The following is a 72,089-nucleotide window of genomic DNA, read 5'->3' as shown; positions in this document are numbered from 1 at the left end:
GTGTGTGCTTTTGCGTGCTCTCTCTCTCTCTCTCTCTCTCTCTTAAAAAAAGACTGAAAAAATACTTTATAATATGCTGTTATTATTAATGAATATTCTGTCTCACTCCTTAAGTACACTTCTCCACTATTTCCTCATCTACACAAACATCTTCAGAAACCTTTGTACAGTACGTATCCCCTCTCCCTCTGGAATCTTGGAATCTTTTCCTCTCCATTAGATTTTCACCACTCTACATGTGTGTCCTCTCTACTCTGAATGACCTTCATTAAAAATTCTCACTCTTAAAATACTGTTGATATGATAAATTATTTTTCTTGAAGGATAGTTTTGACAATCTCCATTTTCTATTAAACAATCTCTCAGAACTTAACAGAAACCCATGGGGGAGGGGAAGGAAAACAAAAAAAGAGGTTAGAGTGGGAGAGAGCCAAAGCATAAGAGACTCTTAAAAACTGAGAACAAACTGAGGGTTGATGGGGGGGTGGGAGGGAGGGGGGGTGGGGATGGGCATTGAGGAGGGCATCTTTTGGGATGAGCACTGGGTGTTGTATGGAAACCAATTTGACAATAAGTTTCATATATTGAAAAAAAAATAATCTCTCAGGCTCCTAATTAGTTAAGCAACTAATTATAAAGACAACTTTAGCAGCCAACAACTTCAGAATATGAACTTAAGCTGAACAACTATACTTATAAATAATACAAATTTCCTAATTTGTTTTTTATTTCATTCTTGATATTTTGTTCTGGAAAGCTATTCTCTGTATCTCATACATGTTCAGTGATTAACTAAAATAGATTTTCCTACATGCCAATGTTTTCTTCAAAAGGCAATTTTTCTATTCTTTAAATTTCTAGAATGTTTTATTATTACTGTAAGACACACTTACCTGTATCCTTTTATTACGCTATTTATGGATACGGATTTTCTCTTACTAAGCCTGCTTTTCACATCTCTACAGTGCCTAGTACCGTGCTTTGTATATGGGAAGTGCTCAATGAATCTATTTCCAAGAATTAAAAAATGGGTTTTAAAATGAAATAAACTGCATTGCAATAGAATGCATTTAGGAACTTCATTTTTCAAGTAAAAATGAGGAAATTAGCTCAGAAGTATATTAAATATGAGCCCTGTGCTGGCTGTGAGTGTGCTCTAGCTTACCTATCTAAACCTAGAGAAAATAGTAAAAGTTCTTGTTTGCAAAGGGGTTTGAACATTTGTCTTCCCTCTCTCCTCCTCCTCTTCTTCTTCCTCTTACATCTTCTCTTTCCCTTTTCTTATACCTCTTTCTCTTCTAACTTGTCATATTGCTCACTGTTGGACACAGAGGCCCAAGAACTGTGTCGGCCATATAGTATACACACACAAATATTAGTTGAATGAACTTTCCCTGAAGGTTATTGGTTCTTGAATGCCCATCAAAATACCATACTCAGAATGACACGATGGAATGTCTATTCTCCAAAACCACTTAGCTATCGGTTAGACACGGGCAAACCCATATGCAGAAAGACATGTTGGGTACTGTTTCACAATCAGTGAAAAGTAACAAGGGCCTGAATAAAAAATGATGGGGCATGGGGATGACCATTATTACAGGTAATAAGAAACTAGAAACATGATTTTGTGACTGATTACATGAGATTGGATGGGGAAAAAAGGTAAAGCCTAGGATACATCCTTTAGGTCTTTGGCTTGAGAAACCAAAGAGATGACAGTTTTGATATTTAAGCAAAGAACGTGGAATCTGCCAGGCCAATGGATGTTGAATTTAGTTTGAGATCTGAGTGTAAAACTTTCATAATTACCCAGTGACATTGTGATTGCAGACTTTTACACTGGTGTGTGGATTGGTGTCATAGGCACACCAGGAAGTCTTAGAATCTCTCCCTGGTTAAATGATGATGATAATTTAACAATTTATTATTTAACCACCTCATAATTTAGCTGGCTCTTTCAGAAACAGAGTAAATGAAATGAACCTCATAATTTTTCAGTGATTTTAGAGTTGTCAAACTTCCTTCTCCCTCCATGAATGGACTCTGTACAGTATGTAAAATGCTTTCTAAATGTTTGGATATAGTTAGTAGCTTGCGTCTGTAGCGTTTTTTTTTTTTTGCAGGTGAACATTTTCTATTCCTCCTTGATGGTCAAATTCACGCCTTTGATTTATTAGTACCCACAAAGTTGTCCTATTTAGAAAATGCATATTTTTTTAAAGTCTGATTCCAAAGCTAAAGAAAATAGCATGTACAGAAAGACTTTGAAGCTGTGAAACATCAAAAAGTCATTTTTTCTTCCTATCTGTTGCACAAAAGGCCACTCTTCTTCTATTGTAGGAAATGAAAAAAAGTAACTTATCAACATACTCAGATATACATGCTTAAAAGATATCCAGAGATAGAAACTATGACTCGGTGAACAATAACAAAAAATGTTAATATATTAGGGCTTCAAGGACTTCCTAAAACCATAATGGGAGAGATAAAACATTTTTTTGAACACCTCTTTGAAGGTGATACCTGGTCTCAATGAATTCCGTGACTGCATTTTATGCTATTATTTTACTATTTTTTTTCATCTCTATTTTAATTCTGGTTAGTTAACATATAGTGCAGTAGTGGTTCAGGAGAATTCAGTGACTGATTCATCACTTACATGCAACACCCAGTGCTCATCACAAGTGCCCTCCTAAATACCCATCACCCATTTAGCCCATCACCCAACCACCTCCCTTCCAGCAAGCCTCAGTTGGTTCTCTATAGTTAAGAATCTCTTATGGTTTGCTTCCCTCTCTCTTCCCCCCGCCCTTCCCCTATGATCATCTGTTTTGTTTCTTAACATAAAATATCAGTCCTTGATAAATTTATCAGGAAACTATAATTTTAATAATAATAAATTCTTTGAGCATGTAAGTATTTGTCAAATGTTATAACCTAGAAAATGCCTAGTGTCAATTTTACGTTGACCAAAGATTAAATTTTAACCATTTTCATTTTAGATGATAAAATCTTTTATTTCTGTTGTCACTTTGAGACTTCAATCATGTATGCCATTGGATAATATTCTCCTTTTGCCAATATTACTCCCAGATTTTAGACTGCAATTTGGCAGAATTAATTTTTTACTTGACTAAAACTTGCTGTTAAGTGATATATGATAGGTATGAAAGTCTTGAGACTCTCTAAGCACTGATGAGAATGATTCATCAAATGCTAATGAGAGTTTTTAATAAATAACTCAAAGTGAGTCAGTGAGATTCACTATGATTCTCTGACACTTCATGCTGAAGTATTGAGAAAACAAAATTGTTACATCTCTCAAAATTTCAGTGGGCCCGAAAGTGGGGATTATCTCAACTCACCAATATTGTCTCAGCACGTTTTCATTTCTTCTTCACTGGAAAACACCTCAACTCCCGTAGGGTTCCAAGTAGGGCATTTGGAGCGGAAGTTTCCCTATAAAGCATAGGCCTTAGTTTCTCTAAAGTTCTTCAATCTGAAGTGTAATAATCAAGCTTATATTCTACTTGCTTATTCTCAAAGTTATTACCTCCACTTTGTGGACAAAAATATGCCAAAATAATTTTTTGGGAACTAAGTTTATGTTGATGATGGTGAACTCAATGGTGTTGGTGGTTGGTCTATGCCGTCATAGTGCCCAGGACACTGTGAGAAAAGATTCCCTAGCTGTATCAAAGCCTCTGCTTTAAGGAGGGACTGGAAAGATAATAAAATGTCTCACAGTCATCTTCAGAGTCCATAAAATGAATGACTTCTAATCTATTCCTAGAGATAAACACATACTTGAGGTTTAATATTGATAGTAGGCTTGAAAAATAGCAGAAAATATAAATTAAGCACAGCATTCAATTAATGGTACATCAGCAAAGATCTATGAGTATATGATGATTTCTCTGTTCCTTTGTCTTAAATGGATTTTGTGCCAGTTAAATAACTCTACTGTATCACCACAGCTATAAAAACACTGACCTTTGAACCAAATATTTTAAATATGATAAGAAAAAAGCACCCATGAGATCTTTTGTTAAAAAAAAAGATTTTATTCTTGTAGAAGCTTCAAGAAATAAATTAGAGGCTAGTTTGGTCACTAAATTAAGGATAACATTCTCTGGACAGTAAATTCTACTCACAGCCATAATCCATAAAATTCTTCTAGCAGTTTGAATATTATAAATGGAATTTATAATCACTACAGCAGGCTCACCTGCCGAATGAAGATCCGTTCCAAATCATTCAAAATTATATTCTCATGTGGGAGGTGGGGAGTGGGAGCATAGAAGCAACATTTTGCTGTCTACTTGCTTTTGCTGGATGCAGAATTAACTACTGGAAAACATTCTTTAAAACCTATCTTATAGGACCTAGTAGTGGAATGTTGATAACTGTGTCAATTAATGAGAATTTATAGTCAAAATAGCATTGCCATAATTCTCATTATATTTTCCATTCTAATCTATTGCTTGCCAATCTGTCTGAGTGCCATATCTGGATGTAGACAGGGGTATTTTTAGTGTATTCAGAGTTTCTGAATTCAGAATTGAATTCAGGCTGTCTAAAGATATTTCTTCTCACAAATCCTATGCTGCTGCTTCCTCCTCTTTTCGTATGCATTTGCCTACATTGAGCGCACCATTGTCGGAAACAATCAAGTACAACTGTAGCTCATAGATGACACTCAAATGAGCATTTAAAATCTAAGGTAACTGAATGTTCGTTACCTCCAGAAATTACCAGTTGATCTGAATTTTAGGTAGGGATTGTTATCAAACATTTGAAACCCGTTCTTGTAAGTAAATGTTAGGATTCTCTGTATCCGGTGGATCTTTTTCAGGGCATTCTGGGATCAGTCAGCTTTATTTTTGAAGTCACCGAACCCACCTCTTCATCTGTAATGTCTTCAAGGTCACAACATTAATTTCTACATGTGACGTGGATAGAATACGGTAGTTTTGTTGGGAAGAGTCACTAACTGGCTTATTTTAATTCCTTGGGTAAATTAGTCTCCTAGATGAAGACTAATCTATTTGTGAAAAGAGCATTAAGGAATAATACTAAAAATTCAAACCCACCTACCTATTCTGCTTTTGGGCAGACTACCACTTGAGAGCAATCATGTAGCTCTGCTTTTCCAGGATGAAATTGAAGTGATTCTCTTTTTTTTTTCTTTCTTTTTTCTTTTTTTTAAAATTTAATTTACATCCAAATTAATTAGCATATAGTGCAACAATGATTTCAGTAGATTCCTTAACGTGTCTTACTTACTCATTTAGCCTATCCCTCTCCCACAACCCCTCCAGTAACCCTCTGTTTGTTCTTTCTGTTTAAGAGTCTTTTATGTTTTGTCCCCTCCCTGTTTTTATATTATTTTTGCTTCCCTTATGTTCATCTGTTTTGTCTCTTAAAGTCCTCATATGAGTTGAAGTGCTTTTCTTTTAAAGTAAGTCTATGTACCAGAAATTCTGCGTATAATTAAGTGATAGAACATTTCATTTCAAAGAGGAATTCTTTTCTGGTTTGTTCTAGAAAGGTCATTTGCTATGGTACATTAAAAGAACTCTAACACTCCACTGACAAAATACAAAATAACTTTATTCGTAACTTTATCTTCTCCCCTACCGTTGTTGTTTCTTCAAAAATATATTATTATTTTATGCCAAAGATAGAATTTAAAGTTTTTCTGTAATTATAGTTTATATTTAACATGGATAGAATCCCTTAATTTCATGATTACATTAAAATCCTTAGATTGACCAGCTGACGAATATCAATTCCCAAATCCTAGATATCAGAAAATCACTTAAAATAGGCAGGAATTGGGACAAATTTTGCCTGAATCTATAATCCTCTTGTCACTAGTTCTACCTCTGCAGTCCTTGAGACTCAGACAAATGGCTTCTTTGGGCAAAATATATTTACTATATAAAAGCAGAATATTTCCTTCTTGTCTTTTTCATATGTTCTTATCCTTAAATACTGTTCCTTTCTTTTAAAATTTATTTTACTTTTAAATGTAACATGAAAGACCCATGGTCTGGAATTGGTGTCTCTCTCCCGCCAAAGGGTAAGACCTATTTTGTCACATGGGCTTGCTGTAGCTTTGATGAGATAGATCTTATGACAGTTTTAAAACTTTTACTTTGCTTTTCCTAAATGTATTACTCTTACCAAATCTAGCTACTTGTTATAGTGACACAATTCAGCTACAGAATCCTATTCATTGATCTATTTCTCTGTACCAGTAAGGGGAGGCTTGTTTCTTCCTCTAATTTCAGTCAATCGTACTCATGCTATTTGGGATTATTCTGTTTTGTACTTACTCACAGAAAGTGTACAGTTTTAGAATCATGTTCAGGGACTTTAAGCTGACATAACATAATGATATTGAATCTTGATGGATTGGTATCATGTAAAACCTTGCATTGCAAAAAGTCTAGGCAAAATTGCAATATAAATATCATGACATTTTGATATATGAATTTATCCTCAGGGAAAACTGTTACCTGGAAAGAATTTTATTTTGGTTCCATTCTAAATGATATGCAGGAGTGGATTTCATTATTATCATTTTAATATTCTTTATATTTATACTTAATGTATACTGATATAAAATATCTCACACAAAAAAATGGTTATTTTAAATTTACTATGTGTTAATGCATTTGTAGGACTTTATTTTGGTAGTACTAGTCTGTCAAAATCTTAAATGTTTCATTGATTATGAGAAAGAGTTTTTAAAAATAAAACATTATTTGAAGTATAAAATCAAGTCTAATTTCAGCTTTAACCCTCAAATCAAAATCTTTTCCCCTTAAAATTTAGATCATGGAGAGGACTACAAGTTCTTTCTCTCTCCACATTTGTTTTTTATTTGTGGTTTGAAGTTATTTTTTTCATTAAATGAAAAAATATCAAATATAAAACGTTTTGTATTATGCCTCCCTCAAAAAAAGTCATTCTTTTCTATTGATATTTATTGAAAAATGTATGTTACATGTTAATACATTAAAATCAGTTTATTTTAAAACATCTAGAAATTTTAAAATCAAGGGGAAAATTATGAAGTGGTTAATAAGACTATGAAAATGACATTAAAATCTCATTGTATTTTTTCTTCAAATAAGAAGTGCTAAATTCTGAACTGGCAAAAATGTGTATTATTCTTTAGTCAGCCTCTTAAATTTCCATTTCAGGAAATGAATAAATATTTTTTAGTATGTTGTACTTAAGCATATATTTCTCTAAAATTAATGCCAGGAAACCAATGTTTTGTAGTCCCAGAATTAGTTTCTACAATTTACTAATCTCACGTATGGCAGTATTGTTGAATTAAGCTCAGATCTCTTTTAAAATGTGCACTTTCATGAAGAGAGAGGGGTTAATATTAATAAGAAAATCATTTGAATGCCTTTGTATTAATCGCGAATTATGAATTCTTGGTCTGTTATCAAAGTGAGCTGCCGCTATTAAAAATAAGAAGCATGAGTAAAAAGAATCATTGGATATATATATTAAGTAGAAGTGATTTCCATCTGAAACTGATCTTACACTGTATGTTAAATAACTGGAATTTATGTATGTATGTACATATGAATATATGTATTTTTAGAGTTGATTTATTTATTTTGAGAGAATGTACATGAGTGGGAGAGGGGCAGAGAGAAAGGGAGAGAGAGAATCCCAGACAGGCTCCACACTGTCAGCACAGAGCTAAACCTGAGGCTTGATCTCATAATTGGTGAGATCATGACCTGAACTGAAATTAAGAGTGAGACGCTTAACCACCTGAGACATCCAGGGGTCGAAAACTTACTGGAATTTAAAAACTTGAAAAAGGAAGGAAAAAAAAAGAGGATTTCTTATGCCTCAGTGTGTTTTTATTTATTTATTCATTTTTAAGTTTGTTTATTTTGAGGGAGGGAGGGAAGGAGAGAGAAAGAGAGAGAAAGAGGAGAGAGAGAGAGGGAATCCTGAGAGAAAGAGAGGGAGAGAGAGAGAGGGAATCCTAAGTGGCCTCCATACCCAGTGTGGAGCCCCACAGGGGGCTCAGTATAATAACCGTGAAATTATGACCTGAGCCAAAATCAAGAGTTGGACATTTAACTGACTGAGCCACCTAGGCACCCTGCCTAAATATTTTTAAACATAGAGCCTATAAGAACACAGCTATGGTAATAGTTAGCAGTTAAATCTACAGAAATGCACACTATTCAGAATCATTCCTATATTTTTGTTCTTTTTCCTTTGCTGGATATATTTAAAAAATTGTGATGAAAGTGACTTTTCAGCAGAGCTAGTTCATGTATGCTGCCTAGAGAAGGAAAAAATAAAATTTTCCCAAATTTATTTGTATTAAAAAATAAAAGATCATATAGGAGAAAGACGTTAATCAAAAAATACTCTATATATTCCAGATTATTTATGCCATCAGAATAATCTCTGTTTAAAAAGTAAAAAAAGGGGCATCTGGGTGGCTCAGTCCGTTAAGCGTCGGGCTCTTGATTTCAGCTCAGATCATGATCTCATGGCTTCATGGGTTTGAGCCCTGCATCAGGCTGTGCTCTTCACGGACGGTGCAGAGCCTGCTTGGATTCTCTCCCTCCCTCTCTCTCTCTCCCTCCCTCTCTCTCTCTCTCTCTGCCCCTCCCCTGCTCGTGCTCTTTCTCTAAGCTTCTTTCTCTCTCTCAAAATAAATAAACTTAAAAAAACAAACAAACAAACAAACAAACAAAAGCAAAGGGAAAGTCATTAAGTAAAGATTTAGAAAATGTGTTTTGGGCCTGGAAAGAGAATTTCTGAGTCTATGAAAGCCTACACAGTAATAAAGCAACTTAAATTCAAGAGGTTCTATGTGCAAGCAGTTCTTATTCTCTTTATTGACAGTGTGTGATAATTTGAGAGGGTAGGCACAAGTTAAACTAACAGGTAAAATTTGTTCTATCTTTGATTAGCTTTGCTTTCAAATTAAAATAATCCAGAGTTATTTTCATAATAAGACACTTAAACACACTTGCTGTCTAGTCACATAGCTTAGTGGGAAAAGAATAAGATAAATGACAAGTTTTCTGTTGTCTCTAGGACATAGCCTATAATCTGTAGAAGCTTGTTAGGCTGTTACTCCAACAAATGTCATTCATCCTTTGTATCTCACTGGAAAGGGGTCTCTATAACAGTTACCTATCTTTGAACACTTTAAAAGCACTGTAGTTTTAGGAGGCTATATTAAACAAATAGTTTTATATTATAACTGTATATATTTAAAACCAATTGTTTCCTGGATACAGTGACCCTAATGATTTCATTATTATGTATTCCTTAACATTATAAGTTGCATAGTTTAAATTTGTCCTTTTTTTCCCTGCAGTATCTATTTTAATTCCCTTTATAAGTAGAATTTATGAGCTATTAAGGATCTTAATAAAATGTGAATAAATTAGAGAAACATGGGGGGGAATATTTAATCTACAGGGGCATTAATAAGAAATTAAGACTGTTTTATAAGATTACCAAGTAAATTATAGCACTAATTTTATAATAAAATATAGAATAAAAACTAAGTCTGCTTCTCCTCCCAGCTTTATTGAGATATAATTGACATATAACCTGATATAGGTTGGAGGTATACAACATGATTATTTGATACACACTTACATTGCAAAATCATTACCACAATATGGTTATTTAATAGATCCATCAACCTCACATAATTGCAATTTGTGTGTGTACGTGGTAAGATCATTTAAGATCTACTCTCTTTGCATTCCAAGTATATATAACAGTATTGTTAACTATAGTCATCTTGCTGTATATTAGATCCCCAGAACTTATTCATCTTCTCATTGGAAGTTTGTACTCATTGGCCAACATCTCCCCACTTCCCCCAACCCCCAGACCCTGGCAAGCACCATTCTACTCTGTTTCTGAGTTCATGAACCTGCTTTTAAGAATGTATATTTACGTTAAAGGGAGAGTTTTCAGAAAAAAAAATTTTTTTCAAGTCCACACAATACGCAATAAATGTGTACATGGCAACTCTGTTGTTTGCATAGCAAAGTAAATGCTTTGATTAAAGGAATGATTATAAGACCTTATTGAACACTCAAGTATTAAGAAAATAACACAAGTTGAAACTATTCTGGTCTGTAGACAGTGTGTTTTTTAACGTATTTTTTTCACCTTAGTGATTTCATCAACTTCAGTACAATTCATTACTCTGCATGTACCAATTACATTAGGCTAATTAAATAAGCAGGTATTACACACTGTTCGTGATTCTGGTTCAGTTGAGGATCAGCTCCAAGATCTTTGTTCTTTTTAATGGCAACCAAACAGAAAAGTCTTTCTTGTCAAATAGTAGTTTCTTTGCTGTTTATCTGTTTTAATGAGTTTGATTTCATACAGTGTTATCCATCAGGGTAGTTTTGGTTTTGTTGCAGTAATAAAGTGCTTCAGGATCTCCTAGTCTTACCAAGGTAAATTTCTTTGTTGCTCATACTCCAAGTTGAATAAGTGACCTCAGGGAGTCCCTACTTCCAGGCACGGGCTGAAGAGAGCTCTGTGTTAAAATGCCATCCCTAAATAACCAAGATAGGGAACAAGAAAGTGGGTAAAATGTGCTCTGGTTCTTAACACTTGTGCACAGAAGTTAGATATTTTGCTCCTACTCACATGTTGGCCAAGGCAAATCACATGACTAAAAATAAACTCCATGGGGTGGGGGGAGCATGAAGTATAATTCCACCATAAATCTCTAAGATAGAAAGCCAAAACTATTTGATGAACAGCACTGGTAGATTTCATAATTGTAACAGAAAAAAATACGGGGAGTAAGATACTTAAAATGAATTGAGAATGTCTCCAATTATGTGATAAACGTGTTGAGGTTTGACACTCAGTGCTATTTCAGTGTCACTGCCACATAGCAGAGAATTTAAACATGAGACCCTCGAGATAGAGCTTGGATGTTGATAATTTTGTAACATTATCATAAGGTTCCAAATGTACAACCCAGGATAGAAGACCATAGTTGTAAAAATATTTCTTTGTAACACATTTGTCTTAGTCTAATGCATTCATTTAAGTAACGATTATATGCTTGCTATGTGATGGCATAATCCTGATGTTGTTTATAAACTGAGGTTTTACAGGTGATGAATCCATGTTTCAGATACAATGCTAAGTCTCAGGTAGAGTTTATTTACTAAGCTGTGGGATCATACTATAGTAATCATTTTATTTTCAAAAGATTTAATATTAGGAAGACATTAGACATTATTACACTGTGTTGCTTAATATTTAGTATTTAATAAACAAGATTTAACACTAAAACTCAACTGTGCAACTAATTCTTTGATAGTAAGTTCAAGTTTAACTGAAGCTTCCTTTCAACAATGTAATGCATTCTAAATTACAGAATATTTAATACAATTTTTATTTCTCCTTGATCTACACAAGATAATAAAAATGTCTTTTGGACAATTTCTTATGATCTGTGACTTGCATTCTTTATATTTCATGAGGTGCCAGGTCAATCTTAACATCATTAGACTTTTTAAAATATTGCCTATATTTTAGATCTGGCCTTTGAAGTTGTCAAGCTAAACTTACCTTAATTAAGTTAAAAAGTTCTAATTACAAATTCTGGTTGTTAAATGAGCCAATTTCAAGTTCCTGCTTTGGCCCCAAATTGTCATTATATCAGTGTGGAAATGGTTCCATTTTTCATTACTGGCATCCAAGACACCTATCAAAAAAAAATAATTGGACTGAGCAATGGTGTGACACTTTGGAAGATCGTATTTTTAACTAATAATGTATAGATTCAAAAGAATGTTAACCAGTTATTTTTTTTTTAGCTTTCCCAACTCCATCCCCACACTAATTGAAAAAATCACTAATCACCTAGTCTGTGCTCTTTTTCTTGAAACAGAAACTTTGTTTTTTGAAAAGAAACACTTAGCTGAACACTTTACTTTTTATTATTATATTATAAATTAAGTTCCTTAAAATTCACCTTCAAACATCTATTTTGGAACTCAGTTTCAGTAGTTGAATTTTTCTATCAAAATTAAATAGAATTTTAGAATTGTTAGATAAAAATCACTACAGTAGATTCTAGGTGTCAAGAGTCCCAAAGATCCATTACTGCCTTCAAATGATTGAAAATTTGTGTAAAATATTGATTTCATTAGGAAGGTAAATGAAGTATAAATTATAAGTAATAACTCAAGAAATATAAAAATTCAAATGTTTTCAAAGTTTTAAGCAGTTATTAAAAACTAAATGAAACTATTCTATTTATTTTGCAAGTATATTGTTTTAAAAAAGTCATAAAGCACTTAAAATTTTAAAAATAATTTTTAGAAACCAGTTCCCTAATAAGTAACAAATCAATTTTGGACTCTCAAAATGGGTTTTTAAGTTTGTCATTTAGACAGATATTTACCACACTAACTTACATCCAATGAACACTGGAAACCCCTTGGGAAATTAACATTGACTTAGTAAGAAAAAATAGTGGTTATTACAAAAACTAGGGTTACAGAATCTGGTTACTTGAGTGTGGTTTTTGGTAAAATATTAAGATACTCAACCTCTCAATACCCTTACCAGTGAATTTTAGGCAACATTGCAAACATTTGAGGATTGTTAGAAAGTGTCATTAGACAATGTATGAATATTTTTTAACATAGTGCATGCCAATGAGTAAATGAAATGTACATTTTTTATTGTTATTATTATCATTAATTTTACCAATCTATCACTTTTTTCATTGTTGTCATAGAAAACTATTTCTTCAAGAGGAGGGATTTTTTTTTAATGTTTATTTATTTTTGAGAGAGAGAGGCAGAGTGCAAACAGGGCAGGGTCAGAGAGAGGAGACACGGAATCCTAAGCAGGTTCTGAGCTGTGAGCACAGTAGGGCTGGAACTCAAGAACAGGAGATCATGAACTGAGCTGAGGTCAGGTGCTTAACCGACTGAGCCACCCAGGTGCCCCCAAGAGGAGGGAGTTTTAAAATTATGTTCAAGGAAATAAACACTATATTTTTATTTTTATTTATTTTTTTGTGATTTTTTAAATGAAGTTTATTGTCAAATTGGTTTCCATACAACACCCAGTGCTCATCCCAAAAGGTGCCCTCCTCAATAGCCATCACCCACCCTCCCCTCCCTCCCACCCCCCATCAACCCTCGGTTTGTTCTCAGTTTTTAAGAGTCTCTTATGCTTTGGCTCTCTTCCACTCTAACCTCTTTTTTTTTTTCTTCCCCTCCCCCATGGGTTTCTAGACATTATATTTTTAAAGTGACATATGGTAAAGGAAATAAATTATTCCATAAAATTAAAATATTGCCAGTTTAGACACAGAAAATAATAACACCTAAAGAATGATCTAACTAATATTTCTGGTTGTAATGACTTAAAAAGAATGCTCTTTTTGGATAGTGAGAGACTTTTTAAAAACATTGAGAAAGCTAATAAAGAGTAGTTTAAGCTTATTTTACGTTAATTTTTATAGCGCACAAATTATTGCTTCAAAATCATGAAAATCTATTCTCATATTTTAAGCAGTGGCAAGAGTTTGGGCAACTTTTATAGCCTTATTTGACCTGTGTGCCTTATCTGCAACTAGGGCCAATGTTAGTTCCTATGCCACAGGATTATTTTGACAATGAGATAAGCCATGTTATAAACCAGTAGTACTTTGTCTGGCTCACAATGAAAATGCAATAAATTACTATCCTTATAATTACAGCTATTCAGTGAAAACACTTCTTTTTAACTTTTTAATTTCACACTTACTTTTTCCTTCATAAAGGGAATGGTTTAAAATGTTTTACAGAATGTTTCAATTACTCGTAACAATCAATCACATGAATTCAGGTGGGTAAGTTCCATTTGAGCAAGCTTACTTCTATTGAGATTTGAAAAGTGTATGTGACCTGTAAGTGTTATCAGAAACAGTAACACTATTTGACAAATGACCTAATCACTCAACTCTAGATCAACACATTTTTCTTGTTATAATAAAATGTCTCTCCCAAGAGTGCATATGGATTTAAACTTCCCTGAATTTTTATAAATTTTTAGCTACTTAATAATATAGCTTTGTCCTGAAAAACTGAAATGTTCCACAAGGTAAATGCTCACCCTATTTTGCTGCATGCCATACAAAAGTCACTTTCAAGGTTCAGAGAATAACTATTCTTTGGCTCCTTTGTGACAATTGTCAGTTTTTGAAAATGCACAAACCTTCCTTCTCACTGAAAGGAAACATAGAACATTCAATACCAGAGGTCACTCAACATTAGGAGTCTATTTAAAAACACAGCCATATTTCCCCTGGTATCTGTCATTGTGCCAGCTTAGGAGAAAAGCTATGCAGTACTACGATTTAAAATGTCCCCAAATTTCATTAAAATAGACATAACGTAGCTTTTGACAAAGGTGTGATTTTTGTCTAACTTCTTTAACTCAAGTTCGTAAAAATGCCATTTTACTGTCTTAAGTGATCACTTCTAATAAGGACAGACCCTTGCATTTGCTCATGATTCTCTTTCATTAGTTTATTCTTCTCTAAATCTCCCTCTTTTTTTTTTTTATGAAATTTATTGACAAATTGGTTTCCATACAACACCCAGTGCTCATCCCAAAAGGTGCCCTCCTCAATACCCATCACCCACCCTCCCCTCCCTCCCACCCCCCATCAACCCTCAGTTTGTTCTCAGTTTTTAACAGTCTCTTATGCTTTGGCTCTCTCCCACTCTAACCTCTTTTTTTTTTTTTTCCTTCCCCTCCCCCATGGGTTCCTGTTAAGTTTCTCAGGATCCACATAAGAGTGAAACCATATGGTATCTGTCTTTCTCTGTATGGCTTATTTCACTTAGCATTACACTCTCCAGTTCCATCCACGTTGCTACAAAGGGCCATATTTCATTTTTTCTCATTGCCACATAGTACTCCATTGTGTATATATACCATAATTTCTTTATCCATTCATCAGTTGATGGACATTTAGGCTCTTTCCATAATTTGGCTATTGTTGAGAGTGCTGCTATGAACATTGGGGTACAAGTGCCCCTATGCATCAGTACTCCTGTATCCCTTGGATAAATTCCTAGCAGTGCTATTGCTGGGTCATAGGGTAGGTCCATTTTTAATTTTCTGAGGAACCTCCACACTGCTTTCCAGAGCGGCTGCACCAATTTGCATTCCCACCAACAGTGCAAGAGGGTTCCCGTTTCTCCACATCCTCTCCAGCATCTATAGTCTCCTGATTTGTTCATTTTGGCCACTCTGACTGGCGTGAGGTGATACCTGAGTGTGGTTTTGATTTGTATTTCCCTGATAAGGAGCGACGCTGAACATCTTTTCATGTGCCTGTTGGCCATCTGGATGTCTTCTTTAGAGAAGTGTCTATTCATGTTTTCTGCCCATTTCTTCACTGGGTTATTTGTTTTTCGGGTGTGGAGTTTGGTGAGCTCTTTATAGATTTTAGATACTAGCCCTTTGTCCGATATGTCATTTGCAAATATCTTTTCCCATTCCGTTGGTTGCCTTTTAGTTTTGTTGGTTGTTTCCTTTGCTGTGCAGAAGCTTTTTATCTTCATAAGGTCCCAGTAATTCACTTTTGCTTTTAATTCCCTTGCCTTTGGGGATGTGTCGAGTAAGAGATTGCTACGGCTGAGGTCAGAGAGGTCTTTTCCTGCTTTCTCCTCTAAGGTTTTGATGGTTTCCTGTCTCACATTTAGGTCCTTTATCCATTTTGAGTTTATTTTTGTAAATGGTGTGAGAAAGTGGTCTAGTTTCAACCTTCTGCATGTTGCTGTCCAGTTCTCCCAGCACCATTTGTTAAAGAAGCAGGAGGCATCACAATCCCAGACTTTAGCCTCTACTACAAAGCTGTCATCATCAAGACAGCATGGTATTGGCACAAAAACAGACACACAGACCAATGGAATAGAATAGAAACCCCAGAACTAGACCCACAAACGTATGGCCAACTCATCTTTGATAAATCTCCCTCTTAAAATTTACCTCCTTTGCTAGGTATTGTGAGTGTTTGTTTAAATTCCTGTAATTTTGGTATAGCTCCAGTATTACCCCGAGTAAGCTAAAAGCTTGTAGCATGCTCCATGTAATGTGTAATTGTGCATGTCTGAAATATCCTGATGTAAAATATTAAGAATATCTCCCTTTATGCACAAAGTTCAAAATTACGCCAGTCTCTTGAAAATGTTTTAAACTATAATGCATGTAATGTGTTCAAAGCTATGGACTAAGCGACTTTCATACTGCATTTAAACTATTGACAAATGGCAACCCCATTTTAGCTAGTAAAGAAAATCAACAGCAATGTGTGAACCAAGCTGTTATTTAACATGGTGCTAATAGTTTAACATGCATTACAATTATAATTTAAACTAATTTAATATGGTGTCAGATTGACTTCCAATTTTTTTAAGTAAGTGGGAGGGTTAGTGTTAATACTTGGAAAACTAAACTTCAAGATACAATAACATGTAATTAAATGTTACAAAAAAGCCTAAAAAAATTCCATGCTGTGCTGCTAAATTAGGAGCGAGGACTCATATATTTTGATGGAAAACTGAGAAATAAAAAGTAACATGAATGTGCTTATAAAATATGATGTGGAAGGGCAAATAGGAAATTATATTCGCCATGTAGTTGTAAGATAGACATTGCTATATTGTGTCACTAAGCCAATGTATCATATGTGCCAAGGCACAAGATACACATAATTTAAGGGGAGGTGACAATAAAATGAAACATTTTAGATCAGGGTGTTTGTTGTGCTTTAAAAGTGTTTGGAAAGGCGTAATCATGCCACAGTGAATGCATCCTCCCCATTCTACATTTATCCTTGAGGAAATATTAGGGCTGAATTGTAATGTAAGATTTTCAGACCATCTCCTGCATATTTGTTTACGGATTTGCCTACCCTTGCTAGAAGAACCTCCGTGAATTCGGAGAGCATATATTATTCACCTTTATTTTACTAGCACCAAGAATAGCACCCTCAGAGAGTTAGTACTCAACAATGAATGTGTAAATGAAAAAATGAAGTCTGTAAATGTCTGCCTTATACGTAGCCAGAGCTGTAACAACAACCACACCTGTTTACTTAATATTTATGTGTATTGTTCTGTAATAGAATAAATACCTAAAAAATAAAAATCACACTAATGATCATGATATTATTATATTGAAGTATCTAACTTTAAGGGTAGGAATGGTTAAATAAGTTATTGTTCCACATGATGAAATCCCATGTTGGTATTAAAAGCGGTAACTATGGGAAAATTGCCAATAATACGAAAATTATTTGTTACCAAATGAAAGGCAAAAAATAAAGTTTGCACTGGTGCCTAGTTATGTAACCATTATAGCTTTTTAAAATGAGTACAATATTACTAAAATGTTTTTAGGTACTAAATTTGTTCAATGCTGGAAATTCAATGCTGGAACATTCTGTTACTGATTTTCTTTGTGAGGCAACCAGTTAAGTTTTGATCGAAAGCTAAGTTTTTGTGTTGTGTTCATTGGGACAAAGAGATCAAAGCAAAAGCAATTATAGTGACGAAAATTTGCTCATATTGCCTGGGACCTGAAGTTGGCAATGATGACTTCAATAATAGATACTTTTGAAATATTATAGGACAGAAAAAGAGATGGTCTTAATGAACTCTACTTAGTCTGTAGAAGACTAATAATAATTACAGTGGTGATTAAAAATCCGCATCTAATGGTTCATGATCAGTTTGCACTTAGGGGTTTTTATGTCTATAGCCATTTGTTTTTAAATTTAGCTTTTAAAAATGACTAGCTGGTTCTTTGGGTTCTTAACTAACAGTATACCACAAATGAGTGAAGAAGTTTAACAAAAATTACAAAAAAAAAATTCTAAAGCCCAGACCACGTTTTCATAAAAGCAATCAAAAGAGCACCGTCAAATCAATGTTAATAATTTGCATCTCGCAGATCAAGCAGCTGAGCTGTTGAGAATCTAAATTCCCTCCATCTGATCTACTATATTTTTCTCTACCATATCAGTATAGACTGAATAAAACATTCATATGGTATTTTATTTTTTAAAGAAATGTTTTTAAAATTTTTAATTTTTTAATTTTAATTTTTTTTTTTTTTTTTTCTGTGTGTGTGTGAAACATTACCCTGGGCACCGAAGCCAATAAGGGGAGAGTAGGATTTTTACAGTGTTCTGGCTCTGGAGACAGTGAAAAGGGGCTATTTGATCTGATGTGAGGAGGACCTGAGTTTCCTCACGTGGGTGATTGTGAAGATTATAATTGTAAAATGCTTCAAATATCAAACATATCACAATAACTGGTATTATCGTATTTTTGTAGTGGGGGAAAGAGGGAAGTTTACTCAAATATATGAAACCGCTAGAGCAGGAGTATATTAGGTGATAATAAAAGTATCTTGGGTCGAGTTACAGTCTTGTGTGGGTTTTACAATATCAGCATAGCAGATTTCTAATCTTAGTGGTGTGCCTTTGATCGATAATACGTACTGAAAGTGTGAAACTACATCTTGAGTAGCTCAGTGGGACTAGACCAAGGTATGGATAGTCAGGTGACTCTGACTAGAGCAGTCACGCACCTATTAATCTTCTCTGCGTGTGTCACGGCTTAAAAAAAAATCTATTCTTGGAGAAGCGACTTAGTAGCAGAAGTCTGGTGTGAAGTTTTCAAGGATTTGTCTCAAAGGTACACAACGGCAGGGGCATTTGTGGAAAGGCGTTCAAAAGATTATAAAGAAACTAAACTTCAGTGATGACATTACAAACTGAAGTTCTATATGATTTTTATAGCCTTATACGAGAGCACAATAACATGATGGTATGGAGATGTTTAAATGCAGTGGGACACTTTAAATTCCACTCAAGTGACAGTACAGGCTACTAGTAAAATATCCTTTGGCTCTCAAGTCTAATAGGTTTTATTTTCCAGTTTGTTAGATTCTCTACTTATATAATTTCTATCAAAGACAATGTAGGTAAGCGCAAAAAAACTTTATAAATTTGCATATATAACATTGAAGCTTTTTTACCATAATCTGAAGGTCTTCGATTATTAATCACCATTATATGAATAATTTAGTAGTTATGAATGGAGACATGATCCCATAAACATTGCTTTCATCCATTTCTTCATGAATGAGAAAGATTTCTTCACTGAAATCTTTCCCTTAAGATTATTTATTTCTTTAAAGTTTAAATTGATTTTCCTTACTGCTGCATTGTCATTTGCATAAAAGAGGTCAAAATATACCTCTACAAAAGACTGCGTAACATGACTAATAGGGACATGCAGTGCTTCGTGGTATATTTTCTGAATCTTCTGTTGGATGTGTTCAGAGAATAGTACAAAATCAATTATCCATATCTTACACGTTAGCTTTTAAATTTATTTTGGAATAATGAGGAAAGTAACCCTAGAAACTAAGTAACTAATGTATGCTGTCTCCTCTTCTAATCTTACAGCATAAAGCAATGCTGGATATTCATTGTAAAAACGTATTTTTTTTCAGGTTAGAGTTTAAATTTATCTCCATTATAGAATTGTCATATTCAGCTGGGTCAAAGAGTCAACTTCCCTCTTTTTCTTTCTTGCCTAGCTATCCCTATTATATTTACTTCTGTCCTACATTTTCCAACAATTTCTTAACCGGATCTTTGCAGCAATTTCTGGATCTTACTCTGAGTTGGACTCTGAGACTATTTCTTTATACAACAACCATAAAAAAATCCTTCAGGGGATTCTGTTTTTATGCATTGACTTCATGTGTCTAAATCATTTGAGATGTAGCTTCATGATAAATCTCAACACTCCCACTCTCTAATTATTCTCTTTCTGATTTAATCTTCTCTTGGCAGCTACATGTATCAGTACCCTTCCATCCTGTTGGTATTTTCTTTTGTCCAATTATTCTCAATCAATGTTTAACTTCAGACAGCATTAATAAATGTTGATAAGACAAGAATTGCCCCTTTAAAATAAATATTTTAGAGCTTTCCAAATACACTTGGCAAATTCTGGCGAGTATGTATTCGGATGCCCACAAAGACCACATACAGTACATGTGTGGAGTTTATTATCAAAACTGAAATTTGCACGCTGCGAGTACACTGTCTTTCCCCGTAAGTACCTCAGCAAAGGATCTCTTGGCAAGAAGTATCTCCCTGTATGATGTTGCCAAACTAAAACTACTTGATACAGACTGCTGTGAAGTTATTGTTAACAGTTTTCCACCAGATTTCTTCAAATGCATGTTTTGTTACAAGCTTTATGTGATTATGGAATCCTGCCAAAGCCCAAATCCCATGCTAAAAGACATTTAATGATCAACATTTTAAATTAATTTTTCAAAACTCTAATATCCAAGTAAATCTTGACACAAATTTGACTTGTTTTCTCTTCATACTTCACTGAAACCTCCACATGAGTTTGAATTATCCAAAATATTCTGAGATTAGCATTTTAGGTTGCTGTACTCATGTTTTATCTAAAAATGAACAAAACCTCCTAACATATAGTTTAGTCTACACCAGATGAGGAATTAAAGTTTTATCATTCTTTCATTGGATCTTACTTTAGGGTGAAGTAATGGACCAATGCCCACTAAATTGTCAGCTTTATTCTCTTTGACTAAATTTGCACGACTGTGGAGTAAAATCCAACTGTTGCAGAACATTGAACTTAAATAATATTTTACTTTTCAGGCACAGGTCATTTAAAGAAAAAAATAAAACCAGAATACCAATTCTGGGATTTATAAGGTTTTTTCTTTATCCCTCATGAATACCTCGGATTAACTGTTACATAACTGACATTGTTTACTGGCACAAACTAATTATTTCACTAAGCTTTGTTGTTAATTTCTATTGCCTAAACTGGGAGCAACAGGTGTTTGTGTATATGTGTTTGTGTGTGTGTGTGTGTGTGTGTGTGTGTGTGTGTGTATACACATGAACACCAAAAAGACAATTTCAAATACATATTAAATCTGTTTGCTAATACCTTCATATCAAATATGTAATCATTGCATTGTTGAAGTATTGAGTGATTCTAAAATGCACTTATATCCTTAGGTAGTTGTGGTGATTCAAAAAGATCTTTTATGTACTTAAAACAATATTTAACTTATATAAAGTACTCTGTTAGCTCTTTTAAAATCACTCATATATATATTCATATAAATATATATTCATAGAAATATATATTCATAGAAATATATATTCATAGAAATATATATTCATATATATATATTCATAGAAATGATTTTATTCATAAATGAATGATTTATGGCATTAAATGATTTATGGCAGTAGATTGGATTATCACATGCTGCTTTCTTCTTTTGATAAGCCATATGCACAATACCTATATAGACTATTACTGGTGTGAGGGCCTAGAGTATACATTGCTATTTCCTCCCAAACCATCTTCTCTTGGGAATAACTTCAATTTTCTTTAAGGTAGCCACACAGTTCCCATGTGCTCTGGGGAAAGAAAACTCCAATTCTTACTCTAGAGTTGGCTAACAGGTTGAAAATCACTTTCACTGCCTTAGATTCAGGGAGATGCTATGTAAGAAAATAGGATATTTTTACCTTTACCTCAGATTTGTTATGGCTTCATACATTGGTATCTCTCACATAAATTATAGACTCAATTTTTTTGTCTACCTAACAAAAATAAAACATTAGTATTGATAACAAATAGAAATAGCATAGGCAATTAAAAAAAACGGCAATGTTCTTATCCAGGTTCATCTTCTATTCCAGTAATAATTGAATATACTGACTATAAGTCTATGTAATTATATAGACTCATGTTAGTCATTTTGGATTTTATAATGCATAGAAATCTGGTTCAGAGTTAGAAAAGAATGCCGTCCCAGATATTTATGTTTCATATAATGCAATGATCAAGCTAACATATCAAAACTTAATTATTTAAGCTAAATGCCTGAGGTCAATATTTCATTGACATCATAGAGGTATAAAAATGTCTCAGAAATGCTCTTTCTCTTGCATTCTCTCTGAAAGAAAAGGAGAAAAGGGCTAATATAATGAATTATTCTTCCATATGCTACAATCAACCAAAATGTGTTAATGTACATGGGAATAAAACCAAACTTAGGCATTGTAGACATTAGTAAATAATTTCATGAATTTATTCTCTCACTTTCATGGGAAATAAAATTCCTATAATTTAAATGTAAATTCAACAAATTATGAAATGAATGAGAAAAAAAGACCCAACTGAGCAAATCTTTGCTTTTGCTATGTTGAGAAAGATTATTTTACATTATGGGTGAGAAGAAATAGCCTTCACTAATAGCCTCTATGTGCATGAATGTGCCTACTTGAATTGAGTTTTGCTATTTTTTGCGTATTAATGTTGTACATTCAAATAAAAATTATAACTTCGTAAAGAGCCACATGCTAGAATGCTTGAAAGTGAAATTATGATTAAAACATTTTCATTACATAAAGTGATTTATAAGTGTAATAAAATTAATAAATCGTTTAAAATAATTTATAAAGTTATAAATCAGCAATACATTAACCATTCATATTTAATATTCCTATGTTCTTAAATCAGCTCAAGTGCTCATATTTATATTAATAAAACAACATGCGGATCTATTGAAAGGTGGTCAGCCATATTTTACAATTTTAAGTGACAAGGTTCCTATGTTCAATTTCAATATTATGTTTTCTTTTTCAGTGATGTTTAGTGGTAAAAATATATATGCTTGATTGTATCCATAAATCATTATCAGTAATATTAACATTATCAACAAAAATCTACAAAAAATAATCTTTTCTCCCTTGAATATTTAGTCAGACATTATGTATTTACATTCATCATCACTTTTTTTTAACTTTTAGACATCTATGAAGTAGTTACTATTTTTTTAATCACCTTACCACACACGAGGGAAATAAGACATGGAAAAGATTAGTACCTTGATTGAAATCATCCATATATAGCAAAAGCTCTTTCTTTTGGCCCAGACTCCAGACACCATTATAATATCTGAAATTATACATATATTTTTCCTTAAGTTTATCACTTATAAAACTAAAAATTGAGTAGGTACAGAGAACTTCTTGAGGTAAATACTCAAAAACACTTCTTGAAGATCCAACTAAACTGTTCAGGTTTATATCCATGCTTACTTTTAGAAAGTATGCTTACAATTACTCCTATTTTATGTAAGTATTCAATAAGTATAAAACTGATAAAAGAGGAAGATAACAGATTTGAAAAAAATAAGTTAATTCTACAGCTTCCAACTGCGCATCAGATTTTAGTACTTTACAGAGCTGTTGAAGACTGCCTTTCCATCTTAAGCCATTATTTTCAAGACGATGTGTACAGATTTATAATAAATATTCACCTCGTGCTAGAGTTGTTAACATGCCAGATCTCTAAAATAAACTAACTTGTTTTGTCTTTCTGAATAAATTGACTTTTAAAAGATATTCACTGTGATAATGTAAGAATTTTACACTTACTCTGTCTTCTTTAATTACATTTTTAAAAATACAAAGTAGCTGCATATTTCACAAGAGGAATACATTTCAACAAGTTTATAGATCTGAATTAATAAATATTGCCATAGTTACCTAGTGAGAAGGAAAGAGAAGTACAGAATGAAAGGTACCAAAAATGCAGGGGTAAATCTAAAAATTATGGTGATATACTAAAAATGCAGTAATAGACCTTTGTCTTTTTATGCATTCCTTTATTTCACAAATGTGTAGTGAATGCATACTGATCGCTGATTACTAACTTAGTTGTGAAAGATTAGTTCAACAAGTTTCTTGGCCTCAACTCACAATTAAACAGAAAGCAAGTAACACAGTTATTTGGAATCCACTGTGTGAAACTATGGAACATGACAAAAATGAACACATGAGAAAAAAGAAGGGATCATTAACTCCAAATGAGGTGTGTGTGAAAGTAGGTTTTGTGTAAATTTGGGGAAAGAAAAGTAAGGGTATCAGAGAACTCTTTCTCAGAACAGAGCTGCCCATTAGAGGTTTTGTAATGATGATCAAAGCCTCTCAACATGGCTTTCCAATCTTGTATCAATGAGTTGGGCAAAGTTATAGGCTTGAAACAAATATGTTAAGGCTACAACAGACATAATAAAGGGTTAATACAATAAGGAAAATAAAGTACAACCGACACTTATAAACCTAGTGAGGGGGGTAATGTACATATGATAGTTGGTACACAGGGGGAACTTAAAACATTCACTTCTTACTCGCTATTTGCAAACTGAAAGCTTAACAATTTAATACCTAATATGATTCTTTTTTTCTAGGAAATCTTTAGACCAGGCATGCAAGCCCTTTGCAATACTGTGGCAATTCCCAGGGTTCTATTCTTAGAAACATAGAAAAGATAAAGCTACAAAAGATTCTAGTCCTAGACAATGTTACTATGATTTTTATTTAAGGCATTTTGTTGGTGAACTCAGTTATCACAATAAAAAATGTCTTCATAAAATCTTTCCTGAAAATATAATTTAAAATACTGAAATAGAAATTGAAGTGATTACTTTTCTACTAGCTCAAAAAATTAAGTGTTAAAAAAAATAGCAGTTTAACATGGAGTCTAACCTCGGCTATTTTTTTTTCTTTTAAGGAAAAAAGGACAACACATTTTTTTCTAAACCTGTCTCCCACGCACATTTTATTTTTATAGTGACAGTTAAACTGCACTTCTCATAACCTTCATCCAAATAAGTTTCCTTTTTTTCCTTCTTTCACACCTCCCACTGATAAATAAATACAGCCTTCCACAATGGTTTAATAAGATAATTAGGCTCTGTTTCACTGGGCACCACAGCCATTTGAGCACTCTTATCACCAGAATGCACTATTAAAGATTCTGTCAGAATGGATTAAGTATTGCATTGCTTTTCCAAAAGTACATTCTTGCTTGCTTGGAGGAGTAAATGGAGGCCGATTCATGAAATTAAAAAAGGGGTCTCTGCACACAGGCTGCTCTTTATGATATTTCAGATGTTTTTGGTACTGCTTTGTTATTGATAATTCAAATGAAACGTACTTCTATCTTTGCCTTTCCGAAGAATCTCACTGCTATTATAGAATCTTTCCAGTTGCTCCGCATTGTTATTATTAGATTGTATCTGCTTCAGTGCATTTTATTTACAACCATCTAATCATATTAGAAAATGAGCATAGTGAAGCTTACATAAATGCTGAAAATAAAACATGAAACCTTTACAACAGACTGACCCTGCAGCATGTTTAACAACCCCCCCCACACACAAAGAGAACATAATACAGTTTATGATCAATGAGAAATGCCCTTAAGCAAATAATTGTATCCTGCACCGAAAGCTGTTAATGTTTTAAAACTGAAAATCCCTATATAAAAATAATTTAAACTTCTTCCCAGGAAGTAATTTTCTTTCACAAATCACTGTTGCAAATACTGCAAAACTGTGCGTTGGACTTGAAAAGTTACATTCATCCTTTCTTCCACTTATTTAATGTACTGCTCAAAAGCAAACTTTAATAGAAGGCTGTTAGTAAGAAGTTACCTAGTGTCCTGTGAAATTTCTTAAGTATGAGCGTCTCAAACAATATATTTTTTGCACATCATATATTGTCCATAATGTTTTCACTCCAAAAGTCATTTTTTTGTCCTGCTGGCTAATATGTACCAAAAGGGTTTACTTTTGAACTGTTTATGTTGCTTTATACTGCACCTACATTTTGTAGATTTTTAAACCATTAAACAAGAAGAAAAATCTTTCAAATTTTGTTTTCTAATGAAGTTTTAGCCTTAAGAAATTAACATGAACTAGAACAAATAGCTTCAAGATAAAGTGAAAAACATTAAATAGCATCTATTTGAAATTATGATAATGAATTCACAAATTCAACAGTATAAAAATGGCCACATAGCTCTGTGCATACACTTTGGGTCCTGTCATGTTTTTCTGATAATGGGCTTTTCCTGTCTCCAAAGAATCTGTTCCCTACGGAGCTTTGAACTAGTGACTCCTATCTGTAGAAGCAGCAGCTCTTTTGTGTATGTTTCTAATTCAATATCACAATGGACTCCTTTTCTGGCATCTTGGAAGAGCAATTGATTAAAGGCGACTATCATGATTTATTCAACAATTGAGTATTGAGTCTGGAGCACTGCAGAAAGTACTACGAACGAAACAAAGATGTGCTTTTGTCCTCCATGAGTTTATAATCTAATGGTAGTATATAAAAGTTACTAAACAAAGCATCAAATGCTAGGTGCTGTATGAGTATCACCAATAATAAGTGACATACATTTTAGAGGAAAGAGCAAAGTAAACTGTGATGATTGGAAAGAATGTTCAGGATATTGTACCACACGGACCTGAAATATAAATGATAAATGGATTTTTTTGTGGGTAAGAGTTACAAAAGGGAGACAGCATTAAATTTGGAGATAATAATATAGTTGCTTTGACTTAAATAATTGATAACTTGGCAGGTGATAGGATTCTCAAAAACAGAATCCTATAACAGAAAGGTACTTGTGCCTTTAGAAAACAAGATATTGAATTCTAGATGTCTCACGTGACCTTGTAATGCTAGTTGGTACTTAGTACTCTATTTAGTAAACTCTGGAGGTCCTGCCTTACATGATTAAGACCATTTCTGATATACTGCCTCCAGGCTAACAGATAAAATCACTATGTTTTATGATTTAGCTTTAACACCTGTTAGTCAAATAATCATTTTATGTTAATGACTTAAACGTTTTTGTCTGCTTCTCCAGGGCAGTCTCAAAATGGATTCATTTTCTGGAAATCTCTATAGACTGCAGAAAATGAAAAGAGATAAAATTCGTTATTAAAGAAATAAGTGCTGAGTGCGAAGTGTGGTTTTGGTCAGGGAGCTCTGGAATTAGGTTATCTGGATACAGATCTAAATGCACTTCTTAGTAACTGTTTAACCTTAACACCAGTCCAGATCTTAGACTCAGTTTCTAGGAAATCATGAAACCATCTAGTCAAGATAATAAATCTTTGAAGGTTTTTTTTCTAAGTTGTTTTAGATGTTATGGATCCATATAAATTCTAGAATATACTTGACCATTTTAATTAAAAAAATCATCCTATGACGGTGATTAGAATTTCGTTGAATCCATGGGTCGATTTTTTGAAAATTGAGAACTAAGAACACCGAGTATCCTGATTCATGAAGATGATTTATTTCTTCACTTATTTAATCTTTACTTTTAAAACTGATCAGTGTTTAATAGTTTCCAATATACAAATTTGTGACATAGTTTTACAAATTTATCTAAAACTTTATACTTCTGATATTGTAAAAATAGTATTTTTTAAAAAATCCTAGTATCTAGTGTTGCTAGCACATAAAAATACAATTATTTTTAATATAGTTTGTAACCTGAAATATTAGTAACTTCATTTATTAGATACAGTATTTTTTTTGTAGATGCCAGAGAATTTTCTACATAGACGATCGTTATCGGTGGATATACACAGTTTTACTTCTTCCATATGTAGATGAATTTTGTTTAATTTTTGCATTATTGCAATTACAAGAACCGTCAGTATAATGCTTAATAGAAGTGGTGGGACAAACATCCTTATCATGTTTATAATCTTAGTGAGAAAGTGTCAGACAGTAACTATGAAATAAGATGTTACGTACAGATTTTTTTGTAGATTTTTTAAAATCAAGCTAAGGAAGTTCCCTCCATAATAAACTGATATTTGCTTATTATTATTGATAAGAATCAGGAATATATGTTAGATTTTATGAAGTACTTTTAATGAATCTCTTGGTTACCATATAGCTTTTCTTTTTTATACTTTTAATACAGTGAAGACATTGATTTTCTACAATTAAACGAACATTCCATTCTTGGGATAAACTTGGTCATAATGTATTACCACTTTTTATATAATTGTTGGATTTGAATTGGTAGAAGTTTTGCATCTATACTTATATGGGATCATAATCTGTAGTATTCTTTCTTAGCCTGCTAGCTCTGATATTATAGAATCAACATCTTTTAAGATGAAGTTTGAAGTATTCCCTTCTCTTCAATTTTTGGGATAGTTTAGGTACAGGTGGCATTTTTTTCTTTCCTCTTTGGTATAATTCACCAGTGGTGTCAACTGGGCCTAAAACTTTGTTTGAGAGTGTTTTAAATTACAAATTCAATTTCTTTAATGTATACAGGGCTAATCAAGTTCTGTATTTCCTTTGAGTAGGTTTTGATAGGTTCTGTCTTTCAAGAGGTTTGTCTATTTCATCTGTACTGTTAAATATGGGGCTGTAAAATGGTCCATAATATCCCCTTATTATTCTTTTCATATCTGTTGAATTCTGTAATTCTGTTACTGCTCTCATTCCTGGTCCTGGCTTTTTTGGGTGTGTTTTATCTTTTCCTCCTCATTACTCTTAGAGATTTATCAACTTAATGATTTTCTGAAAGAAGTAGACTTTGTGTTTTTGGCTCTGTGTAAGTTTCATGAATTGTTCTGTCACCTCATTTTGGATAAATCTTTCACTAGCATTGGATGACTTGCTTTAACCCGAATGCTCATCGATACCCCGCTGACGATTGATATTCACTTAACTTTGAGACTATATTTGGAATAACCTGATTTAAAATTATGGTTATTTGTGATACAATTCAAATTGATGATTAATGAAGTGAACATTCAAAAATGACAGGCATCCTCTGCAACAGCTTAAATTGTGTTGTATTATGAAATCATATAGTTATTGATGGGGAGAGTCTTGACAATAGATTAATACAACATAAACAGAGAACATGTCAAGAGATTTCAAATACAAGACCCAATGTAGTAAGTTGTATAGCAACTTGCTACAAATTATAGATGTTGATCTACAATGAGTTTGTATTATGAACCAGAATGAGTAGCATCTTTGATTATTTATAATGGATAATTAATCTGTAATATAATGCTTTTGTGTCTTTTTGGGCACCATAAAATATTTCAGACAAGATAGTTTTTCCTTAAATTTCATTCTGCTCTAAAGAGTTGAAAGCAGCTACACAGGTTAGAGTAGGTCTTATAGATACTCAAGCCAAGAAAAACAAATATGAATGTAAAGCCATAGAACATGCAAAATTAGTAATAATATTTCTATTTTTAAATTTGCAAAAAGTACTTTCATGACTCAGAGTATTTTTCAAATGATTTCATATACTTAAATTTATTAAATGACTTAGAGGGTATATATTTGCATGAATGTATTTTTAGTTTATCAGGGTCCAGATTCATGGAATCTCTACTACTGTGTGACGTATGCCATATTTCTGCTGCGTCCACTGTGCCAAAATGCAAAATAAGCCTCATTAAATTTTCTGAGTTACTAGAGTTTCACCAATTCCTGTCAGATGGTAAAGATGGCTCATTCTTTAAACTATAATCTCTTGTACAATTTCATTGCAATAATAAATAATAAAAAGAATTAGCCCCAAATACTTAACAGTGTTCCAAAAACGTAAGCATCACCTTGAATTGGAAATGAAATTAGAAATTAGAATTGTAAAGCAGGTAGGGGCCAAGGTATTGGTCTGCTGAGTACTGGCCCAGAAACGGTCTTTGGCCAATGGAAATTCAACCCCTCTGCAATAAAATAATAAAGATTAAACGTTCACCATGAAAAGCACAAGAAAGAAGCACACTCACTGCTTGAATTCAGAGCCTGGGGTGGGCGTGCCATCAATATAAATAAGCCAAAAAAATCAATAAAACAAAATTTCTGCTCATCCTTCTAAAAAGGATGAAAACCGAACATGACAGAATACAAAGTAAAACAAAAGTTTCCTATTCAAAACATGCTGCAAAATTTTAATTGTGGTAAAATAAACATAACCAAAAAAAAAGTTACCATCTTAACCATGTTTAGGTTACAGTTAGGTGACATTCAGTACATTCACGTTGTTGGGTGACCAGCATCATCATCCATCCACAGAACTCTTCTCATCTTGCAAAACTAAAATTCTGTACTCATTACAAAATTAATTCTGGTTCCTCTCACCTCCTATACCTGGCAACCACAATTCTTCTGGCTCTAATATAAGAGGAATCATATATTAGATTCCTATATACTTGTTCTTTTCTGATGGGTTTATTTCACTTCACATAAGATCTTCAAGGATCCTTAATGTTGGAGCATGTATCAGAATTTCCTTTATTCTAAGGTTGAATATTACGTTGTATGTATATACCACTATCCATTCATCTGTCTGTGGACATTTGGGTTGATTCTACTTGTTGGCTATTTCAAATAATGCTGCTCTAAAAATAGGTGTACAAATATATATTCTAGTTTCTGTTTTCAGTTGCAGAAAATGGAATTGCTGGATCATATGGTAATGCTATTTGCATTTTTTTCAGTAATTGCTATACTGGGTTTTGACACCAGATATACCATTTTTCATTCTCATTAACAGGATACAAATGTTCCAATTTCCTCACATCCTTATCAACACTTGTTTTGTGTGTGTGTGTGTGTGTGTGTGTGTGTGTGTGTGTGTTTTATAATAGACACCCCAATGAATGTGAAGTACTTTATCATCGTGGTTTGGATTTGCATTTCCTTAAACATTAGTGATATTGAACAACTAACTCTTCATGTGTTTATTGGCCATTTGAATATCTTCTGGTCTATTCCCAGAAGACGTTACGTCTATTCAGAGCATGTCTATTCAGGCTCTTATCCATTTAAATCATTTTGTGTTCTCTACTGTTGAGTTTTAGGAGTTTTCTGTGTATTCAGGATATTAACCTCTTATCAGATACAGTTTGCAAATATTTCTAACATTTTCTGGGTGGTTTGATGCTGTTCTCCCTCCCCCCAGCTTTACTGAGATATAATTTACATATAACATTGTGTAAGCTTAAGATGTAAAATGTATTGATACGATACACTACTATATTGCAAAATGATTACCACCATAGTATTACCTAAAGACTCCATCAAATAACATAATTACCTTTTTTTATGGTGGCAAAATTTAAGACTTACTCTCAGTGACTTTCAATTATATAATACAGTATTGTTAACTATAATCACCACACTGTACATTAGATCCCAGAATTTATTCGTTTTATAATGGGGAGTTTGTATCTTTGACCAAAATCTCCCTATTTCCCTTAGGCCCCTGAAAAACACCCCTGAACTCACTGTATCTGTGAGTTCAGCTTTTTAAGATTCTACATATAGGTGATACCATCTAATACTTGTTTTTCTCTGACTTATTTCACTTAGCATAATGCCTTCAGGATCCATCTGTGTTGTCTCACATTGCAGGATTTCCTTCTTTCCCATTGCTGAATAATACTCATTTTTGTATATACACCACAACTTCTCTATCCATTCATCCATTGTAGGACACATAGTTTATTTCCTAATCTTGGCTATTGTGAATACTGCTACAAATAACATGGGAGTGCAAATATCTCTTTGAGATCCTGGTTTTTTTAATGTGTTTTTTTTTTGAGAGAGAGAGAGAGAGAGAGAATGAATGAATATGTGAGTAGGGGATGGGGAATGGCAGAGAGAGAGAGAGAGAGAGAGAAGGAGACACAGAATTCAAAGCAGGCTCCAGGCTCTGAGCTATCAGCACAGAGCCTGATGCAGGGCTCAAACTCACAAGCCTTGAGATTAGGATGTGAGCCAAAGTCAGATGCTTAACTGAGCCACCCAGGTGCCCCTGTGATCCTGTCTTCATTTGCTTTAAATATATACCCAAAAGTGGGATTCATGGATCATATGGTAATTCTATTTTTAATTCTTTTGAGGAAACTTCATATTGTAGCTCTACCAACTTACATTTCCACTGACAGTGCACAAGGGTTCCCTTTTTTCCACATTCTCACCAACACTTATTATCTCTTGTTATTTTTATGAAAGCCATTCTAAAAGATGGGAAGTGATCTCTCACTGTGGTTTCAATTTGTATTTCACTGATGATTAGTGATGTTAAACAAATTTCATGTACTTGTTGGGCATTTGGGTGCCTTCTTTCAAAAAATACCTATTCAATCTGATCACTTTTTAATTGGATTGTTTTTTTGTTCCTATTGAGTTGTATGGGTTCTTCATATATTTTGGATATTAACCCTTTATCAGATTTCTAATTTGCAAATATTTCCCCTTATCTCAACTGGGTTTTCACCACTGCATTGAAAGAAACATAGTCAATGTCAAGACCCATTTCTCTCACAAAGTCTGACTTTGTTTCTGTATAGTGTATATAAGGGAAAGATGTCCGGGGGGTGTTTTCTGCTCGGCCCTCAGTGTCTACTATTCTGCTTTCCCAGTATTGTACTAGAAAAAATGCTTTCTTATGACTCTTACCAATATTTTTGTGAGTTCCAGATGGAGTGTGTGGTGAAATCTTACATGAGAGCACCCCGGGCCTCCACACTCTAACTTAATCTAGTTAAACTCTTATGTGCAACTCTATTTGTTCTAGCTCTATTAAGTGCTTGTATTCCCATCACTTCCTACAGATGCTGTGTTTCCTTAGATTTGGGGCTAGTTGATTGTCCTATGACTTCAGCTCTGATGGGTTCAAGAAAAGTTGTGAAATTGCAGTTTGTCTGCCTTTTTTTTTCCCAGTTCTATTGAGATATAATTGACATACAGCATGGCTAAGTTTAAGACGTATAGCATGACTTGATTGACATACATTGTGAAGTAATTGCCACAATAGTTAACATCCATCATCTCATATAGAAAGAGTAAAAGGGAAAAATGTTTTTCACCTTGTGATGAGTAGGATTAATTCTTAGCAACTTTCAAATACTATACAGCAGTGTTAGCTACAGTCACTATGTAATACATTACCTCCCCAGTACTTATCACCACAAGTTTGTACCGTTTGACTACCTTAACCTAGATCCAGTTTCTCCACCTTACCATACACTCCCCACCTCTGGTGACCACAAATCTATTTCCATGATTTTTTTTAAAAGTCCACATATAAGTGGGATCATATGGTATTTATCTTTCTTTGACTTCTTTCATTTAGCATAATGACTTCAAGGTCCATCCAGGTTGTCACAAATGACAGAATTTCTTTTTTCAGAGCTGAAAATTATTACATTGTATGGATATACCATACTTCTTTATCTATTCATTTGTTAATGGATACTTAGGTAGTTTCCATGTGTGGCTGTCGTAAGTAATGCAGCTATGAAGATGGGGTGCTGATATCCCCTCAACATAGTGTTTCTGTTTCCTTTGGATATATACTTAGGAGTAGATTGCTGGATCGTATGGTAGGTCTATTTTTTATCTTTTTTTGAGGAACCTCCATATTAGTTTCTGTAGGGCTTTATCGATTTACATTCCCATCAATAGTGCACAAAATTTCCTTTTTCACATCCTAGCCAGCATTTGTTATCTCGTGTCTCCTTTTTTTTTTTTTAAGCTTATTTATTTATTTTGAGAAAGAGAGCATGCAAGCAGAGGAGGGGCAGAGAGAGGGAGAAAGAGAGAGAATCCCAAGCAGGCTCTACATTGTCAGTGCAGAGCCTGAAGTGGATTCAAACTTGAAAACCACAAGATCTTGACCTGAGCAGAAACCGAGTCAGACGCTTAACGAGCGGAGCCACCCAGGCACCCATCTCCTGGTTTTCTTGATGATAATAGCCATTCTACCAGCGATAAGGTGTTAATTTGCATTTTGTTAATGATTGGTGATGTTGAGCACATTTTTTATGTATCTGCTGGCCATTTGTATGCCTTCTTTGAAAAAAAATGTCTATTAAGATCCTTTGCCCATTTTTAAATTGGATTTTTTTTTCAATTTAGTGGTATGAGTTTTTTACATATTTTGGATTTGGATATTAACCCCTAATCAGATGTATAATTTACAAAAATTTCCTCCAATTCTATAGATTGTGTTTTCAATAGTTTATTGTGTCTTTTGCTGCACCAGAAGCTTTTTAGTTTGATGTAGTCCTACTTGTTTCTTTTTATACTCTTATTTGTGCCTTGTCATATCCAAAAAATCGTTGCCAAGATTGTCAAGGAGATTTTTCCTTATGTTTTCTTTTCAGTTTCATGGTTTCAGGTCTTACATTTAAGTCTTTAATCCATTCTCAGTTAATTTTTTGAGGGGTGTAGGATAGGGATCAAGTTTAATTATTTAACATGTGGATATCCAATTTTCCCAGCACCATATGTCAAATATACTCTTTTCTCCACTGAGTATACTTGGCTGCCTTTTCATTTTTTTTTCAATATATGAAGTTTATTGTCAAATTGGTTTCCATACAACACCCAGTGCTCATCCCAAAAGGTGCCCTCCTCAATACCCATCACCCACCCTCCCCTCCCTCCCACCCCCCATCAACCCTCAGTTCTCAGATGGCTGCCTTTTCAAATATTACCTGACCATATTTAGGGTATATTTATTCCTTGTTCCATTTGTCTATGTGCCTGTTTTTTATGCCGGTACCATACTTATTTGATTACTATAACTTTATAATATAATTTGAAATCAGAAAATGTGATATCCCCCACTTTCTTTCTCAGGATTGCTTTGACTATTCAGGGTCTTTTGTGGTTCCACACAAATTTTAAGATTTTTTCCCACTTCTGTTAGAAAAAATGCCACTGGAATTTTAAAAGGAATTGCATTGAATCTATAGATGGTTTGGATGGTGTGGACATTTTAACAATATTATTTCCTCAAATCCATGAACATGGGATAATCATTTATGTGTTAAATTTCTTTCATCCGTACTTTTTAATACAGGTATTTCACCTTATTAGTTACATTTGTTCTAAGTCTTTTATTGTTTTTGCTGCTATTGTAAATAGGATTATTTCTTATTCTGATAAATGTTTACTATCTGCCTTTTATTTTTTTAAAATAATATCAAAAAATATTTTCAGTTCTCTCCTTCCCAAGGCTAAGTACTTAATTTTTTGTTGCTCATGTTTATATAAACAATTTTAATGTTCATAAAATACATATTATTTTCCCAAATAGTTTTGTGAATTTTACCTAGAATATTTGTTTGCATTTGTAATATGATGCTTTGGATTATGGGAATGTATTTGGGGAGCATTCGTCATGGTTTTTAAAACCACTTTATTGATGTATGATTGACATACAAAAAGATATATATATTAATTTATACAACTTGAGTTTAGAAGAAAGTATGCAGCTGTCATATCATCACTGTAACCAGTGCCATAAACATATCCATTTCCTCCAAAAGTTTTCTCCTGCCTTTTGTGTGTGTGTGTGTGTGTGTGTGTGTGTGTGTGTGATAAAAACACTTAGCATAAGTATCTACACTCTTAGCAAATTTTTAAACATATAATACATTTTGTTAATTGAAAGTACTATGGTATACAATAAATTCTAGAACTTGTTCGTCTTGAATAACTGAAATTTTGTACCCTTTGTCTAACATTTTCTTGTCCTCTCCCCTCTACCCAGCTCCTGGTAACCACTCTCTGCCTCTTCGACTTTGACTTTATTAGATTCCTGATATAAGTGGGATCACGTAGTATTTGTTTTTCATAGTCTAGCTTATCTCACTTAGTATAATGTGCTGTAAGATCAACCATGTTGTCACTAATGACAGGATTTTCTTTTTTTTTAAGGTTGAATAATATTCCATTATATGTATACACAACATTTTCTTTATCCATTCATCCATCAGTGGACACTTAGGTTGTTTCCATGTCTAGGTTATTGTGAATATTGCTGTAATGAACATTGGAATGCAGATAACAGTTTGAGATTCTGATTTCAATTATTTTTGACATATACCCAGAAATAGGATTGATGGATCATGTATTTTTAATTTTCTGAGAATCCTCTATGATGTTTTTTATAATGGCTGCATCAACTTGCATTCCCATTACAAATGTAGAAAGGTTTCCTTTTCTCCACATCCTTGCCAACACATGTTATCTTTTGTTTGTGATAATAGTCATCATAGTTAGCATGAAGTGACATCTCATTGGGGGTTTGATTTGCATTTCCCTGATAATGAGCACCTTTTCATATACCTGTCAGGCATTTGTATATCTTCTTAGCAAAATAGCTACTCAGGTCCTTTGCCCATTTTTAAATTAGTTTGTCTTTTTGCTTTTTGCTTTTTTATTTATTTTTTTCGTATAGGGTTGTATGAGTACCTTATATATTTTGGATAGTAATCCTTTGTCACGTATATTGTTTGCAAATATTTTTTCTCATCCTGTAGGTTGCCTTTAGTCTTATTTCTTTCCTTACTATGATAGGAAGCTTCTAGTTTGTCATCTGATTTGTTTATTCGTATGCTTGCTGCCTTTGCTTTTGGTATCATATACAAGAAGTCATTGAAAGGCCAATGTCAAGAAGTATTTTCCCTATGTTTTCTTCCAGGAGTGTTAAAATTTCATGACTTACATTTAAGTTTTTAATCCATTTTGAGTTTTTTTGTTTTTGTTTTTTGGTTGTTGGGTATAAGGTCCAATTTCATTCTCTTGCATATGGATAGCCAGTTTTCTCAAATCATTTATTGAAAAGACCAACCTGTCCCATTGTGTATTCTTGAAATCTTCAAAAATTGACAATTAAATCACGTGGTGAAATATCATTGAGAGTGGAATACTGGACCTGCTTTATGATCATGTAACCTTGCTTTATGACTGAAAAGAGCTGATATTGTGGAAATAAAAAAATAATTGATCATACCTATGCAAGTTTTATTCTGAACACTCTATTCCAGTGGCTTATGTCTTTTCTTGTGCCAGTACCATACTTTGATTAATATAGTTTTGTAATAGAGTTTGAAATCATTAAATCTGAGGACTCCAGCTTTCATTCATGTTCAAAATTTGTTTATTAAGGGTTTTTTGTGATTTTATATGAATTTTAGGATTTTTTTTTCTCTTTCTGGTGAAAGTATCTTTGGGAATGTGATTGGGATTTCATTCAGTCAGTAGATTGCTTTAGGTAATATGGACATTTTAACAATGTTAATTCATCCAATCCATAACCACAAGTTATCTCTCCGTTTACTTGTGTCTTTTAAACATTTTCTTCCTCAATGTTTTAAAGTTGTGGTGTATAAGCCTTTCACCTCCTTTGTTAGGTTTACTCCTTAAGTAGCTTATTCTTTTTGAAGCTATTGTAAATGACATTATTTCTTGATTTCTTTTTCAGATAGTTTGTTGTTAGAATATAAAAATTAAACTAATTTTTGTATTTTGATTTTACATTCTAAAACTTACTGAATTCTTTTTTTATGTGTGTGTGTGTGTGTGTGTGTGATCTTTAGAGTTTTCAACATATAAGATCATGTCATCTGCAAACAGAAATAATTTTATTCTTCCTTTTTTGTTTGGAAGTCTTTTATATCTCTTTTTTGTTTAATTGCTCTGGCAAAAATTTCCAATACTGTGTTGAATATAAATGGTGATTGTGGCATCCTTGCCTTGTTTCTGATCCTAAAGGAAAAATTTTCAGAATTTCATTATTAAGTATAATGTTACGTTTAAGTTTTTCATATATGGGCTTCCTTGTGCTGAAGTAAATTGTTTCTGTATCTAATCTGTTGAGCGTTGTTATAATGAAAGGGGTATTAAATTTGTAAAGTTATTTTTATGGCATTTATTGAGATGATGAGGGGACTTTTATCCTTCATTCCGTTGATGTGGTATATCACACTGATTGATTTCTGTATGTTGAACCAGCCTTGCATCCCGAGAAAAAATGCCATTTGATTATGGTATATAACCCTTTTAGTGTACTGTTGAATTTGCTTTAATGTTTTATTGAGGATTTTGCGTCTATGTTCATCAAGGATACTGGCCTGTAGTTTTCTTTTTTAATGGTATCTTTGCCTGGTTTTGATATCAAGGTGAGGCTGACCTCATGAGATAAGTTCAGAAGTGTTCCCTCCTTTTCCATTTTTTTGAAAGATTTTAAGAGGATTGTCGTTAATTCTTATGTTTGGCAGAGTTCATCAATGAAGTCATCTAGGTCCTGGGCTTTGATTTGCTTTGCTTTGCTTTTTTCTTTGTTTTCTTTTCTTTTCTCCTTTCTCCTTTCTCCTTTCTCCTTTCTCCTTTCTCCTTTCTCCTTTCTCCTTTCTCTTCTCTTCTCTTCTCTTCTCTTTTTTCTTATGTGATCTCGACACCAACATGGGGCTCAAACACACAATGCCTGAGATCAAGATCTCATGCTCCACTGACTGAGGTGCCCCTGGACTTTTCTTTATTGGGATTTTTTTTAATTACAGATTTGGTCTCCTTATTTGTTATTAGTCTTTTTAGGCTTTTGATCCCTACCCCTGCACCATATTTTCCCCCTCCAACCCTACCCCCCACACACCCAGCTTTGTTTGTCTTTAAGTGTGGCTAGGTGGTTGGTTCCCACCAAGGGGATATAAGCAGAAATGAAATCTGTCCATCTAGGTAGGGCTTTCACGAAGTGGGGGTATCATCTTCAGACTCTCTTTATCCTTCTGCCAACCTGATTCACATAATGATAAAGGCCAGGGGTATCAGACAAGAAAGAAGAAGCCTGGAGAGGTTTCAAAAGAAGCCTATATTCTTGATTCCATTTTAGTAGGCTGTATTTTTCCTAAGAATTTATCCATTTCTTCTATACTGTCCATTTCATTGGTGTACAATTGAGCACAATAGGCACTTATGGTTTTTTTTTTGCTAAAATTTACATAGCATTGATTATAATGTCTCTTCTTTCACTTTTTTATTTTGTTGAGTCTTCTCCCTTTTCTTTTTAGGTAGTCTAGCTAAGTGTTTGCCAAATTGGCAAAAAGCCAACTCCTGGTTTCATCAATGTTTTCTATTTTTCAATTCTGTTTGATTTATTTTATAATAATGATTATTATTTTCTTCCTTGTGCTAATTTTGGGCTTTTTCTTTCTCTTCTTGCTTGAGGTGTAAAGTTAGATTGAGATCCTTCTTTTGTCAGCTACAATATATTTGACATATGGCATTGTGTATGTTTCAAGTGCACACCATGTTGATTTAATACATTTACATATTGTAATATAATTGCAAATGTAGCATTAGTTAGTACCTCTATCATGTCATATAATTATCATTTCTTTTTTTGGTGGCAGAAATAATTAGTATCTATTCTCTTAGCAAGTTTGATGACCATATGATACCATTTCTATATTCACTCTACTGTGCATTAGATCTCCAGGACTTACTTATCTATAAATTGTAAGTTTGTGATCTTTCTTGTTTTTTAATGTAGGTATTTATCACTATAAATTTCCCTCCTTCTACTGTTTTTGCTGCATCCCATAAGTTTTGGTGTGCTACATTTTCATTTGTATTGATGTATTTCCTGATTTATTTTTTAATTTCTTCTTTGACCTATTACTTGTCCAAGAGTGTATTGCTTAATTTCCATGTATTTGTGAATTATCCTGTGGCTTTTATGTTATTGATTTTCACTTTCATTCCATTGTGGTCAGAAAAGATACTTGGGATACTTTCAATTTTTAAAAATTTGTTGACATTTTTGTTACCTAGCATGCGATCTATCCTGGAGAATGTCCCACATGCACTTGCAAACAATGTGTATTTTGCTCCTGTTGGATGGAATGTTTTGTATATGTCTGTTGGGTCCATTTGTTACAGTATTATTCAAGTCTTCTGTTTACTCATTGAGTTTCCCTCTGGATATTCCATCCACTGTTGAAAGTAGGATATTGAAGTCTCCTACTATTACTGTATTGCCATCTACTTTTCTCTTCAGGTCTATCAATATTTGCTTTATGTACTTAGGTGCTCTGATTTAGGTACATATATATTGTGGGGAATGGCTACCAGGGTTTGCAGGTTTGTTATTGAGATTCATGTGTCAGTGCTAGGAGTCCTTACCTCTTTTCTTTGTCCTTAGCTGCCCCCAGAAGATCCAGGTCTTCCAATTCCATTGATATTCTGGTTGAGTGAGGCAGAAACAGACCTCTTGGCAGTGGCCTGAAAGCTCAGGTGGCAGGTTCTCATATGACTTGCCTGCCCCTGTGGGAGAAATTGCAGCCTAAGGGTTTTCTGTCCATGCTGAATGGTACAGAATGGGGAGGAATGTCTCTGGTAAAGTGAAATGGTTCTCACTATTTTCAGTGTGGCTGTTCTCAGATTTTATGTCCACTGGGTTACTGGAGCCTCTAAAGTGGACTCTAAAGCTCTTACAAAGGTATTACTGTCTGTGAATAGTTGTCAAATCAGTGTTTCTGTGGGGCTATGAAGGCTGGCATCTCCTATTCCACGATCTTGAGGATGTCACTCCCAAGAATATGAAAATATATACATATACATACATACACATATATGTATTTTTCTGAGAGAGTGTGAGAGTGAGCATGAGCGGGGTAGGGGCAGAAGGAGAGGGAGATAGTATCTCAAGCAGACTCCACATCCAGCACAGAGCCCTACACGGGGCTCCCCCCTCTCAAGACTGTGAGATCATGACCTGAGCCGAAACCAAGATTCCGATGTTTAACTGACTGAGCCACCCAGGAGCCCCTTTAATGTCTTGGTATATCTCGTACTTCTGAGATTTTTAAGATCTGCAAATACAAGTGAGAAAAGCAGTGGGGGAGGGACATGAAAAACAGCTATAGAAAGGAGATAGGTATTAGAGAGATGCATCTGATGTATGGTTATAGTTTATGCAATTACTATCATACATTAATGTTTCTCTAATTTGTTACATTTACTCCTGATTGTGTATGTATGAAGAAGCAGAGGCAGTTCATTAACTAATTGTCTTTGTATTCAATGTCTTTCCCTCTTCCAAAATGTATTTGCTTAGTTGATTATGGCCATGTTATTGGATGTTAGCAATTATATGTCTCAAATATATAAAGAACACATTTTCTAAAGAATTCTCACATCTGGGAGTTTTCTTTCATCAATCTCTATAGAAAAGAAAAAATGAGAGCGAACTTCTTTCAGGAGCAATACCCACATTCTTTACTAGTAAGGATACAATCATTTAAGTGACTTTATTCTTTGTCTTCTAATAGCCTTGCCTGGTGAAGGAAATGTATTGAACAAAATCTCCCTTTATATTAGTCGTCTCATTTAAGTGCATATCTTGTGCATATTCAATTCTGACAGAGTTTGAAGAAATATGTCTCTGGGCCAAGATAATTAACTTCAAATTTGGGGTGATATAGTACTAGCGATAAACTTATTCCTGATATAATAGAAACTTAGGATAATGAAATTAGACTATTGTATAGTGTTTCAGTTAGCTCGCATTACTTCTCTCTGTGAGGTTCCAATAAATACTTGAACTTATTTGGATGGTTTTCAGTTTTATTGTTAACATTTCTCCATTCATAATTTCTTGGTAGCTGGTTGCAATGGGCTAAAACATCCATTAGGCTTAGAGACTATATCATGTGGTATATAATGAACACTGGTCTTCGATAATGATATGACTTAAAGAGGGCAGTATGAAGAAGTATGAAGTGTATGAAATATGAAGTATAGGAAGAGAACTGGCTTGTTTTATGTAAGTGATTCTTTGACAGCAGCCTTGATTTACAGTCTCCCAACCTCTCACTGACACATCTATAAAAACAGGTGAGCATTCAAACAATCCTCCCACCCTCAAATATACATGATTCGAATAAATAGCCATAATCTAGGAAAAAATAAGTAATACAAACTTATGAAGCTATTTGGTGACCTAATGTGCTATTCTAACTGGAACAAAAGTATTACTCCTGGATAATGGGAGTAAACTAATTATTCTTCCTAAATTACATATTCCCGAGTTCAAAAATGGAATACACACACACATACACCTGTTTCTCTCACCTGGCTAAGAAGTCTTACTATGCACGTGAAATAGGTAAGGTTGTATGGCCACATCTCAATGCTGTCATTTCAGTATTTGGCCAGAAATTACTCATGCCTAAAAAGGGAAATGTTTGGTGAGAATAGAGTTTGGGTAGGGATGCGTGGAAGGCACTAAAAGTGGGATACTGCATTTTAGCTGAGCATTTTCTCAAAATGTAAGGCATGGAGAATAAGGAGAAGAAGAGTTGTGGAAGTAAAAATTGGAGTTGGCTATGTTTCTCAATATTACAATTACTAAGAGTTTTTCCATTGAGAAGATAGGAATTTGTTGAAAGCAAACTAGACACTGGGCATTAATTAATTTATTTAACAAATAATAATTGGTGCCTTAGGGGGAGGCAAGAACCACTATAGAAGGACTGAGAGAAGGAGTAGTAAACTAGGCAAAATTTTTGTGGCAATGTAAGGTGCTATAATTATTAATAAACATACATACAAAAATAAGAACTGTACATATTATTAAATACTTGTAAGGAATAAAACATAATAATTGAATTTAGAAGGTGATTAGAAAAGAAGGTAAATGACTATTTTATGTAGGATGATCCAGGAAGTCCTTTCTACATAGAGTGTGATATTTAAGGTATGTATAATAAGAAGGGTTTTCCAGGCAAAAGAAATCATTACAGAGGCCCCAACAGGAATGAATGTGGTACATTTTAAAATAGGTAACAGGCTGTTTTAATGAGACTATGTATGCTGTCATCTTTATTGACCTCTACTATTATAAATATGAAAGTCAAGATAAGTCCTATCTATTTTTTCAGAGAAAATTTCTAAGGACCTATTTTGCTAATCTTGAATCTCATTATCTATGGTAAGATTTTTCCTAAATGTCAGAAAGGGGAGACGAGCTTATTAGGGAGGAAAGATGCTGGGGCAATAGGTCTCAGACCCCACCAGGCTAGAAGTAGGAGAGTAAAACCTTCAAACAACCTTCTGAAAGGACTATAAATTGACCATTGAGTGGAAGTGAGAGAAATAAGCAGTGCTTTGGTGTCCTGGTGAGATTTGTTTGTTCATCATCCCGATTGCCAATAGAAAGAAGGCTAGTGTATCAAGGACATGGAGAATTAGATGTGGAGTGTGGAGGTAGAAAATGAAGTCAGAGAATTGTCCAGGGCCAGGTCCTGCAAGCCTTGTAAAAGTGTGGCTCACATTCTGAACTCGTAGGAAAAGCAGAGGTGAAATGAAAGGTTCCTCCTGGCTTCTGTGTAGAAAATGGACACTGGTGGGCCAAGAGTTGAGAGCTTGAATTTCATTAAGAGGTTGATGCAGTGGTTTGTGGTGACTGTTGCATTTGGGAAACAGCGAGGGGCCTTTACTGCTAGCTGGCAATCTCATCCTGCTGTTGCTACAAACAGCAACAGCTGGGAGATGACACCAGCTAGCAGGTGGAAGAAAAGACAGCTTCAAGGACAACCTCTGCAGGAAGGCAATAGATTGTATAAGTCACCACCAAGGATTAATAAAAACAAAACTAAAACCTGTAGAATTTACTTAAAAAATGCAGAAGGGGGGACATAGACATTGTTGAGAAGAAACAAATTCTGAATATACATTTATTGTATGTATTAGATGGCAATGTTGAAATTGTCAACAATTGGAAACAAAACTTGCAAACATTTTTACGAACTAGAGAAATGTATTTAATTTGACAGAAGTATGAAAAGCTCATTCACAGTGTTGGCGAAAACAGTGACCTGCCCGTCAGTGGGTTAAAGACTAGGCCTTTTTAAAAAGAGGTTACAATTACTAATTATTCAGAAAAATGTCCCAACTTTGAGTAATATAGAAAATGAAGATTTAAAAATTGGTGAAATATTATTATTTATTTTCTTAATTGATTTTTTTAAGCTTTACTTATTGGGGTGCCTGGGTGGTTCAGTGGTTAAACGTCTGAGTTTGGCTCAGGTCATGATCTTGCAGTTTGTGAGTTTGAGCCCCACATTGGGTTCTGTGCTGACAGCTTAGAAACTGGAGACTGCTTTGGATTCTGTGTCTCCCTCCCTCTCTGTTCACCCCCCCCCCCACTCATACTCTCTTTATTAAAAGTAAATTTAAAAAATAACATTAAAAAGTTTTATTTATTTATTTTGAAAGAGCACAAGCATGGGAGGGGTAGAGAGGGAGGAAGGGAGAGGAGAGAGAAGAGAGAGAGAGAGAGAGAGAGAGAGAGAGAGAGAGAGAGAATCGCAAAAAGTCTCTGCACTGTCAGTGCAGAGCCTGATGCAGGGCTGAAACTCAGAAATCCATGAGATCGTGAACTGAGCCGAAACGGAGTTAGATGCTTAACCGACTGAACCACCAAGGGACCCCCCGCCATGACATATTATTTTTAAATTCAATGTGTCAAATAACAAATACAAAATTTTAAATGGCAGTGTGATATCAGCTTTTTATAAGGTGATATTTTTCTATACTGTAGGTAAAAGTTCGTTGGTAGAATGTTAATGGGTGGCATGTGACATCTTTAGCAAGAGCTAGAGGAGGTTCATACTATCTCTCCCACTGATGCTATCTGTATAATACAACTGTATTATGAATACATTATCAGTACAAAATAGAGGTCTGTAAAGAAAACACCAAAATCTTACAATGGTTCTATTGAGAGTGGTAGATATAAGGATCACATTTTATGTTTTAAAATATGCTTATAAATTTGCTGCAGTATCTACCAACAGCATGCAGAAGGTTTAATAAGAAGATAGTTTTATTTAAGTATTTAAAACAGGATTCAAGATTTGGAAACATAAGGGTCCTAGCGAGATAGCTTAAATAGGGTTGAATTTCAGTTACCATCATCTCTAAAATGGCAATAATTACACTCATGAAATATATATTTTTTAATGTTTATTTATTTTTGAGACAGAGAGAGATAGAGCATGAACGGGGGAGGGTCAGAGAGAGAGGGAGACACAGAATCTGAAACAGGCTCCAGGCTCTGAGCTGTCAGCACAGAGCCCAACGCGGGGCTCGAACTCAGGGACCGTGAGATCATGACCTGAGCCAAAGTCAGACGCTTAACCGACTGAGCCACCCAGGTGCCCCTCATGAAATATTTTATAGATAGCAGTACTCAATAATAAATATTTTAAACAATGTGCCACTCACATAATATGGTATGGTTAAATAAATTTCATATGTTTTAAAAAATATAGTTACACTGTTCACATAATGTGAATTATAGCTGTTAGGAAATATTTCACATCAAGGGAGAATGTTTGATTCCTTAGAAATACAAGCAAACAATAAAATTTTACTCCCATTATGATTCTGTTTTGAAATACATACATATATGGATAGACACCATAATATTAAAAGTTAATTCCTATGGTTGGACAATGGATGATACATTTTATTTTCTCCAGTTGATTTTTATACATCTTCTTTAATGTTCATATGTCTCTACTATGTCAAGAAAATTAATATGTAATTTTATAAGCCAAATGCTAATAATGCCCACCTTTAAGACTTATTTCAAAGTTGACGTGAGAAAATGCATGGAAGTTTTTGCTGGATATCATCAATAAATATCATTACCCCTTCATGGAATTTGGCTTTCTACAGCTCTAAAACAACAGAAATAGACTAAATTATCCTTCAGGCTCTCCAACCTCAGAATTCTATGACTGGCTTTCAAGACAGTGCAAGTGCAGACAATCTGGAAATCTGGGCAGAGTGAAGTTCAATTGTCCTTGCACAAGGACTGATCTCCTAATTAAGATATGAGTGACAATTTAAGCAACACCGTGCCCTATCCACAAACATTAGCTCTCTCTGTTGATTAAAGTGAATCTAATTGGTCATTTATGAGGCAAACACATATCTGACATAAAGTAACATATCACCTTTTTATTTTTTTAAAAGAAAACTTTTGAAATTCTCAACATGTAACTTTTTTTGGATATAAAAGTCCTCAAAATTGACAACGGATGTGATAATTTTGTGCCATGGCTTTAGTATACTGTTCACTTGTTTTGATATGTGCTGCATGCTTCTTTCGAGCAAATTCAATGCTTTAATTTTTTTATTACAATTATTTTCTGTGCACAGTGAAGTCTCAGTAATTATTGTTGACTCACTGAGTTATAATAGAGGTAAACAGAATAATAAAATCAGGCAAGCATTTTATGTGGACCATTTACAGATCAGCAAAGTTGCATAAGAAGATGTCATATCAAATTTTTGCTTAAAGGCTCAAGTAATAGTTCAGATCAAATGTACATGTTTATGATATAATTCCTTATTCAAACCATTTAAAGAAAAAATTCAAAAACCAATAATTGTGATGATAAAAATTAAAAAAATTATCTAAATTTTAAAACATGAAAAGAAGAAAAATCTCATTATAGGACTATACTGCAGAGAAATTACTCAAAATTCCACTTAATTTTCTTGTCTTTATCTTTTTTTGGATTTTATTTGCAAAATATGAAAAAAAACTTCTAAAAATTTCATAAATGGGATAATTGCACTTACTTTAAGAAGTATATCAGGGCACCTAGGTGGCTCAGTCAGTTAAGCATCCAACTCTTGGTTTAGGCTCAGGTCATGATCTCACAGTTTTGGGAGTTCGAGCCCCACATTGGGCTCTGTGCTGCCTCACAGAGCCTGTTTGAGATTCTCTCTCTTTCCCTCTCTCTCTGCCCCTCCTCTGCTTACACAATGTCTCTGTCTCTCTCAAAAATAAATAAACTTGAAAAAGGAAGCATATCTATTAATATTTTATAGAGTTCAAATGATTGTACTATAAGAAATAGCCATGCATAAGCAATTGAATAAAAATGCACATTTTGTAAAAAAAAAAAAAAAAATTACAGATAAAAAAACCCCAAAAGTATAGTAACATCTTACTAATTAGGAGAATATTGTTCAAGGACATGGTCTTCTTAAAAATGTAGCCAGGAATTGAAATAATATTAAGAGCACTGACATTTCAAGTAGTACCTACATATTAAGCCAGTAAAAAATATAAAAGACAAAATTCCTACCCAACTCTTATGCATCTTGATTAATCTATTAAATAAAATTTGGTCAGTTCAGCTAAGGGTGGTAAGAATATCCTAAAAATTGCCAAACAACTTAGTTTAGTACATTGATTAATACTGAAATCAATTTTTTGGCTAGTTCGTCTAGTCTTCACATGTTTCAAAATAATATTCCTAATGTTGATGTGCAGTGGCATATCCATAATGAATCTTGTGTGTAAAGTTTGATTAGATTTTGGCTGAAATAATGATTTACATTGGGCACGGTCGGTATAAGGCCCCCCTTAGAGTCTAAATCGTTGCTGTTTCTTTATTCTCTTCTTTTATTGGATTCATAATTATTTTATAAATAGAGCAATTAAATTAGAAATTCCATTTTATTTATGATATAGCAATGCTTTTTTGCTTACAAAGATAAAAAATGAAAATGCAGAGCTCGCAATTAAGGTAGTGATGGTCCCTTGAGTTTCCCTAACCTTAATATCCCTTTGAACAAAATAAGCTTGAGCAAACTCAAAACCAGTTTCTTTCAGAAACCTTGACTGACTAATCAGATTCATACAACATTTAAACAATATTAACTATACATTCTATTTGCCCTACATACACACATATATAGAGACATTATATATACAAAATTATTAGGTCTATTTTAAGTCTGTATGCTTTTCTCATTATTTTATAGGCAAGAAGAAATATACCAATAGAAATTGCTGCTATTCTGTTAACTTAAAAGTATCTCCATAACATGCTATGATGAATCTCAATCAGGCAGAAGAGATCATTGTTATTTGTATTATATGCTCCCCCAGTCATAAATTTGCTTACTTCATGCTGTTAAATTATTTTCCTTATTTGTTAATAAAACATCACATCACTTTGTCACATATATCAATCTGTATATTAAATATCATTGCAGCTTAATTTATTTCTTACTTTAGATTTAGACTTGACATAGATAAAATCTCTCATAATTTCTTTGTTCAACCCAGTGGATCACCATTCTAATCCCTTTGGGCTATTGGCTATGCCAGTCTCACTTGGGAAATAATAACATAAGCAAACAAAAGATATGTTTTTAATTGTTTGTCCAAATAGGTAAAAATCATCTGAACTATGTTTTATAGATAGTTGCTCGTAACTTAGATAATGTATTGAAATTCTGAAAACACTTAGGAGGAATGTTGCAAGAGAAAAGTGAAAGATAATAAATGTCCACTATAGGAAAATAGCCTTTTTAAAAAATAACAAAGGGAGAAATTGGGTGATTTTTCCCCCTCAGGATTTGAGTAATAGATAAAGAATATAATGTTTCCTTTCTGCAAGTCAAAAATTTCTAAACTATAGTTTTTAAACTTTTAAATCAATGCATTAAAAAAGTGCTTAAAAATCCCCTATCTTTCAGAATTCCTGGAGTTGGTTTCTTGTATGTAGTCATTCATTGACTTATTATTTTTGCAGACTTTAAGTTAGGTGTCTACTATTTTCCAGGTTATGTTGTAAATGTAGGCAAAAAGCAAACAGATAAGTATCTGCTCTCACAGATCTTAGATTCTAGTAGAGAAGACAGAAATTAATTATATAATCACACTAGCACATTCACAATTAAAATTAAGTAACCTAAAAGAAAGATTCTATGAGTTTGTATTAAAAAGAAAACTAACATAGCCTAGGAAGTAGGGGTAGAGAGGATAATTTCACTCTGAGAAGGAAAACCATGAACTCCTATAAAAAATAGAATATGAACAAAGATTATTCCCTGCAAATGGATGAAAAATTGTAAAAACTCTCTTATTAGGAAGGAATGAAATCTAAATTAGGTACAGAAAGAAAGTAAAGGTGATGGTAACTGAATGGGGGAAACTAGGGTGTGCAAGGGGGGATGAAGAGTACACAGGACCCAAGGCAGACAATGGGGCATTTACTAAGGCATATTAAGCTGCTTTGGTTTTATCCAAAGAACAGCATGAAGCCATTGATAGATATTAAGCTAATTGTGTAATATAATGGCATTTTCTATTTTCTTTTTTCTTTCTTTTTTTTTTTTTGAGAGAGCGAGAGAAAGAGAAGGTGCAAGTAACTGAGGGGCGGAGAGAGAGGGAAAGAAATGGGGCTTACTCTATGTGGGCTCAAACTCATGATGCTTAACTGACTGAGCCACTCAGGTACCCTGACATTTCCTATTTTCAAAAAAAGTAAATTCTAACTGTCAAATACAGAATAGACTGGAGACAGTCAGGGGCTGTTGTAATGGTCCAATGATAGCTTTGACCAAAGTGGTGTAGGTATAGATGAAGTGTAGATGAGTGAAATTTATGAGGTAAAATCAACAGGATGTTGCCATAGATTATATACAAGGGGTGATGAAGAGAAAGGAGTCAAGAATGTCTTCTAAGCGTCTGTCTTGAGAAGTTAGATGATTATTTGTATCATTCTTTGAGACAGAATACCCTGAATGTGGAAACAGACTATAGGTGACATAGTGAGTGCTTGTGTGTATGTGCACGTGTTTGTAGAAAATGACCTCAAGTGTTAGACATATTGACTGTGAGTATGAATGTTATGATAAAGGGAGACAGAATGGGCAGAGAGAGAGGAGTCAGGAGCTCAACTTGTGCTGGAGCTATGAAGATGGCTATAATTATGATATGGATAGATGGTAATTATAACTCCGGGTGCAAAGACATTGCCTTGGCCATCAGGAAAGCTTAGGATATGGGCTAGGTATCAGCAGACTGAACACTAAGGTGAGACAGGTAACTAGGTAGTAAAGGACAAGTCAGTCTCAAAACAGACATAGAACACAATTGGCAGATGGCTCTGAGGAAATCTAGAAGAGTAGTCTCACAGACACTGACAGGAGATGATAGTTCATAAGGCAAGTTTTGTAATCGATGTCACATTCTGATAGGGATACTAAAAAGGTGAGGACTGAAACACATTCATTAGGTTTGGTATGGTGCTAATCAGTGCTGAATTTGGGGAAGGTTTTTTCAAGTGAGTGCTATCATCATATACAGTATCATTTGACCTTAGTCCATAATGAAAGCTAGAAAGCAACAGAACAAACTATCACAATTTTAAAGGAAAATACTTATCAAATGAGAGAACAAGATACCACGTAAAGTTTAAAAATAAATATGAGAACAATAGGGATAAAAACTTACACAAAAGCTTAGATGATTTGCTTTTCAAGCACTTTTCCAGAGAATGCACTGTATCAGAAAAAGCCATGTGTATAATGGACAGGAATTCATGACTGATCACAGAATGAGAGTGAGATGGAGAGTGATTGGTTGGCTTCATAGGCCTACGAAGCAATCAGTCCAAATAAGAAGGGACAGCAAATAGACTATCAGAAGAATATCTTCAATAAACTAATGAAATAGATTCCCAGAAAAAGCTAATAAAGTATTAGGATTGCCCCCTCCCACCCCCATGAAAAGAGTAGGAAAAAATAAAGCATTTGTAGATTAGAGGAAAATGTATACACAAAAACCAGACCAGAAGAAAACAAAACAAAAACTTCCAAAAAAGTCATGTTCAAAATGTGAAACAAAGTATAAACAGCGCTGATTTTAAAAATTCACAGAATATAAGAAAGAATATGTTTGACCTTGACACTGGAAAATATTGTCATTTTAGTGGCAAAGTGGTTCATGTCTTTGGAGCCAGAAGAAGGAAAACTAATCACAGCTTAAACATGTCTCCTTTGGGTTTGCAGCAAAGGGTGCAAATAATGCAAATCTCTTAATGTTTTCAAAATTGAGGATCTACCTATAAACAGAACATGGAGAAGTAAAAACTATTAAATTATAGAGAGGGAGGTAAAACATAAGCAAAGTAAGAGAAGAAAAAAAAAGTAGGAAATTTCAAGGAGGAAAGTATAAGGGAGATAAATAACCAAAGAGAGAGAAGAGGGTTTAGAGAATTCCGGTGCTATTTGTTGGAACAAAAATAAAGACTTTAGTATAATATCAAGTTGACAGAGTCAAAGAAAACATAATCAAAACTGCAGGGCTTTCTGCCTTACTACAAAACATGTGTTCTTAAAAACAAAACAACCCAACATGTGTTCTCTAAGATAGCACTCTTTAAAAATAAGGTGTGAGGAAAAAATACAGAGCGAGTCAAAATCACGTAACTTTCTAAACTTGAACACTAACAAAAATGATTACCATACTGTGGGGTATGGTCATTTAACCCAGGTTCTGACGGCTTCCTCAAGGGATATTAAAAAGTACAAAAATAATAGCTCGGAAATCCTTGTTTCACGGTGAGGACACAGTAAGATGGAAGTGGAGTTTGGGTCAAAACGACAACCTGCCAGGATTTGAGGAAGCCGGGAGAGTCTGCATACAGGTGTCACAAGTTTATTTTCTTAAAATAGAGCTGAAAGGGCTTCTTGGGTGTATGGTGGAGAGCAAAGTGATTTTTTTTCTCTTTAGTTATAGTTCTGGTTCTGTTCTGCCTTCACTTTCTTAGAGAACAAAAAGCTAAGTATTAACAAGTTCCATGTTAATACTAACATTATGGCTCTTTTATCAGTACCACATGGAGCAGTTGATACTGCAGAAACACAGGTTGCAACAGAGCAGATTATAAGATAGCTATCGGCAATTGAAGAGGAGACAGGAGATGTAGGGTATCATGTTATGTAAATTACCATGCATTTAGCAGGAAGCCAATAGAGTTTATCTAAAGTAGTAAATCAATAGCAAAAATGAATAAACATATAATTTAAATAAATCAAGGAAATGAACCAGGAGGATGAGTTGAGGGTAGTTGCCTCCAGGGATTGGGCCTGGGTTGTAGACTGCTGAATTTCATTGAGCTCAGCTGCTTTATTTTGTATTTTAATCATGTTCTATAACTTTGCTTAAGAATCAGTAAAAATAGTAAAAAACATAGATATTACTTCACGAAACAATATAGCTTCTAATCCATAATGCTAAGAACCACGATTTCTCTTTGCTCTTGGCTTACTATTGGAACAAACTGGTTATTTTTTTTTCAATATATGAAGTTTATTGTCAAATTGGTTTCCATACAACACCCAGTGCTCATCCCAAAAGGTGCCCTCCTCAATACCCATCACCCACCCTCCCTTCCCTCCCACCCCCCATCAACCCTCAGTTTGTTCTCAGTTTTTAACAGTCTCTTATGCTTTGGCTCTCTTCCACTCTAACCTCTTTTTTTTTTCCTTCCCCTCCCCCAGGGGTTTCTTTAAGTTTCTCAGGATCCACATAAGAGTGAAACCATGTGGTATCTGTCTTTCTCTGTATGGTTTATTTCACTTAGCATCACACTCTCCAGTTCCATCCACGTTGCTACAAAGGGCCATATTTCATTCTTTCTCATTGCCACGTAGTACTCCATTGTGTATGTAAACCACAATTTCTGTATCCATTCATCGGCTCTTTCCATAAGTTGGTTATTGTTGAGAGTGCTGCTATAAACATTGGGGTACAAGTGCCCCTATGCATCAGTACTCCTGTATCCCTTGGGTAAATTCCTAGTGGTGCTACTGCTGGGTCATAGGGTAGGTCTATTTTTAATTTTCTGAGGAACCTCCACACTGTTTTCCAGAGTGGCTGCACCAATTTGCATTCCCACCGACAGTGCAAGAGGGTTCCCGTTTCTCCACATCCTCTCCAGCATCTATAGTCTCCTGATTTGTTCATTTTGGCCACTCTGACTGGCGTGAGGTGATATCTGAGTGTGGTTTTGATTTGTATTTCCCTGATGAGGAGCGACGTTGAGCATCTTTTCATGTGCCTGTTGGCCATCCGGATGTCTTCTTTAGAGAAGTGTCTATTCATGTTTTCTGCCCATTTCTTCACTGGGTTATTTGTTTTTTGGGTGTGGAGTTTGGTGAGCTCTTTATAGATTTTGGATACTAGCCCTTTGTCCGATATGTCATTTGCAAATATCTTTTCCCATTCCATTGGTTGCCTTTTAGTTTTGTTGGTTGTTTCCTTTGCTGTGCAGAAGGTTTTTATCTTCATAAGGTCCCAGTAGTTCATTTTCGCTTTTAATTCCCTTGCCTTTGGGGATGTGTCAAGTAAGAAATTGCTACGGCTGAGGTCAGAGGGGTCTTTTCCTGCTTTCTTTCTCCTCTAGGGTTCTGATGGTTTCCTGTGTCACATTCAGGTCCTTTATCCATTTTGAGTTTATTTTTGTGAATGGTGTGAGAAAGTGGTCTAGTTTCAATCTTCTGCATGTTGCTGTCCAGTTCTCCCAGCACCATTTGTTAAAGAGACTGTTTTTTCCATTGGATATTCTTTCCTGCTTTGTCAGAGATTAGTTGGCCATACGTTTGTGGGTCTAGTTCTGGGGTTTCTATTCTATTCCATTGGTCTATGTGTCTGTTTTTGTGCCAATACCATGCTACAAACTGGTTATTTTAAATATTCTGATGAAAATTTTACCATCATGTGAAAAGAGTGCATCGGTTACGAATCCTTCGTGCCCCAAACTCTTCTCTATCTTGCTTCCATCTCTACCCCCAGCTAGCCTGTGATGCAGTAGAGAAGGCTCAGGGTTTTCATTGGTCTGGAGGAAGCCTTGGCTTCCCCAACCCCAATTTATTTTCAAGTTATCTGGAGCAAGGCACTTAAAATCTTTTAGCTTTGCCTATGAAATGAGATGATAATAACTACTTTGCAATATTATCGGGGAGATGAAATTATATATAAATCTAAAGCACCTGGTTATCATAAGAGTTCAATAAATGTTCATTATCCTCATTTTAATAATTTTAAAATGTTTTAATTACATTTGGAAACTCAAAGCAAAATTGCTTTAAGCTTCTTCAAGTGGCAAAATTATACTCAGTAAACTAATGCACAATTGCCATGAGCAAACAGATTTTAAGATAATTTAACTCTCTGGTTCCCTCATATAATTGTTCTTTCTGATTTTACATCGTATGATCTTAGTCCCTTATGTACCTCATACTTAGGGTCCTAGCAAATGATGGTGCATTTTCCTTTCCTCTATTATCTACTTCAAGGTAAACAAGTCAGTCCAGTTGTGAGTGAATGGTCTCTTTAATAACATTTTGTCAGCTATTCACAGTTGAGTCAATAAAGGAAGACTGAATTTGGTAGTAAAAAAAAATATTTTTTTACAAGCCGTCCTTTTAATTTTTAAGTGTTTCCTTTTCACAAGACTGGCCTTAGCTAGAGAAAAGGGCATGCATTCTGGGAGCATCATACTTCTTCCTGTCCCACAGTTAATGAGGCACATGAAGCATTGACTGGGGCTTGATCATGCATACAGAACAGGCAGCCAAGAGCAGGCACATTCTTCTCTCGCAATGAAACCATCTGCAGCCAATCCCAGCAGGTTTTCCTTCAGGGCTGTGAGCAAAAGGCAAGAATACAGATTGTTTCTCATTCTACATCATTCTAGCGCAGCAGAGGCGAGATTCAAGAGGGAAAACTTAAATAAACATGTACAGATGTCTTTTTCCAGGTTATTTTCCAATTTCCAAATCTTGACTTTAAGTTGTATAATTAAGAAGAAAAAATTCTCAGATGAAACTAAGTGCATTTTCATACATTAGAGAAATAGGGTCATATGTGGAGAGATGCACATCTGCCGGGTCTTGATTTTAATCATTTATTTGATAGATATTTCTGGACAAACAGACTCAGCCATGACCAGATGTAGCATGTCTCTGTTAATAATCTGAGCTAATTGAGTCTCCCTTTTGCCATTTGCCAATTATCTATGGATCCAGATTGAGAGTTTTCCTTTTCTTGTCTTTTTTTTTTTTTCTGCTAGAAGGTTAGAGAAGCATAAACCAACAGATCAAGAAGGGTAAGGAATGTCTTTATGATTTTACTGCAACTGAGAGTAGCTGCCAATGTTTTTCTGAGAGCAGTTGAACAGAAAACAATTCAATAAACCTTCCTTGGAAAGTTTCACACAGATTGTGGATGGCTTTTAAAAGGATTTCTCCTTTTGATTAAGGGAAATGGAGGGGAGGAAAGGGAGGGAAATATTAAATGGAACATAGTCACTGCTGGAGTATAGATTTTCATTGCTCTGAGTGAGTGCTTGGTAGAGATTTTCACCACATCTAATGATCATTTTCTCAGTAGGCCGTAAAAAATTAGGAGATTACCTCTCTCATAATCAAGGCTCTATTTATCAAGCATACTACTTAATTTCATTGTTATTGATAACTGGCACATGTTATTCATTTATAAAACTTGCCCAAAATGATGTATTCTTAAGAAATGAATCATTCAAGAGCAAACAAGAGTTTCAGTTAGCAACTGATTATAATCATTTAGCAGTGAAAGGAGCAACTATTGGTGACATTACAGCCTTGAAAGAACTACCGTTGAAATTTTAATAGGAACTCACAGACAGAAAAGAGCGGGGTCTTTTCTTTATAGTAAGTTTATCAAACATAAACTGAACAAGCCTCTGAAGGTCAACACTATTAATGGGGAGGTTAGTGTTTCAAACATAGGAAATATCAGTGTATTTGAGCATTACGTACCAGTATTATTCAAAGAATGAAGCAATTTTGAAAAGGCAATGGATTGTGTGAATGAGAAACATGAATTTATTATTTGTGAACTGTGTTCTTTCAACTCTATAAAAAGTAAGTTTTCTTCTTAGTCTAAAATGTTTCCCTTTTGGTGATCCTTTTGAAATGTGAGTGCAGTGGTGCTATGTGTGGAGATATATGCTGATTTAACTTCATATAAATGGTATTAAAAAAGATTTTCAAGAGTAAAATGAAATTAACATTAAAATGGGTAAAATAGTCTAAAATGAGAAACAAGGAAATGTACACTAACTTTTTATTTATCTTTTTCTAAATCTGTTTCCAGAATTAAAATATGAGCTTCTTGGGAGCAGAAATAAGCCTTATTTATCTTTGAATTTCTAATTCCAAGGACAGTGCCTGACACATAGCGGTTGCTAAAACAACAACAAAAAGCCATATTAAAAAAAAAAAAAAAAAAAACAGTGTTTTATTGGGTAAATTTAAGGTATCACTGGTAAAAATGTGGACAATGATAGCCTCGATTTTCTCCACACTTGGGAGATGAGCCATACATAAATACAAAGACCCACAAATTAACTACCCACCTATTCTGAATTATTTCCTTAACCCAGATGTACAACTTCTTGAAGTGGATATTCCACTTGAATTTTGTGACAAAGAGAAAATGAAAGTAGAAACTATTGCCCGTACATTCTTTAAATGACAGAAAATTGTATTTGGGGGAGACAGAATCCCCACAGAGTTGATCACCGATGCTTATAAATTAAATATTCTTTCTATCTTTGGTTTAGACACAAGAACTCATTGTGTTTAGGAATTAAATGTTGTTTCCCTGCCATTTTATTCCACCTTCTTCACTCCTTCCCCACTTTTTCTCCTTACTGTCCCTTCCTTTATTCTCTCATCCCCTTTTTGTGTGCTTACACATTTATGTGAAGTTATCCTGATTGAAGAGATCTTTTCAAATGAATTAGGCAAATATGCATCTAGGTTGTAGAAGGAATATACCATTCATGGGAAAGTGGAAAATGATGTTTTTCAGGCCACTGCAATAGGGAGAGGGTCCCAGACACTCAGTTGCCATGCTGTTATAAAACCTAATACAATAACAGTAATTCCAAATGCTGTTTCCTATTGTCTCAAACATGCCTTTTTAATTTTTTTAATTTTTAAATGTTTATTTTTGAGAGAGAGAAAATGAGAATGAGAATCCCAAGCAGGCTCCACACTGTCAGCTCAGAGCCCTTCATGGGGCTTGAATCCACTAATCCTGAGTTCATGACCTGAGCCAAAATCAAGAGTTGGATGCTTAACCAACTGAGCTACCCAGGCGACCCTCAAACATGTCTTAAAAAAAAAAAATAACTGATTTAATTAAATGAGGATATCAATAAAATCTGTATGTTAAATTTTCTTTAAGTTTCAGGATCAATATCATGATGGCACTATAATTACCTGAATTAGGAAACAAGTTTATTTATTTTTTTTTTTATGAAATTTATTGACAAATTGGTTTCCATACAACACCCAGTGCTCATCCCAAAAGGTGCCCTCCTCAATACCCATCACCCACCCTCCCCTCCCTCCCACCCCCCATCAACCCTCAGTTTGTTCTCAGTTTTTCACAGTCTCTTATGCTTTGGCTCTCTCCCACTCTAACCTCTTTTTTTTTTTTTTTCCTTCCCCTCCCCCATGGGTTCCTGTTAAGTTTCTCAGGATCCACATAAGAGTGAAACCATATGGTATCTGTCTTTCTCTGTATGGCTTATTTCACTTAGCATTACACTCTCCAGTTCCATCCACGTTGCTACAAAGGGCCATATTTCATTTTTTCTCATTGCCACATAGTATTCCATTGTGTATATAAACCACAATTTCTTTATCCATTCATCAGTTGATGGACATTTAGGCTCTTTCCATAATTTGGCTATTGTTGAGAGTGCTGCTATGAACATTGGGGTACAAGTGCCCCTATGCATCAGTACTCCTGTATCCCTTGGATAAATTCCTAGCAGTGCTATTGCTGGGTCATAGGGTAGGTCTATTTTTAATTTTCTGAGGAACCTCCACACTGCTTTCCAGAGCGGCTGCACCAATTTGCATTCCCACCGACAGTGCAAGAGGGTTCCCGTTTCTCCACATCCTCTCCAGCATCTATAGTCTCCTGATTTGTTCATTTTGGCCACTCTGACTGGCGTGAGGTGATACCTGAGTGTGGTTTTGATTTGTATTTCCCTGATAAGGAGCGACGCTGAACATCTTTTCATGTGCCTGTTGGCCATCTGGATGTCTTCTTTAGAGAAGTGTCTATTCATGTTTTCTGCCCATTTCTTCACTGGGTTATTTGTTTTTCGGGTGTGGAGTTTGGTGAGCTCTTTATAGATTTTAGATACTAGCCCTTTGTCCGATATGTCATTTGCAAATATCTTTTCCCATTCCGTTGGTTGCCTTTTAGTTTTGTTGGTTGTTTCCTTTGCCGTGCAGAAGCTTTTTATCTTCATAAGGTCCCAGTAATTCACTTTTGCTTTTAATTCCCTTGCCTTTGGGGATGTGTCGAGTAAGAGATTGCTACGGCTGAGGTCAGAGAGGTCTTTTCCTGCTTTCTCCTCTAAGGTTTTGATGGTTTCCTGTCTCACATTTAGGTCCTTTATCCATTTTGAGTTTATTTTTGTAAATGGTGTGAGAAAGTGGTCTAGTTTCAACCTTCTGCATGTTGCTGTCCAGTTCTCCCAGCACCATTTGTTAAAGAGGCTGTCTTTTTTCCATTGGATGTTCTTTCCTGCTTTGTCAAAGATGAGTTGGCCATACGTTTGTGGGTCTAGTTCTGGGGTTTCTATTCTATTCCATTGGTCTGTGTGTCTGTTTTTGTGCCAAGGAAACAAGTTTATACACTGCAATTAGCTACTATGGTTTTTAGAACTCTATACATTGTCCCTTAAACTCTTATTCCTTCTTATAATTTTGTTTTTAAGAAATCATACTGGGGGCCCCTGGGTGGCTCAGTCGGTTAAGCGGCTGACTTCGACTCAGGTCATGATCTCGCGGTTCATGAGTTCGAGCCCGCATCGGGCTCTGGGCTGATGGCTCAGAGCCTGGAGCCTGCTTCCGATTCTGTGTCTCCCTCTCTCTCTGCCCCTCCCCCGTTCATGCTCTGTCTCTGTCTCAAAAATAAATAAACCTTAAAAACAAAATGAAACCATATTGGGGACACCTGGGTAGCTCAGTTGGTTGAAGGTCTGACTTCGGCCTCTGGTCGTGATCTTACGGTTAGTGAGATCTAGCCCAGCATCGGGGACTCTGATGTCAGCACAGAGCGCCCTTCAGATCCTCTGTCCTTCTCTCTCTGTACCTCCCCTGCTTGTGCTCTCTCGAAAATTAAACAACAACAGGGGTGCCTGGGTGGCTCAGTCCATTGAGCTTCCGACTTCCGCTCGGGTCATGATCTTGCAGTCTTGAGTTCCAGCCCTGTGCTGACAGCTCGGAGCCCAGACCCTGCTTCAGATTCTGTGTCTCCCTCTCTCTCTGACCCTCCCCTGTTCATGCTCTGTCTCTCTCTGTCTCAAAAATTAAACATTAAAAAACTAAAAAATAAAAAAATACAACAACAACAAAACATGTTGAGGGGCACCTGGGTGGTTCAGTAAGTTAAGCAGCCAAGTCTTGATTTTGGTTCAGGTCATGAGATCACAGTTGTGAGACTGAGCCTGCATCTGCTTGAGATTATCTCTCTCTCTCCTTTTCTTTCTCTCTCCCTTTAAAGACAAAGAAAGAGAGAAAGAATCCATGCTGTATAATCTGTAAAGTTAACTAGTCAGGGTCTTATTTCTTGTATCCCTGTGTTGTCCTGTAACTTGTATCTCCATCCTTTAAATTTTCTATAAATTAGTTTGTCCAGGCTTGATAAGAATAATATTTGGCATTTTTTTTTTTTTTGGCTAGTGTTCTTTAGTAGTGCTATTGTACATTTCTATATGGAGTAACAAATCTTTGTGTAGTTAACACAAAAAAAAACTTTGACCCTTATTTTTGCTATTTTTAAAAGCCTTAAAAACGTTAATATTTTCTCATTCCTTCTTTTTCTTTTGACTGAAGTATAGCTGACACACAATGTTACATTAGTTTCAGGTGTACAACATTGGACACGTCTATTTGTTACACTATGTTCACCAAAAGTGTAGTTACCAACTTTGAGTCTATTTGTTACACTATGTTCACCAAAAGTGTAGTTACCAACTTTGACCGTATAATGCTGTTAGGTAACATTGACTATATTCTCATGCTGTGGCCCGTGACTTGTTCATTCCATAACTGGAAGCCTGGCCTTCCCCTTGCCTTCAACAATTTCATCCATCCTCTTACCTCCCTCCCCTCGGGCAGCCATCAGTTCTCTGTATTTATTGGTATTTTTTGCTTTGGTTTTTGGATTACACATATGGGTGAAATCATACGGTATTTCTTTTCATCTTTTTGACATATTTCATTTAGTGTGGTTACCGCTAAATCCATCCATGTTGTTGCCAATAGCAAGATTTCATTCTTTTTTTATGGCTGAAAAATATTTCATTAGCTGTACACACACACACACACTTTGGAATTAGTGGTTTTTTTTGTTTTATTTTTGTTTTGTTTTTTTTTTTTTGTTTTTTTTTTTTTGAGTAAATACCCAGTAGTGGAATTATTGGATCATATGGTAATATTCTTTTTAATTTTTTAAAGAGCCTCCATACTGTTTTCCACAGTTGACACACCAATTGGCATTCCCACCCACAGTGGAGTGTTTCTTTTTCTCCACATTCTTGTCAACACTTGTTGTTTCTTTCTAATTCTAGCTGTTTTGACAGGTATAAGATTTTTCATTGTTTTCAATGCATTACCCTGATGATTGGAGATGTTCAACATCCTTTCATATGTCTGTTGGTCATCTGTAGGTCTTTTTGGAAAAATGTCTATTCAGGTGCTCTGCCCATTTTTAATCAGATTATTTGTGGTGTTGAGTTGTATACGTTCTTTATATATTTTGGATATTAACCCCTTATCGGACATATCACTTACAAATATCTTCTCCCATTGACTGGGATGCCTTTTTGTTTTGCTGATAGTTTTCTTCATTGTGCAAAAGCTTTTTGGTTTAGTATCATCCCAAAAGTTAATTTTTGCTTTCATTTGTCTTGTCTGAGGAGACCTATCCATAAATGTGTTGCTAAGGCTGATGTCCAAGAGATTACTCCCTATGTTTCCTTTTAGGGGTTTTATGGTTTCAAGTCTTATATTCAGATCTTTAATCCATTTTAAGTTTATTTTTGTGTATGGTGGAAGAAAGTGGTCCAGTTTCACTCTTTTGCATGTAATTGTCTAGTTTTCCCAACTGGACATTGGTCGAAGGGACTTTTTTTTCCATTGTACATTCTTGTCTGCTTTGTTGCAGACTGACCCTGTAAGCAGGGGATTATTTCTGGGCTCACTATCCTGTTCCATTAATCTATGTGTCTATTTTTGTGCCAGTACCATACAATTTTGATTGCTATAGCTTTGTATTCGATCTTAAAATCTGGGATTGTGATACCTCCAGTTTTGTTTTCTTTCTCAGGATTGTTTTAGCTATTTAGGGTCTTCAGTGGTTCCATACCATTTTTAGGATTATTTGTTCTAGGGCTGTGAAAACTGCTGTTGATATTTTGATAAGGATTGAGTTGAATCTGTAAGATTTCTTTGAGTAGAATGGACATTTTAATGATATTCTTTCAATCCATGAGTATGGACTAGTTTTCCATTTCTCTGCATCATCCTCAGTTTCCTTTGTCAATGTATTATAGTTTTCAACGTGCACGTCTTTTACCTCCTTGGTTAGGTTTATTCATAGGTATTTTATTCTGTATAGCTTACCATTCCTTATTTATTATGGATAGACAGCTATACAGAAAATCTTCCCTTCATCAGCTAGTTGGTTAGTCTAAAGAATACTTTTTTTTCACCATTTTCCAGAATAATAGAGTTGATTTTCTGCTATTCAATGAAATTTTGTGGGTTTTGAGTGCCATTAAGACCTCTTGGGTTTAAACCTTTTAGGTATTTGAAACCATTTTTTTTTTAATTACTATCAATGCTTAAATATGTCCAACTTTGTCCCATGATAACCTACTTAATTTGGTTTCTACCTCCTTTTGACATGAACTTTGTAAATTTCTTTAGTTTTCTTTCTTTTGGTATGAGAGGATGTTCCCAGATTATTTTGTATACTTCCTGTCTAGGTCTTAAATCCAAAAATTTATTTTTTAAATGAGAAATGATATTTAGAAATCACAGTGTAGACTATAACAGTGTCTGTTTATTGACTTGGTCAATGATTCCAGTCCTCTCGATTTAACAGAGCTAGGAAATGTGTTTTAAGTTTGAAAATACATGATGAGTTTAAATATAAGATTACACATACAGTTCTGAATTTAAAATGAAATCAGGATCTCTTTTTTCCATGTTAGGCACTTACATAATTATTCAGAAAACTTGTATCTCAGAAAAACAATTCCAGGTGGCTACTAACAATGTGATACTAACAGCAGTTTTACCCTCTTCCCATTTTTTGGGTCACCTCACCAGAAGCCCAACTCTAATTACTGTATTTTAAAGTCACCTAAAGTAGTTCCTTTCAGGGGCACCTGGGTGGCTCAGTCGGTTAAACGTCTGACTTCAGCTCAGGTCACAATCACACGGGTCCGGGAGTTTGAGCCCCGTGTTGGACTCTGGGCTGACGGCTCAGAGCCTGGAGCCTGCTTCTGATTCTGTGTCTCCCTCTCTCTCTGCCCCTCCCCCGTTCATGCTCTGTCTCTCTCTGTCTCAAAAATAAATAACGTTTAAAAAAATAAAAAAAAATAGTTCCTTTCATTGTAATTATTCTGTCAACACAATATATTTGTGTAATTTTTCTTTTGTAAAGATTACTTACAGAAAATAGAATTTTCTTTTAAAACTTTGGAAGATGAGCTGTATGGTATCAGAGGCAAATTTATAAAACATCAAATTCAAAGAAGTCAGGTTGTCACATTAAAAGCTTAATGTGAATACACATGTATACATATACTATAGTTTTCAAAGGAATTTCTACTCAGACGCCTGTGTAGCTACATATCAGAGGAAAAAAGAAGTAGCCATCTCACTGACTTTTAAAGAACATGTAAAGCTCTTCAACTGACCTTCTCAACTATGTGAAGCAGAAATTGTCACAATTATTTCAAAAGCTATAATAACCAAATGAGGCAGTCAACTTTGTGCTGTACCAGAAAAATCTCATTAGCTACGGGCTAATTTCTCTTATCTTAGGTTATAATAGGATTGCATGTTTATTTTTATTTTTTTAACATTTATTTATTTTTGAGAGAGAGAGAGTGCAAGCAGGGGAGGGGCAGAGATAGAGAGGGAGACAGAAGCAGGCACCAGGCTCTGAGCTGTCATCACAGAGCCTGACGCTGGGCTTGAAACCATGAACTGTGAGATCGTGACCTGAGCCGACGTCAGACGCTTAACTGACTGAGCCACCCAGACACCCCTAATTGCTTATTTGAAATGCAACAGAAATTGCAATTAATACCTTTTTTTTTTCATGAATACTGGAGTACTTTAAGCCAAATTATACATTTTTTTCTATTAAAATGTTTTCCATTTTAAAATGGGATGTTTGTTTTGAGTCTCTTGGGGAATGAGTATCCTGGAAAATAATGAGTTTGTCCTCATAGCCATAATATTATTTTAATTAAAAGAGTAGTTGGAATTCCAATTAGTGGTCTGGATTCCCTTTTTAACAATTCTTAAAAAAAAAAAGATCAATGGTCTCAAGTTTTTAGTGGTTTCAATTCCCTTTTAAATCAGCAACGGTCACAGCTGAAACTAGTGATCTTTGGGATTGAAAAAAGAAATGAGTATGTAGTACTGGAAAGAGACCTTTTTTCTAGTTACATATCCTTGTACTGACACTAGAGTACATAGCCACAACTTTAAGTTAAAATGTAAGTGACCCTGAAGACTAAAAATATTTTAAGCTATAAACTACGGGTAAAGAGTATGGAAAGAACATGTTTGCAAAAGGTAATTCTGTCTAGACTTGGTATGAGTCCCCATCCAAGGACACATAGTTTTCTACCCAAGTCTATAAAGCCTGAATACTGATGTCTTTTGGAAACTACCGATAAGCTCATAAAACATCTAAAACTGATGGCTTGCAATGACTAGAGATCAAGGTTTAATATAATTATTCTATCTAGTAGGCAAAGCCAAGATGAAAATAGTTATTTTACAGTAAAATATAGTCTCACATTAAAAGGATTCTTTGATACATGCCTGATTTACATAAAGCCCCAAAAGATGCAATTTTATCACAAAGACTGCAATGCAAAGCTATATAAGATAATGCAAAACTAATATCTGAATTGTATAATTTATCTTTGCATAGTTTTATCATTTGGAAGTAAAAGCTTGAAGCACTATCTTATCTATTGGTATCTATATTTATATAGAGATAGATGATAGATAATCCTTTAGCTTATAAAAAAAAAATGATGCCATGGACTAAAAACATGACCTTAATCAAGAAGTTTCACCACATGGTTCTCTGAAGAAGCTTGGATACTGAGAGATGACACTCTCCCTGAGTTCAGCCTGTGCACCATCTCAAAGGGATCAGAGTTGGCATTTAGCTGAATGTGGAGCAAGAATAGACAGACTGCTATGCTGCTCTTCTGTTCAACAGCCTCATCACAAAGGACAGGTTCAACTTGGTGCAGGGTTTTGTGCTTGTCAGAATAGAAACCTACAAAAACATAGACAAATGTCATCATGAAAGCAGATATAGAACCTGTAACCTTCATAGACAAGGCTTTGGAAAAAGAAGTCACAGGTTACTGCCTTTTGACATCTCCCCACAAATTGGCCATGAAAGCTGTTTCCATGGTGATTTTACATTGAGCCATGACCTGTAATTCTCTTAGCTTTCCAGATTCATCTTTCCATTTAATATAACCTTTGAGATACATGTTATTATGCATAATGTGATATTTGGTTGACAGGGTTTTATTAAACTCATTTTGATTATCCAAGTTAAAGAAATGGGGGCTAGAAATAGCTTGGTTGATTTCAGTGTTTAAAAAAATAATAAAGTGACCAATGGTTTCAGGCTTAGCTTATTCAAAGTGGTTGTGAGACCTTGAGAATGTCAAGTAACCATGTGGAATCAGGTTCCTGTTCCACTAACGATATGTTTTTATATGTCTGTAACATCTGTAACTAGTCTGCCAGACCAAAAAAACTACAGGACATTTGACTTTATGAATAGTGTTTTTTTCACTACTACTTTTTAAGTACATGTTTGTTGACTTAAATTCCCTTAGATAATAGCAACTCACATGCTGAAATATTTGATAATAGTCATCAGACAAATAAATAGCAATTTGTCACTTGAATTGCAACAAAGAAATAGGCCAAAACATAGAAGGATACATTGATTTAAACCCCTTCATCATGTGTGTCTGAGAAAGTTGAAAGCTAATCAAATGCAATTTTAATACGAAAAAATGTGTCTGAGGCCAAAGATAAAATAATAACAGAGAATAAAATAATCAAAATGGAAATAAAACAACAATTAGATAATTACCAAATAGCACAGTTTCTGACAATGTAGAGGAGATGACCCAGTCTAATCACTATACTAAACCTAGGATAATAGAGTTCAGAAAGTCATTTTATAGGGTTTCAAAGGGTAGAGATTTGCATATTATATTTGAAACTGAAGCATAGAATTGAATTGTAAGAGTTCATTTACTCGCTTGTACTTTCTGATAAAATGTTCCCTTACAAACCACTTCACATCATTAATTACACATTTGCTGTAGAGACATCTAAAATGATTACAGAATTTTCACTAAAGGGAAAAAAAAATCCAACAGGAGAATTCCTCAGATTTTGTTAGAAAAAGGGAGGACCCTGGGATCTGAAAATGAAGAGAAATGATAGCATGTCATGTCTTCCATGTTGCATTATAAGTTTTTAAAAAGCAGGTCTGTAAACTTTCTGCTTTAAAAACCCATGGTTTTGGGGCGCCTGGGTGGCTCAGTTGGTTAAGCGTCCGACTTCAACTCAGGTCAGGATCTCACAGTCCATGAGTTCGAGCCCAGCGTCAGGCTCTGTGCTGACAGCTTGGAGCCTGGAGCCTGCTTCTGATTCTGTGTCTCCCTCGCTCTCTGCCCCTCCCCCGTTCATGCTCTGTCTCTGTCTCAAAAATAAATAAACGTTAAAAAAAATTTTTCTAAATAAAAAAAAAAAAACCCATGGTTTTAACACCGAAGCACGCTCCTATTTAAATCAGGAACTGTTGTAATCCCCCATTGAGTTTCATTATTCACATGCAGTTACTGAATTCTGCCAGATAGTTTATTTCCCCAGGAAACAGTTGTTTTGAAAATGTGGCTGGTGATACCCCAAAATGGAATACATGATTACATATATAGTACTTGGCTGAAAGAAAGTTTTTTCCATTGCCCTTCCTTGAGTCTGATGCTTAGTGGACTTTAGGAAATACAAATGGGCTAAGGTTTTGTGGGTTTTTTTTTTCTTTTCCTCTTATTTTGCAGAAATGTATCGAGTGGTGGTCTATTCTGACTTCATCATGCATTGCATGTGAGTCACCTGTGGATCTTGCGTACCTACAGAGAGTTCAGAGATTTGGGGTGGGGCGTCTGGCCTTTCATACTTCTGTCAGGTCCTCAGAGGATGCCAAAGCACTTCTGATCTGAGGACCACATTTTGAATTGCAAGGGTTTAGAAGCAGGAAACCACTGGGGGCATTTTTTTGGCTTTTCTCCTCCCATTCACCTGGGTAAGAACAGAAAAATAGTGATAGTTGCTGAAAGAGTAAACAGATGAGGTGAAATTGACAGTTCTTCCAGACCCTAGGTGGAAAAAAAAAAGGATTTACTAGAGATTTTGCAGTGGGAAAAGTGGGAAAAGATAGATATTAATTTTATTAGCTTTCAGAAAAGTGAACGTAAGTTTCATGTTCATGAAATTAAAAGCTAACATCAACAGATACAACAACAGTGATAACAATATGCATCGTGTGAACAGAGGGCAAAGCTGATTAGGACATCAGGATTGTTGGATCCTGAGCCCCTGTGTGCCGAGAGCAGATGTCGCCTTTTCTAGTTAGCAGTTTAAATTTCAGAACAGCATACAAAATAAACAAACAAAACAGGTAATAAATAAAACCCAACAGTGTTGTAGAGACTTTCTGCGTTTTTCTCTGCTAATAATTATCTCAGTCTGCAGTACAAAGACAAGTTATTCTTCGAAGTCAATGCTCATCTCAGACACCCCTGGGAAAAACAGGGAAATGTAAGAGTGTAACCAAATGTGAAAAGTTTACCAGCTGTAATGACCTCTGGCTCACTGTGTTAGAGATGTGCTTAGGAGAATTTCTTCATATGCTTTATAACTTCCTCTTTGGCCACAACCTTGATGCAGAAAAATCACTAAAAAGAACGTATTAGAGCATGGTAATACCCACAGTACACCTCTCTGGCTGTCCCTGTGTCCTCAGGCATACATCTAACTTTCTTTCGAACTCATTCTGTTTGAAAATGAAAAAAGTACATGATAATGCTACTTCCTGCGTTAACATCTAGTGCATAATGATGTTGCCAAATTCATCTTTTTATAGTAATATAACCTATGAAATAAGATTTTTTGAGGATTAATTTTATTTTCAATAAGCTTTTGCATAAAGACATTTAATCTTGGCATACGTGATTTGCTGTCTTCCACACATGTTGCAGTTGGCAGAAGAAAATATTTTTGTCATGCTGGTAAGGGACGCGCCATGCGATTTGCTATATCATATCAACTGATGTGATTGTAGGACACAAACCTCCAATAACACCTTGTCTCACACCACACTAGTGTGCATGGACCGTCAAGATGAATGAATGAAAGGTAGCAATAAGCAGGTTTCATACAGACTTCTCAAATCTTAAGCAATATGTGTTTGCTTTTCAAATGAGCTGTTTGGTATGCATTTTATATTCAATTTGAAAGGCTTATTTACTCGATACGGATTAGTTCTTACAATGTATTTTTTTTTTATAAATTCTTCAATACTTTTTGACCATCTTGAATTGGAGTGCAGTCTGATTAATTTTTTGGCTAAGTGTTAGTGTTCCTATCGTAGTGATGTTTAAAACATAAAACAAGTTATAAAAGTAATAAACAGGACTTCAAGTTACACAACTCTTAAGTTACTTCAACAAATAACTGGTTCTAAAAAAAACTGGTTTATCTGGTTATAGAAAAGTTACAAACTATTTCTTGCATTTCTTTTTACATAGAAACATCAAAAAGCATATAGGTGAGTATTCATTTTAAAATAGGCATTCCACTCGAAATTCAGATGATATGTAATACAAGCCTGCCATCTGCTGACTACATCAGATCGGAAAACTCCTCAATGACAAGAAATGAATTACTCTGTAATCACTATTTAAATTTTAAGTGGGATAAAGCATTTTATATTGTGACCAGTTTTCAATTCATAATAAGAAAACCTTACTTTATAGCCTAAAGGTAGATTAGTATCCTAGTAAAAGGTTTTGTAAATACTGTATGGATAGTATGTCCAAATACTATTGTCATCATTTTTGTGCTCATTATCACTGCATTAAATCCTTCCTGAAAATGTGGCCCCTAAAGACAGCACTGAATTTAGAGTTTTTAACTATAAGATAATCAACAGTGAAAAAACTTATATTTTTTTTAACATTTATTTTTGAGAGAGAGAGCTAGAGCATGAGCAGGGGGAGGGGTAGAAAGAGAGGGAGACACAGAATCCAGAGGAGTCTCCAGGCTCTGAGTTGTCAGCACAGAGCCCGAGCCCAGGCTCAAACCCAGGAACCCCAAGATCATGACCTGAGCTGAAGTCGGAGCTTAACCGACTGAGCCACACAGGTGTCCCTACAATGAAAAAAACTCAGAGTATAAAATCTTAAATTTATATAAAGCCAGTACTTTTATAAGTTATTAATAAAAACCTGGAAATGATGCATACTAAACAAAATGTGTAATTACTAGCATATGTAATCCTTCTGCTAAAAAGAGAGCAAAATTTGGTTGGAAAACCACCTTACGCATGATGTGACTGTGTTTGTATAAAACATTTTTAGATATTTTTAAAATTACTCATATTTGTGCCAATATTTATTTAAATTTTCTAATGTTTATTTTTGAGAGAGAGAGAGTGGGAGAGGGGCAAGGTGAGAGGGAGACACAGAATCTGAAGCAAGCTCCAGGCCATGAACTGTCAGCCCAAAGCCTGATGCGGGGCTTGGACTCATGAGCCGTGAGATCATGACCTGAGTTGAAGTTGGATGCTTAACCGACTGAGCCACCCAGGTGCCCCAATATTATTTATATATATAAACATACACAGACAATTATCTCCTGAAAGATACACACCAAATTACTGATGGTGGCCACCATTAGAATGTGAGAAAGGGATAAACATTTTATATTTGGACATTATGTAGGAATAACAATATTTCAAAATAAATGTCACATGGCCAACCATGCTGTACTTTATTTCTCTTTCTGTCATTAAATTTAATAAATTATAATTAATTGCATATTTTTAATATTTTTTATTGAACATCTTAATTTTAAATGTAATTATGAGAACCAGTTTTAAGATATTTAAGTAACAATCTTTGAAATGAAAACATTTCTTTAGAAATGCATTGAATGGTAAGAGCAAATAGAACAGAACAAATCTTTCCTTGACAGTACAGGACTAGTTCTAAAAAGTTCAAACAAGCCAAAAATAGAAAATCAACAAAATGTCAATCTCTAATTTCTTGGTAATTTTTTGTAATTATAATACTTCAAGAGAGTCTTTGATATGAAAAAGACAAATATTAAAAGTTTATTTTTAGAATGTAAATGACTAATGTGGGAATTGAGCTCTGATTTAAAATTGGAAATTTAAGAATTAGAGGACTTATTCCTTAACTATTGGGACCAGAATTTTATGAGAAGTTTAAATGCAGTCTGTATGTTAAAAACATTCATCTTGTGATAGATTTCATTATTAGTCTTGCAAGTAAATAGTAAACCCAATAAATAAAAAGATTTCCAGGGCGCATGGGTGGCTCAGTCAGTTAAGCATCCAACACTTGTTTTTTTCATTTTTTTTAATATGAAATTTACTGTCAGATTGGCTTCCGTACAACACCCAGTGCTCATCCCAACAGGTGCCCTCCTCAAAAGCCCATCAACTCACTTTCCCCTCCCTCCCACCCCCCATCAACTCTCAGTTTTCATTTTGGCTCAGGTCATGATTTCATGGTTCCTGGGATTGAGCCCTGCCTTTGGGCTCTTCACTGCCAGCCACAGATTCTCTCCTTCTGCCTCTCCCCTACTTGCATGCGTGCTCTCTCAAAATAGGCAAACGTTAAAAAAAAAAAAAAAAAAAAAAAGGTTCGAGTGACCCTTGGGTGGGTCAGTTAGTTAAGTGTCCTATTTCCTTTCAGGTCATGATCTCCTGGTTAGTGGGTTGGAGCCCTGCATTAGGCTCTGTGCTGACAACTCAGAGCCTGTAACCTGCTTCAGATTCTGTCTCTCTCGCTCTCTGCCCCTCCCCCACTTGCACTCTGTCCCTCTCTCAAAAATAAACATTATAAAAGAAAGATTTTGAAATTATCCAAGTACCTTTAAAACTAACAATACTATAAATAATACTGGGGCAGGAAGTGTTAGAAACATACTTTTTGTCCTTATTAAAATAACTTTGGCCACTCAATGACTTCACATAGAATTCAGGATCAGGCCTTGAGAGCACAAGAGAAGAATAAAGAGAAGAATATATTGCTACAAACTCCATGGCAGTTTGTAACCTGTAAAACTTCTAGAGTAAACTTAATGCTAAAGAGAAAGCCATCTGTACCTTGTGGAATTAATTAGCAATTGATTTAGAGTAGCAATAAATGCATACTTGCTACTATGATTCTGAAGAGTATTCTTTAGGGACTTATGACTGAAATGTAAGTTAAAGGAGCCCACTGAAAACATCTAACTCAATTTTTTTTTTGGCTTCCAATTTGAAATTCTTAATGGTAGTATGTTAACATAGGAAAACACCTAAATGAAATAGAACCTAGTACTCTCTAGGGTCTCTAAATGTCCCATGACATGGATTTATAGTGTAATTTGCCCTGAGATACAGATAGGAGCAGAAGTAGGTAAACTGACAAGTTTAACTGATTACACCAAGTAAAACACAAGAAATATAGTTGTTCCTGAAGCATGCAGGAGTTAAGAAGTGTAGGTGTTCTTTTAAATTAAATTACATTAAGAGATGACAGTGAACAAGGTTCAGTGCCATAGCAGTTAGAGTTTAAACTTCTTATCAAGTGAACTCAGGTAGAAGATGAGGATTACTTGATCTTTGCAATCTATTTTTTCTATTACTTTGAAAAGACAATGTTTTTTAAAGTCGGTTGAAATGAACCAAGATAGAAATAATATATTCTTCACACTTTCAAAGCTACTTTTGAGGGTAGGAAATAAATGACTTCTTGAGATAAGGCAGCTTGCATAGATATTTTAAATATATGTTTTTAGCACATAAAGAGCATTTTGTGCAAATTTGGTATCAGAGCAGAGGTCAAAATTGGTGAAGACACACAATTCCTAGTATTTTGTTAATTCCTAGTAATTTTTCAAACCCTTTGGCTTTAGTTGGTCATAAAGGCAATGATTCTCTAATGATGGCTGCACAGGTCATGTGTATGATACACACAGCACGCTACTCAGTAAATGTATTCCCACTCAACAAAACAGCTTTTTCAACTTCCTATTTCAAGTAGTCAAGTACATTTTTCTCATTCAGTATAAAAGTATGTAGGCGACTCAGTTATCTCAGAAAAAATGGCTAGTATAAAACTTATCAGTAGTCATATTATTTATGGGTGAAGTTAATGACTTACAAACTTCTCGGCCCCTCACTGGGAGGAAATTGAATAAAATAAACATATAAGAGAACTTAGCGTTCTTTAGTTGAAAGTATATAAAAATGTACATATTTGTATATAATTGTATATAAGCTTTATGGTTCACAAAATTGAAACCTGCTTTTGTGTAAAATGTAGGCAAATTTCTTGTTGAATTACTGACTTATTTCCTTTTGCAGATCAAGTCATGGATATCTGAATTGCAAAGAAGTTTAAAGAATCATTTATGTGAGCCCTACTTCCTGACTAAATCTCTTTTAAAACTATCTCAATGAGTATAGTTGCACTGCTAATAAACTTCTATCGGACAGAAATTGATAATATAGTTAAATTGTAGACAGAGTCTTAATTCTCTTAAATAGCTAATGGGATAACCAGATACCAGTTAATTACTGAATAATAAAATTATATGAAAAGATCATTACAGTTATTTCTGCCATCTTAATAACGAAATATGACAAATACAGAAGTTACGTGTTTCCAAGAAAATGTTGACTATCATCAATGGTTTTATTTGGTGGCTTAATTTCTTGCACAGG

Source organism: Lynx canadensis, chromosome A1, assembly GCF_007474595.2.
Source record: "Lynx canadensis isolate LIC74 chromosome A1, mLynCan4.pri.v2, whole genome shotgun sequence".
NCBI classification, from domain to species: Eukaryota; Metazoa; Chordata; class Mammalia; order Carnivora; family Felidae; genus Lynx; species Lynx canadensis.
Note: the sequence above shows the minus strand (reverse complement) of the source record.